Here is a 69,179-nt window from a genome sequence, read left to right on the forward strand (position 1 = left end):
CGCGAGCTGAGGCCCTGGTTTTTCGCAGCTGGTGTGACTTCACTCCGGCTGTAGCGCCCCTAGCGGAGGAGCGCGAGGCTCACCGCTCTGTGTAGCTACCGCCGCTCCACACTGACGGCGCGAGCGGGGGCCCAGGTTTTTCGCAGCTGGTGTGACGTCACTCCAGCTGTAGCGCCCCCAGCGGAGGAGCGCGAGGCTCACCGCTCTTGGTAGCTATCACCGCTCCACACTGACGGGGCGAGCTGGGGCCCTGGTTTTTCGCAGCTGGTGTGACGTCACTCCAGCTGTAGCGCCCCCAGCGGAGGAGCGCGATGCTCACCGCTCTTGGTAGCTATCACCGCTCCACACTGACGGGGCGAGCTGGGGCCCTGGTTTTTCGCAGCTGGTGTGACGTCACTCCTTCTGTAGCGCCCCTAGCGGAGGAGCGCGAGGTTCACCGCTCTTGGTAGCTATCACCGCTCCACACTGACGGGGCGAGCTGGGGCCCAGGTTTTTCACACCTGGTGTGACGTCACTCCGGCTGTAGCGCCCCTAGCGGAGGAGCGCGAGGCTCACCGCTCTTGGTAGCTACCACCGCTCCACACTGACGGCGCGAGCTGAAGCCCTGGTTTTTCGCAGCAGGTGTGACGTCACTCCGGCTGTAGTGCCCCTAGCGGAGGAGCGCGAGCCTCACCGCTGTGTGCAGCTACCGCCGCTCCACACTGACGGCGCGAGCTGAGGCCCTGGTTTTTCGCAGCTGGTGTGACGTCACTCCGGCTGTAGCGCCCCTAGCGGAGGAGCGCGAGGCTCACCGCTCTGTGTAGCTACCGCAGCTCCACACTGACGGCGCGAGCTGGGGCCCAGGTTTTTCGCAGCTGGTGTGACGTCACTTCGGCTGTAGCGCCCCTAGAAGAGGAGCGCGAGGTTCACCGCTGTGTGTAGCTACCGCCGCTCCACACTGACGGCGCGAGCTGAGGCCCTGGTTATTCCCATCTGGTGTGACGTCACTCCGGCTGTAGCGCCCCTAGCGGAGGAGCGCGAGACTCACCGCTCTTGGTAGCTACCACCGCTCCACACTGACGGCGCGAGCTGACGCCCTGGTTTTTCGCAGCTGGTGTGACGTCACTCCGGCTGTAGCGCCCCTAGCGGAGGAGCGCGAAGCTCACCGCTCTTGGTAGCTATCACCGCTCCACACTGACGGCGCGAGCTGGGGCCCAGGTTTTTCGCAGCTTATGTGACGTCACTCCGGCTGTAGCGCCCCTAGCGGAGGAGCGCGAGGCTCACCGCTCTGGGTAGCTATCACCGCTCCACACTGACGGCGCGAGCTAGGGCCCTGGTTTTTCGCAGCTGGTGTGACGTCACTCCGGCTGTAGCGCCCCTAGCGGAGGAGCGCGAGGCTCACCGCTCTTGGTAGCTACCGCCGCTCCACACTGACGGCGCGAGCTGAGGCCCTGGTTTTTCACAGCTGGTGTGACGTCACTCCGGCTGTAGCGCCCCTAGCGGAGGAGCGCGAGGCTCACCGCTCTGTGTAGCTACCGCAGCTCCACACTGACGGCGCGAGCTGGGGCCCAGGTTTTTCGCAGCTGGTGTGACGTCACTCCGGCTGTAGCGCCCCTAGCGGAGGAGCGCGAGGTTCACCGCTGTGTGTAGCTACCGCCGCTCCACACTGACGGCGCGAGCTGAGGCCCTGGTTTTTCGCATCTGGTGTGACGTCACTCCGGCTGTAGCGCCCCTAGCGGAGGAGCGCGAGACTCACCGCTCTTGGTAGCTACCACCGCTCCACACTGACGGCGCGAGCTGGGGCCTAGGTTTTTCGCAGCTGGTGTGACGTCACTCCGGCTGTAGCGCCCCTAGCGGAGGAGCGCGAGGCTCACCGCTCTTGGTAGCTACCACCGCTCCACACTGACGGCGCGAGCTGGGGCCCAGGTTTTTCGCAGCTGGTGTGACGTCACTCCGGCTGTTGCGCCCCTAGCGGAGGAGCGCGAGGCTCACCGCTCTTGATAGCTGCCACCGCTCCACACTGACGGCGCGAGCTGAGGCCCTGGTTTCTCGCAGCTGGTGTGACGCCACTCTGGCTGTAGCGCCCCTAGCGGAGGAGCGCGAGGCTCACCGCTCTTGGAAGCTATCACCGCTCCACACTGATGGCTTGAGCTGGGGCCCAGGTTTTTCGCAGCTGGTGTGACGTCACTCCGGCTGTAGCGCCCCTAGCGGAGGAGCGCGAGGCTCACCGCTCTGTGTAGGTACCGCCTCTCCACACTGACGGCGCGAGCAGAGGCCCTAGTTTTTCGCAGCTGGTGTGACGCCACTCCGGCTGTAGCGCCCCTAGCGGAGGAGCGCGAGGCTAACCGCTCTTGGTAGCTACCACCGCTCCACACTGACGGCGCGAGCTGAGGCCCTGGTTTTTCGCAGCTGGTGTGACGTCACTCCGGCTGTAGCGCCCCTAGCGGAGGAGCGCGAGGCTCACTGCTCTTGGTAGCTACCACCGCTCCACACTGACGGCGCGAGCTGGGGCCCAGGTTTTTTGCAGCTGGTGTGACGTCACTCCGGCTGTTGCGCCCCTAGCGGAGGAGCGCGAGGCTCACCGCTCTTGGTAGCTACCACCGCTCCACACTGACGACGCGTGCTGAGGCCCTGGTTTTTCGCAGCTGGTGTGACGTCACTCCGGCTGTAGCGCCCCTAGCGGAGGAGCGCGAGGTTCACCGCTCTTGGTAGCTATCACCGCTCCTCACTGGCGGCGCGAGCTGAGGCCCTGGTTTTTCGCAGCTGGTGTGACTTCACTCCGGCTGTAGCGCCCCTAGCGGAGGAGCGCGAGGCTCACCGCTCTGTGTAGCTACCGCCGCTCCACACTGACGGCGCGAGCGGGGGCCCAGGTTTTTCGCAGCTGGTGTGACGTCACTCCAGCTGTAGCGCCCCCAGCGGAGGAGCGCGAGGCTCACCGCTCTTGGTAGCTATCACCGCTCCACACTGACGGGGCGAGCTGGGGCCCTGGTTTTTCGCAGCTGGTGTGACGTCACTCCTTCTGTAGCGCCCCTAGCGGAGGAGCGCGAGGTTCACCGCTCTTGGTAGCTATCACCGCTCCACACTGACGGGGCGAGCTGGGGCCCAGGTTTTTCACAGCTGGTGTGACGTCACTCCGGCTGTAGCGCCCCTAGCGGAGGAGCGCGAGGGTCACCGCTCTTGGTAGCTACCACCGCTCCACACTGACGGCGCGAGCTGAGGCCCTGGTTTTTCGCAGCTGGTGTGACGTCACTCCGGCTGTAGCGCCCCTAGCGGAGGAGCGCGAGGCTCACCGCTCTTGGTAGCTACCACCGCTCCACACTGACGGCGCGTGCTGAGGCCCTGGTTTTGCGCAGCTGGTGTGACGTCACTCCGGCTGTAGCGCCCCTAGCGGAGGAGCGCGAGGTTCACCGCTCTTGGTAGCTATCACCGCTCCTCACTGGCGGCGCGAGCTGAGGCCCTGGTTTTTCGCAGCTGGTGTGACGTCACTCCGGCTGTAGCGCCCCTAGCGGAGGAGCGCGAGGCTCACCGCTCTGTGTAGCTATCACCGCTCCACACTGACGGCGCGAGCTGGGGCCCAGGTTTTTCGCAGCTGGTGTGACGTCACTCCGGCTGTAGCGCCCCTAGCGGAGGAGCGCGACGCTCACCGCTCTTGGTAGCTACCGCCGCTCCACACTGACGGCGCGAGCTGAGGCCCTGGTTTTTTACAGCTGGTGTGACGTCACTCCGGCTGTAGCGCCCCTAGCGGAGGAGCGCGAGGCTCACCGCTCTGTGTAGCTACCGCAGCTCCACACTGACGGCGCGAGCTGGGGCCCAGGTTTTTCGCAGCTGGTGTGACGTCACTTCGGCTGTAGCGCCCCTAGCAGAGGAGCGCGAGGTTCACTGCTGTGTGTAGCTACCGCCGCTCCACACTGACGGCGCGAGCTGAGGCCCTGGTTTTTCGCATCTGGTGTGACGTCACTCCGGCTGTAGCGCCCCTAGCGGAGGAGCGCGAGACTCACCGCTCTTGGTAGCTACCACCGCTCCACACTGACGGCGCGAGCTGACGCCCTGGTTTTTCGCAGCTGGTGTGACGTCACTCCGGCTGTAGCGCCCCTAGCGGAGGAGCGCGAAGCTCACCGCTCTTGGTAGCTATCGCCGCTCCACACTGACGGCGCGAGCTGGGGCCCAGGTTTTTCGCAGCTTATGTGACGTCACTCCGGCTGTAGCGCCCCTAGCGGAGGAGCGCGAGGCTCACCGCTCTGGGTAGCTATCACCGCTCCACACTGACGGCGCGAGCTGGGGCCCTGGTTTTTCGCAGCTGGTGTGACGTCACTCCGGCTGTAGCGCCCCTAGCGGAGGAGCGCGAGGCTCACCGCTCTTGGTAGCTACCGCCGCTCCACACTGACGGCGCGAGCTGAGGCCCTGGTTTTTCACAGCTGGTGTGACGTCACTCCGGCTGTAGCGCCCCTAGCGGAGGAGCGCGAGGCTCACCGCTCTTGGAAGCTATCACCGCTCCACACTGACGGCGCGAGTTGGGGCCCAGGTTTTTCGCAGCTGGTGTGACGTCACTCCGGCTGTAGCGCCCCTAGCGGAGGAGCGCGAGGCTCACCGCTCTGTGTAGCTACCGCAGCTCCACACTGACGGCGCGAGCTGAGGCCCTGGTTTTTCGCATCTGGTGTGACGTCACTCCGGCTGTAGCGCCCCTAGCGGAGGAGCGCGAGACTCACCGCTCTTGGGAGCTACCACCGCTCCACACTGACGGCGCGAGCTGACGCCCTGGTTTTTCGCAGCTGGTGTGACGTCACTCCGGCTGTAGCGCTCCTAGCGGAGGAGCGCGAAGCTCACCGCTCTTGGTAGCTATCACCGCTCCACACTGACGGCGCGAGCTGGGGCCTAGGTTTTTCGCAGCTGGTGTGACGTCACTCCGGCTGTAGCGCCCCTAGCGGAGGAGCGCGAGGCTCACCGCTCTTGGTAGCTACCACCGCTCCACACTGACGGCGCGAGCTGGGGCCCAGGTTTTTCGCAGCTGGTGTGACGTCACTCCGGCTGTTGCGCCCCTAGCGGAGGAGCGCGAGGCTCACCGCTCTTGATAGCTGCCACCGCTCCACACTGACGGCGCGAGCTGAGGCCCTGGTTTCTCGCAGCTGGTGTGACGCCACTCTGGCTGTAGCGCCCCTAGCGGAGGAGCGCGAGGCTCACCGCTCTTGGAAGCTATCACCGCTCCACACTGACGGCGCGAGCTGGGGCCCAGGTTTTTCGCAGCTGGTGTGACGTCACTCCGGCTGTAGCGCCCCTAGCGGAGGAGCGCGAGGCTCACCGCTCTGTGTAGCTACCGCCGCTCCACACTGACGGCGCGAGCAGAGGCCCTAGTTTTTCGCAGCTGGTGTGACGCCACTCCGGCTGTAGCGCCCCTAGCGGAGGAGCGCGAGGCTAACCGCTCTTGGTAGCTACCACCGCTCCACACTGACGGCGCGAGCTGAGGCCCTGGTTTTTCGCAGCTGGTGTGACGTCACTCCGGCTGTAGCGCCCCTAGCGGAGGAGCGCGAGGCTCACCGCTCTTGGTAGCTACCACCGCTCCACACTGACGGCGCGTGCTGAGGCCCTGGTTTTTCGCAGCTGGTGTGACGTCACTCCGGCTGTAGCGCCCCTAGCGGAGGAGCGCGAGGTTCACCGCTCTTGGTAGCTATCACCGCTCCACACTGGCGGCGCGAGCTGAGGCCCTGGTTTTTCGCAGCTGGTGTGACTTCACTCCGGCTGTAGCGCCCCTAGCGGAGGAGCGCGAGGCTCACCGCTCTGTGTAGCTACCGCCGCTCCACACTGACGGCGCGAGCGGGGGCCCAGGTTTTTCGCAGCTGGTGTGACGTCACTCCAGCTGTAGCGCCCCCAGCGGAGGAGCGCGAGGCTCACCGCTCTTGGTAGCTATCACCGCTCCACACTGACGGGGCGAGCTGGGGCCCTGGTTTTTCGCAGCTGGTGTGACGTCACTCCAGCTGTAGCGCCCCCAGCGGAGGAGCGCGATGCTCACCGCTCTTGGTAGCTATCACCGCTCCTCACTGACGGGGCGAGCTGGGGCCCTGGTTTTTCGCAGCTGGTGTGACGTCACTCCTTCTGTAGCGCCCCTAGCGGAGGAGCGCGAGGTTCACCGCTCTTGGTAGCTATCACCGCTCCACACTGACGGGGCGAGCTGGGGCCCAGGTTTTTCACACCTGGTGTGACGTCACTCCGGCTGTAGCGCCCCTAGCGGAGGAGCGCGAGGGTCACCGCTCTTGGTAGCTACCACCGCTCCACACTGACGGCGCGAGCTGAGGCCCTGGTTTTTCGCAGCTGGTGTGACGTCACTCCGGCTGTAGCACCCCTAGCGGAGGAGGGCGAGGCTCACCGTTCTTGGAAGCTATCACCGCTCCACACTGACGGCGCGAGCTGGGGCCCAGGTTTTTCGCAGCTGGTGTGACGTCACTCCGGCTGTAGCGCCCCTAGCGGCGGAGCGCGAGGCTCACCGCTGTGTGTAGCCACCGCCGCTCCACACTGACGGGGCGAGCTGGGGCCCAGGTTTTTCGCAGTGGTGTGACGTCACTCCGCCTGTAGCGCCCCTAGCGGAGGAGCGCGAGGCTCACCGCTCTTGGTAGCTATCACCGCTCCACACTGACGGCGCGAGCTGGGGCCCAGGTTTTTCGCAGCTTATGTGACGTCACTCCGGCTGTAGCGCCCCTAGCGGAGGAGCGCGAGGCTCACCGCTCTGGGTAGCTATCACCGCTCCACACTGACGGCGCGAGCTGGGGCCCTGGTTTTTCGCAGCTGGTGTGACGTCACTCCGGCTGTAGCGCCCCTAGCGGAGGAGCGCGAGGCTCACCGCTCTTGGTAGCTACCGCCGCTCCACACTGACGGCGCGAGCTGAGGCCCTGGTTTTTCACAGCTGGTGTGACGTCACTCCGGCTGTAGCGCCCCTAGCGGAGGAGCGCGAGGCTCACCGCTCTTGGAAGCTATCACCGCTCCACACTGACGGCGCGAGTTGGGGCCCAGGTTTTTCGCAGCTGGTGTGACGTCACTCCGGCTGTAGCGCCCCTAGCGGAGGAGCGCGAGGCTCACCGCTCTGTGTAGCTACCGCAGCTCCACACTGACGGCGCGAGCTGAGGCCCTGGTTTTTCGCATCTGGTGTGACGTCACTCCGGCTGTAGCGCCCCTAGCGGAGGAGCGCGAGACTCACCGCTCTTGGGAGCTACCACCGCTCCACACTGACGGCGCGAGCTGACGCCCTGGTTTTTCGCAGCTGGTGTGACGTCACTCCGGCTGTAGCGCCCCTAGCGGAGGAGCGCGAAGCTCACCGCTCTTGATAGCTGCCACCGCTCCACACTGACGGCGCGAGCTGAGGCCCTGGTTTCTCGCAGCTGGTGTGACGCCACTCTGGCTGTAGCGCCCCTAGCGGAGGAGCGCGAGGCTCACCGCTCTTGGAAGCTATCACCGCTCCACACTGACGGCGCGAGCTGGGGCCCAGGTTTTTCGCAGCTGGTGTGACGTCACTCCGGCTGTAGCGCCCCTAGCGGAGGAGCGCGAGGCTCACCGCTCTGTGTAGCTACCGCCGCTCCACACTGACGGCGCGAGCAGAGGCCCTAGTTTTTCGCAGCTGGTGTGACGCCACTCCGGCTGTAGCGCCCCTAGCGGAGGAGCGCGAGGCTAACCGCTCTTGGTAGCTACCACCGCTCCACACGGACGGCGCGAGCTGAGGCCCTGGTTTTTCGCAGCTGGTGTGACGTCACTCCGGCTGTAGCGCCCCTAGCGGAGGAGCGCGAGGCTCACCGCTCTTGGTAGCTACCACCGCTCCACACTGACGGCGCGTGCTGAGGCCCTGGTTTTTCGCAGCTGGTGTGACGTCACTCCGGCTGTAGCGCCCCTAGCGGAGGAGCGCGAGGTTCACCGCTCTTGGTAGCTATCACCGCTCCACACTGGCGGCGCGAGCTGAGGCCCTGGTTTTTCGCATCTGGTGTGACTTCACTCCGGCTGTAGCGCCCCTAGCGGAGGAGCGCGAGGCTCACCGCTCTGTGTAGCTACCGCCGCTCCACACTGACGGCGCGAGCGGGGGCCCAGGTTTTTCGCAGCTGGTGTGACGTCACTCCAGCTGTAGCGCCCCCAGCGGAGGAGCGCGAGGCTCACCGCTCTTGGTAGCTATCACCGCTCCACACTGACGGGGCGAGCTGGGGCCCTGGTTTTTCGCACCTGGTGTGACGTCACTCCAGCTGTAGCGCCCCCAGCGGAGGAGCGCGATGCTCACCGCTCTTGGTAGCTATCACCGCTCCTCACTGACGGGGCGAGCTGGGGCCCTGGTTTTTCGCAGCTGGTGTGACGTCACTCCTTCTGTAGCGCCCCTAGCGGAGGAGCGCGAGGTTCACCGCTCTTGGTAGCTATCACCGCTCCACACTGACGGGGCGAGCTGGGGCCCAGGTTTTTCACACCTGGTGTGACGTCACTCCGGCTGTAGCGCCCCTAGCGGAGGAGCGCGAGGGTCACCGCTCTTGGTAGCTACCACCGCTCCACACTGACGGCGCGAGCTGAGGCCCTGGTTTTTCGCAGCTGGTGTGACGTCACTCCGGCTGTAGCACCCCTAGCGGAGGAGGGCGAGGCTCACCGTTCTTGGAAGCTATCACCGCTCCACACTGACGGCGCGAGCTGGGGCCCAGGTTTTTCGCAGCTGGTGTGACGTCACTCCGGCTGTAGCGCCCCTAGCGGCGGAGCGCGAGGCTCACCGCTGTGTGTAGCCACCGCCGCTCCACACTGACGGGGCGAGCTGGGGCCCAGGTTTTTCGCAGTGGTGTGACGTCACTCCGGCTGTAGCGCCCCTAGCGGAGGAGCGCGAGGCTCACCGCTCTTGGTAGCTACCACCGCTCCGCACTGACGGCGCGAGCTGGGGCCCAGGTTTTTCGCAGCTGGTGTGACGTCACTCCAGCTGTAGTGCCCCTAGCGGAGGAGCGCGAGGCTCACCGCTCTTGGTAGCTGCCACCGCTCCACACTGACGGCGCGAGCTGAGGCCCTGGTTTTTCGCAGCTGGTGTGACGTCACTCCGACTGTAGCGCCCCTAGCGGAGGAGCGCGAGGCTCACCGCTCTGTGTAGCTACCGCCGCTACACACTGACGGCGCGAGCTGGGGCCCAGGTTTTTCGCAGCTGGTGTGACGTCACTCCGGCTGTAGCGCCCCTAGCGGAGGAGCGCGAGGCTCACCGCTGTGTGTAGCTACCGCCGCTCCACACTGACGGCGCGAGCTGAGGCCCTGGTTTTTCGCAGCTGGTGTGACGTCACTCCGGCTGTAGCGCCCCTAGCGGAGGAGCGCGAGGCTCACCGCTCTTGGTAGCTACCACCGCTCCACACTGAGGGCGCGAGCTGGGGCCCAGGTTTTTCGCAGCTGGTGTGACGTCACTCCGGCTGTAGCGCCCCTAGCGGAGGAGCGCGAGGCTCACCGCTGCGTGTAGCTACCGCCGCTACACACTGACGGGGCGAGCTGGGGCCCAGGTTTTTCGCAGTGGTGTGACGTCACTCCGGCTGTAGCGCCCCTAGCGGAGGAGCGCGAGGCTCACCGCTCTTGGTAGCTACCACCGCTCCGCACTGACGGCGCGAGCTGGGGCCCAGGTTTTTCGCAGCTGGTGTGACGTCACTCCAGCTGTAGTGCCCCTAGCGGAGGAGCGCGAGGCTCACCGCTCTTGGTAGCTGCCACCGCTCCACACTGACGGCGCGAGCTGAGGCCCTGGTTTTTCGCAGCTGGTGTGACGTCACTCCGACTGTAGCGCCCCTAGCGGAGGAGCGCGAGGCTCACCGCTCTTGGTAGCTATCACCGCTCCACACTGACGGGGCGAGCTGGGGCCCTGGTTTTTCGCAGCTGGTGTGACGTCACTCCTTCTGTAGCGCCCCTAGCGGAGGAGCGCGAGGTTCACTGCTCTTGGTAGCTATCACCGCTCCACACTGACGGGGCGAGCTGGGGCCCAGGTTTTTCACAGCTGGTGTGACGTCACTCCGGCTGTAGCGCCCCTAGCGGAGGAGCGCGAGGGTCACCGCTCTTGGTAGCTACCACCGCTCCACACTGACGGCGCGAGCTGAGGCCCTGGTTTTTCGCAGCTGGTGTGACGTCACTCCGGCTGTAGCGCCCCTAGCGGAGGAGCGCGAGGCTCACCGCTCTTGGTAGCTACCACCGCTCCACACTGACGGCGCGTGCTGAGGCCCTGGTTTTGCGCAGCTGGTGTGACGTCACTCCGGCTGTAGCGCCCCTAGCCGAGGAGCGCGAGGTTCACCGCTCTTGGTAGCTATCACCGCTCCTCACTGGCGGCGCGAGCTGAGGCCCTGGTTTTTCGCAGCTGGTGTGACGTCACTCCGGCTGTAGCGCCCCTAGCGGAGGAGCGCGAGGCTCACCGCTCTGTGTAGCTATCACCGCTCCACACTGACGGCGCGAGCTGGGGCCCAGGTTTTTCGCAGCTGGTGTGACGTCACTCCGGCTGTAGCGCCCCTAGCGGAGGAGCGCGACGCTCACCGCTCTTGGTAGCTACCGCCGCTCCACACTGACGGCGCGAGCTGAGGCCCTGGTTTTTCACAGCTGGTGTGACGTCACTCCGGCTGTAGCGCCCCTAGCGGAGGAGCGCGAGGCTCACCGCTCTTGGAAGCTATCACCGCTCCACACTGACGGCGCGAGCTGGGGCCCAGGTTTTTCGCAGCTGGTGTGACGTCACTCCTTCTGTAGCGCCCCTAGCGGAGGAGCGCGAGGTTCACCGCTCTTGGTAGCTATCACCGCTCCACACTGACGGGGCGAGCTGGGGCCCAGGTTTTTCACACCTGGTGTGACGTCACTCCGGCTGTAGCGCCCCTAGCGGAGGAGCGCGAGGCTCACCGCTCTTGGTAGCTACCACCGCTCCACACTGAGGGCGCGAGCTGGGGCCCAGGTTTTTCGCAGCTGGTGTGACGTCACTCCGGCTGTAGCGCCCCTAGCGGAGGAGCGCGAGGCTCACCGCTGCGTGTAGCTACCGCCGCTACACACTGACGGGGCGAGCTGGGGCCCAGGTTTTTCGCAGTGGTGTGACGTCACTCCGGCTGTAGCGCCCCTAGCGGAGGAGCGCGAGGCTCACCGCTCTTGGTAGCTACCACCGCTCCGCACTGACGGCGCGAGCTGGGGCCCAGGTTTTTCGCAGCTGGTGTGACGTCACTCCAGCTGTAGTGCCCCTAGCGGAGGAGCGCGAGGCTCACCGCTCTTGGTAGCTGCCACCGCTCCACACTGACGGCGCGAGCTGAGGCCCTGGTTTTTCGCAGCTGGTGTGACGTCACTCCGACTGTAGCGCCCCTAGCGGAGGAGCGCGAGGCTCACCGCTCTTGGAAGCTATCACCGCTCCACACTGACGGCGCGAGCTGGGGCACAGGTTTTTCGCAGCTGGTGTGACGTCACTCCGGCTGTAGCGCCCCTAGCGGAGGAGCGCGAGGCTCACCGCTCTGTGTAGCTACCGCCGCTACACACTGACGGCGCGAGCTGGGGCCCAGGTTTTTCGCAGCTGGTGTGACGTCACTCCGGCTGTAGCGCCCCTAGCGGAGGAGCGCGAGGCTCACCGCTGTGTGTAGCTACCGCCGCTCCACACTGACGGCGCGAGCTGAGGCCCTGGTTTTTCGCAGCTGGTGTGACGTCACTCCGGCTGTAGCGCCCCTAGCGGAGGAGCGCGATGCTCACCGCTCTTGGTAGCTATCACCGCTCCTCACTGACGGGGCGAGCTGGGGCCCTGGTTTTTCGCAGCTGGTGTGACGTCACTCCTTCTGTAGCGCCCCTAGCGGAGGAGCGCGAGGTTCACCGCTCTTGGTAGCTATCACCGCTCCACACTGACGGGGCGAGCTGGGGCCCAGGTTTTTCACACCTGGTGTGACGTCACTCCGGCTGTAGCGCCCCTAGCGGAGGAGCGCGAGGGTCACCGCTCTTGGTAGCTACCACCGCTCCACACTGACGGCGCGAGCTGAGGCCCTGGTTTTTCGCAGCTGGTGTGACGTCACTCCGGCTGTAGCACCCCTAGCGGAGGAGGGCGAGGCTCACCGTTCTTGGAAGCTATCACCGCTCCACACTGACGGCGCGAGCTGGGGCCCAGGTTTTTCGCAGCTGGTGTGACGTCACTCCGGCTGTAGCGCCCCTAGCGGCGGAGCGCGAGGCTCACCGCTGTGTGTAGCCACCGCCGCTCCACACTGACGGGGCGAGCTGGGGCCCAGGTTTTTCGCAGTGGTGTGACGTCACTCCGGCTGTAGCGCCCCTAGCGGAGGAGCGCGAGGCTCACCGCTCTTGGTAGCTACCACCGCTCCGCACTGACGGCGCGAGCTGGGGCCCAGGTTTTTCGCAGCTGGTGTGACGTCACTCCAGCTGTAGTGCCCCTAGCGGAGGAGCGCGAGGCTCACCGCTCTTGGTAGCTGCCACCGCTCCACACTGACGGCGCGAGCTGAGGCCCTGGTTTTTCGCAGCTGGTGTGACGTCACTCCGACTGTAGCGCCCCTAGCGGAGGAGCGCGAGGCTCACCGCTCTTGGAAGCTATCACCGCTCCACACTGACGGCGCGAGCTGGGGCACAGGTTTTAGCAGCTGGTGTGACGTCACTCCGGCTGTAGCGCCCCTAGCGGAGGAGCGCGAGGCTCACCGCTCTGTGTAGCTACCGCCGCTACACACTGACGGCGCGAGCTGGGGCCCAGGTTTTTCGCAGCTGGTGTGACGTCACTCCGGCTGTAGCGCCCCTAGCGGAGGAGCGCGAGGCTCACCGCTGTGTGTAGCTACCGCCGCTCCACACTGACGGCGCGAGCTGAGGCCCTGGTTTTTCGCAGCTGGTGTGACGTCACTCCGGCTGTAGCGCCCCTAGCGGAGGAGCGCGAGGCTCACCGCTCTTGGTAGCTACCACCGCTCCGCACTGACGGCGCGAGCTGGGGCCCAGGTTTTTCGCAGCTGGTGTGACGTCACTCCAGCTGTAGTGCCCCTAGCGGAGGAGCGCGAGGCTCACCGCTCTTGGTAGCTGCCACCGCTCCACACTGACGGCGCGAGCTGAGGCCCTGGTTTTTCGCAGCTGGTGTGACGTCACTCCGACTGTAGCGCCCCTAGCGGAGGAGCGCGAGGCTCACCGCTCTTGGTAGCTATCACCGCTCCACACTGACGGGGTGAGCTGGGGCCCTGGTTTTTCGCAGCTGGTGTGGCGTCACTCCTTCTGTAGCGCCCCTAGCGGAGGAGCGCGAGGTTCACCGCTCTTGGTAGCTATCACCGCTCCACACTGACGGGGCGAGCTGGGGCCCAGGTTTTTCACAGCTGGTGTGACGTCACTCCGCCTGTAGCGCCCCTAGCGGAGGAGCGCGAGGGTCACCGCTCTTGGTAGCTACCACCGCTCCACACTGACGGCGCGAGCTGAGGCCCTGGTTTTTCGCAGCTGGTGTGACGTCACTCGGGCTGTAGCGCCCCTAGCGGAGGAGCGCGAGGCTCACCGCTCTTGGTAGCTACCACCGCTCCACACTGACGGCGCGTGCTGAGGCCCTGGTTTTGCGCAGCTGGTGTGACGTCACTCCGGCTGTAGCGCCCCTAGCCGAGGAGCGCGAGGTTCACCGCTCTTGGTAGCTATCACCGCTCCTCACTGGCGGCGCGAGCTGAGGCCCTGGTTTTTCGCAGCTGGTGCGACGTCACTCCGGCTGTAGCGCCCCTAGCGGAGGAGCGCGAGGCTCACCGCTCTTGGTAGCTATCACCGCTCCACACTGACGGGGCGAGCTGGGGCCCTGGTTTTTCGCAGCTGGTGTGACGTCACTCCTTCTGTAGCGCCCCTAGCGGAGGAGCGCGAGGTTCACTGCTCTTGGTAGCTATCACCGCTCCACACTGACGGGGCGAGCTGGGGCCCAGGTTTTTCACAGCTGGTGTGACGTCACTCCGGCTGTAGCGCCCCTAGCGGAGGAGCGCGAGGGTCACCGCTCTTGGTAGCTACCACCGCTCCACACTGAAGGCGCGAGCTGAGGCCCTGGTTTTTCGCAGCTGGTGTGACGTCACTCCGGCTGTAGCGCCCCTAGCGGAGGAGCGCGAGGCTCACCGCTCTTGGTAGCTACCACCGCTCCACACTGACGGCGCGTGCTGAGGCCCTGGTTTTGCGCAGCTGGTGTGACGTCACTCCGGCTGTAGCGCCCCTAGCCGAGGAGCGCGAGGTTCACCGCTCTTGGTAGCTATCACCGCTCCTCACTGGCGGCGCGAGCTGAGGCCCTGGTTTTTCGCAGCTGGTGTGACGTCACTCCGGCTGTAGCGCCCCTAGCGGAGGAGCGCGAGGCTCACCGCTCTGTGTAGCTATCACCGCTCCACACTGACGGCGCGAGCTGGGGCCCAGGTTTTTCGCAGCTGGTGTGACGTCACTCCGGCTGTAGCGCCCCTAGCGGAGGAGCGCGAGGCTCACCGCTGCGTGTAGCTACCGCCGCTACACACTGACGGGGCGAGCTGGGGCCCAGGTTTTTCGCAGTGGTGTGACGTCACTCCGGCTGTAGCGCCCCTAGCGGAGGAGCGCGAGGCTCACCGCTCTTGGTAGCTACCACCGCTCCGCACTGACGGCGCGAGCTGGGGCCCAGGTTTTTCGCAGCTGGTGTGACGTCACTCCAGCTGTAGTGCCCCTAGCGGAGGAGCGCGAGGCTCACCGCTCTTGGTAGCTGCCACCGCTCCACACTGACGGCGCGAGCTGAGGCCCTGGTTTTTCGCAGCTGGTGTGACGTCACTCCGACTGTAGCGCCCCTAGCGGAGGAGCGCGAGGCTCACCGCTCTTGGAAGCGATCACCGCTCCACACTGACGGCGCGAGCTGGGGCACAGGTTTTTCGCAGCTGGTGTGACGTCACTCCGGCTGTAGCGCCCCTAGCGGAGGAGCGCGAGGCTCACCGCTCTGTGTAGCTACCGCCGCTACACACTGACGGCGCGAGCTGGGGCCCAGGTGTTTCGCAGCTGGTGTGACGTCACTCCGGCTGTAGCGCCCCTAGCGGAGGAGCGCGAGGCTCACCGCTGTGTGTAGCTACCGCCGCTCCACACTGACGGCGCGAGCTGAGGCCCTGGTTTTTCGCAGCTGGTGTGACGTCACTCCGGCTGTAGCGCCCCTAGCGGAGGAGCGCGAGGCTCACCGCTCTTGGTAGCTACCACCGCTCCACACTGAGGGCGCGAGCTGGGGCCCAGGTTTTTCGCAGCTGGTGTGACGTCACTCCGGCTGTAGCGCCCCTAGCGGAGGAGCGCGAGGCTCACCGCTGCGTGTAGCTACCGCCGCTACACACTGACGGGGCGAGCTGGGGCCCAGGTTTTTCGCAGTGGTGTGACGTCACTCCGGCTGTAGCGCCCCTAGCGGAGGAGCGCGAGGCTCACCGCTCTGGGTAGCTACCACCGCTCCGCACTGACGGCGCGAGCTGGGGCCCAGGTTTTTCGCAGCTGGTGTGACGTCACTCCAGCTGTAGTGCCCCTAGCGGAGGAGCGCGAGGCTCACCGCTCTTGGTAGCTGCCACCGCTCCACACTGACGGCGCGAGCTGAGGCCCTGGTTTTTCGCAGCTGGTGTGACGTCACTCCGACTGTAGCGCCCCTAGCGGAGGAGCGCGAGGCTCACCGCTCTTGGTAGCTATCACCGCTCCACACTGACGGGGCGAGCTGGGGCCCTGGTTTTTCGCAGCTGGTGTGACGTCACTCCTTCTGTAGCGCCCCTAGCGGAGGAGCGCGAGGTTCACCGCTCTTGGTAGCTATCACCGCTCCACACTGACGGGGCGAGCTGGGGCCCAGGTTTTTCACAGCTGGTGTGACGTCACTCCGGCTGTAGCGCCCCTAGCGGAGGAGCGCGAGGGTCACCGCTCTTGGTAGCTACCACCGCTCCACACTGACGGCGCGAGCTGAGGCCCTGGTTTTTCGCAGCTGGTGTGACGTCACTCCGGCTGTAGCGCCCCTAGCGGAGGAGCGCGAGGCTCACCGCTCTTGGTAGCTACCACCGCTCCACACTGACGGCGCGTGCTGAGGCCCTGGTTTTGCGCAGCTGGTGTGACGTCACTCCGGCTGTAGCGCCCCTAGCCGAGGAGCGCGAGGTTCACCGCTCTTGGTAGCTATCACCGCTCCTCACTGGCGGCGCGAGCTGGGGCCCTGGTTTTTCGCAGCTGGTGTGACGTCACTCCGGCTGTGGCGCCCCTAGCGGAGGAGCGCGAGGCTCACCGCTCTGTGTAGCTATCACCGCTCCACACTGACGGCGCGAGCTGGGGCCCAGGTTTTTCGCAGCTGGTGTGACGTCACTCCGGCTGTAGCGCCCCTAGCGGAGGAGCGCGACGCTCACCGCTCTTGGTAGCTACCGCCGCTCCACACTGACGGCGCGAGCTGAGGCCCTGGTTTTTCACAGCTGGTGTGACGTCACTCCGGCTGTAGCGCCCCTAGCGGAGGAGCGCGAGGCTCACCGCTCTTGGAAGCTATCACCGCTCCACACTGACGGCGCGAGCTGGGGCCCAGGTTTTTCGCAGCTGGTATGACGTCACTCCGGCTGTAGCGCCCCTAGCGGAGAAGCGCGAGGCTCACCGCTCTGTGTAGCTACCGCAGCTCCACACTGACGGCGCGAGCTGGGGCCCAGGTTTTTCGCAGCTGGTGTGACGTCACATCGGCTGTAGCGCCCCTAGCAGAGGAGCGCGAGGTTCACCGCTGTGTGTAGCTACCGCCGCTCCACACTGACGGCGCGAGCTGAGGCCCTGGTTTTTCGCATCTGGTGTGACGTCACTCCGGCTGTAGCGCCCCTAGCGGAGGAGCGCGAGACTCACCGCTCTTGGTAGCTACCACCGCTCCACACTGACGGCGCGAGCTGACGCCCTGGTTTTTCGCAGCTGGTGTGACGTCACTCCGGCTGTAGCGCCCCTAGCGGAGGAGCGCGAAGCTCACCGCTCTTGGTAGCTATCACCGCTCCACACTGACGGCGCGAGCTGGGGCCCAGGTTTTTCGCAGCTTATGTGACGTCACTCCGGCTGTAGCGCCCCTAGCGGAGGAGCGCGAGGCTCACCGCTCTTGGTAGCTGCCACCGCTCCACACTGACGGCGCGAGCTGAGGCCCTGGTTTTTCGCAGCTGGTGTGACGTCACTCCGACTGTAGCGCCCCTAGCGGAGGAGCGCGAGGCTCACCGCTCTTGGAAGCTATCACCGCTCCACACTGACGGCGCGAGCTGGGGCACAGGTTTTTCGCAGCTGGTGTGACGTCACTCCGGCTGTAGCGCCCCTAGCGGAGGAGCGCGAGGCTCACCGCTCTGTGTAGCTACCGCCGCTACACACTGACGGCGCGAGCTGGGGCCCAGGTTTTTCGCAGCTGGTGTGACGTCACTCCGGCTGTAGCGCCCCTAGCGGAGGAGCGCGAGGCTCACCGCTGTGTGTAGCTACCGCCGCTCCACACTGACGGCGCGAGCTGAGGCCCTGGTTTTTCGCAGCTGGTGTGACGTCACTCCGGCTGTAGCGCCCCTAGCGGAGGAGCGCGAGGCTCACCGCTCTTGGTAGCTACCACCGCTCCACACTGAGGGCGCGAGCTGGGGCCCAGGTTTTTCGCAGCTGGTGTGACGTCACTCCGGCTGTAGCGCCCCTAGCGGAGGAGCGCGAGGCTCACCGCTGCGTGTAGCTACCGCCGCTACACACTGACGGGGCGAGCTGGGGCCCAGGTTTTTCGCAGTGGTGTGACGTCACTCCGGCTGTAGCGCCCCTAGCGGAGGAGCGCGAGGCTCACCGCTCTTTGTAGCTACCACCGCTCCGCACTGACGGCGCGAGCTGGGGCCCAGGTTTTTCGCAGCTGGTGTGACGTCACTCCGGCTGTAGCGCCCCTAGCGGAGGAGCGCGAGGCTCACCGCTCTTGGTAGCTACCACCGCTCCACACTGACGGCGCGTGCTGAGGCCCTGGTTTTGCGCAGCTGGTGTGACGTCACTCCGGCTGTAGCGCCCCTAGCCGAGGAGCGCGAGGTTCACCGCTCTTGGTAGCTATCACCGCCCCTCACTGGCGGCGCGAGCTGAGGCCCTGGTTTTTCGCAGCTGGTGTGACGTCACTCCGGCTGTAGCGCCCCTAGCGGAGGAGCGCGAGGCTCACCGCTCTGTGTAGCTATCACCGCTCCACACTGACGGCGCGAGCTGGGGCCCAGGTTTTTCGCAGCTGGTGTGACGTCACTCCGGCTGTAGCGCCCCTAGCGGAGGAGCGCGTCGCTCACCGCTCTTGGTAGCTACCGCCGCTCCACACTGACGGCGCGAGCTGAGGCCCTGGTTTTTCACAGCTGGTGTGACGTCACTCCGGCTGTAGCGCCCCTGGCGGAGGAGCGCGAGGCTCACCGCTCTTGGAAGCTATCACCGCTCCACACTGACGGCGCGAGCTGGGGCCCAGGTTTTTCGCAGCTGGTGTGACGTCACTCCTTCTGTAGCGCCCCTAGCGGAGGAGCGCGAGGTTCACCGCTCTTGGTAGCTATCACCGCTCCACACTGACGGGGCGAGCTGGGGCCCAGGTTTTTCACACCTGGTGTGACGTCACTCCGGCTGTAGCGCCCCTAGCGGAGGAGCGCGAGGGTCACCGCTCTTGGTAGCTACCACCGCTCCGCACTGACGGCGCGAGCTGGGGCCCAGGTTTTTCGCAGCTGGTGTGACGTCACTCCAGCTGTAGTGCCCCTAGCGGAGGAGCGCGAGGCTCACCGCTCTTGGTAGCTGCCACCGCTCCACACTGACGGCGCGAGCTGAGGCCCTGGTTTTTCGCAGCTGGTGTGACGTCACTCCGACTGTAGCGCCCCTAGCGGAGGAGCGCGAGGCTCACCGCTCTTGGAAGCTATCACCGCTCCACACTGACGGCGCGAGCTGGGGCACAGGTTTTTCGCAGCTGGTGTGACGTCACTCCGGCTGTAGCGCCCCTAGCGGAGGAGCGCGAGGCTCACCGCTCTGTGTAGCTACCGCCGCTACACACTGACGGCGCGAGCTGGGGCCCAGGTTTTTCGCAGCTGGTGTGACGTCACTCCGGCTGTAGCGCCCCTAGCGGAGGAGCGCGAGGCTCACCGCTGTGTGTAGCTACCGCCGCTCCACACTGACGGCGCGAGCTGAGGCCCTGGTTTTTCGCAGCTGGTGTGACGTCACTCCGGCTGTAGCGCCCCTAGCGGAGGAGCGCGAGGCTCACCGCTCTTGGTAGCTACCACCGCTCCACACTGAGGGCGCGAGCTGGGGCCCAGGTTTTTCGCAGCTGGTGTGACGTCACTCCGGCTGTAGCGCCCCTAGCGGAGGAGCGCGAAGCTCACCGCTCTTGGTAGCTATCACCGCTCCACACTGACGGCGCGAGCTGGGGCCCAGGTTTTTCGCAGCTTATGTGACGTCACTCCGGCTGTAGCGCCCCTAGCGGAGGAGCGCGAGGCTCACCGCTCTGGGTAGCTATCACCGCTCCACACTGACGGCGCGGGCTGGGGCCCTGGTTTTTCGCAGCTGGTGTGACGTCACTCCGGCTGTAGCGCCCCTAGCGGAGGAGCGCGAGGCTCACCGCTCTTGGTAGCTACCGCCGCTCCACACTGACGGCGCGAGCTGAGGCCCTGGTTTTTCACAGCTGGTGTGACGTCACTCCGGCTGTAGCGCCCCTAGCGGAGGAGCGCGAGGCTCACCGCTCTTGGAAGCTATCACCGCTCCACACTGACGGCGCGAGTTGGGGCCCAGGTTTTTCGCAGCTGGTGTGACGTCACTCCGGCTGTAGCGCCCCTAGCGGAGGAGCGCGAGGCTCACCGCTCTGTGTAGCTACCGCAGCTCCACACTGACATCGCGAGCTGAGGCCCTGGTTTTTCGCATCTGGTGTGACGTCACTCCGGCTGTAGCGCCCCTAGCGGAGGAGCGCGAGACTCACCGCTCTTGGTAGCTACCACCGCTCCACACTGACGGCGCGAGCTGACGCCCTGGTTTTTCGCAGCTGGTGTGACGTCACTCCGGCTGTAGCGCCCCTAGCGGAGGAGCGCGAAGCTCACCGCTCTTGGTAGCTATCACCGCTCCACACTGACGGCGCGAGCTGGGGCCTAGGTTTTTCGCAGCTGGTGTGACGTCACTCCGGCTGTAGCGCCCCTAGCGGAGGAGCGCGAGGCTCACCGCTCTTGGTAGCTACCACCGCTCCACACTGACGGCGCGAGCTGGGGCCCAGGTTTTTCGCAGCTGGTGTGACGTCACTCCGGCTGTTGCGCCCCTAGCGGAGGAGCGCGAGGCTCACCGCTCTTGATAGCTGCCACCGCTCCACACTGACGGCGCGAGCTGAGGCCCTGGTTTCTCGCAGCTGGTGTGACGCCACTCTGGCTGTAGCGCCCCTAGCGGAGGAGCGCGAGGCTCACCGCTCTTGGAAGCTATCACCGCTCCACACTGACGGCGCGAGCTGGGGCCCAGGTTTTTCGCAGCTGGTGTGACGTCACTCCGGCTGTAGCGCCCCTAGCGGAGGAGCGCGAGGCTCACCGCTCTGTGTAGCTACCGCCGCTCCACACTGACGGCGCGAGCAGAGGCCCTAGTTTTTCGCAGCTGGTGTGACGCCACTCCGGCTGTAGCGCCCCTAGCGGAGGAGCGCGAGGCTAACCGCTCTTGGTAGCTACCACCGCTCCACACTGACGGCGTGAGCTGAGGCCCTGGTTTTTCGCAGCTGGTGTGACGTCACTCCGGCTGTAGCGCCCCTAGCGGAGGAGCGCGAGGCTCACCGCTCTTGGTAGCTACCACCGCTCCACACTGACGGCGCGAGCTGGGGCCCAGGTTTTTCGCAGCTGGTGTGACGTCACTCCGGCTGTTGCGCCCCTAGCGGAGGAGCGCGAGGCTCACCGCTCTTGGTAGCTACCTCCGCTCCACACTGACAGCGCGTGCTGAGGCCCTGGTTTTTCGCAGCTGGTGTGACGTCACTCCGGCTGTAGCGCCCCTAGCGGAGGAGCGCGAGGTTCACCGCTCTTGGTAGCTATCACCGCTCCACACTGGCGGCGCGAGCTGAGGCCCTGGTTTTTCGCAGCTGGTGTGACTTCACTCCGGCTGTAGCGCCCCTAGCGGAGGAGCGCGAGGCTCACCGCTCTGTGTAGCTACCGCCGCTCCACACTGACGGCGCGAGCGGGGGCCCAGGTTTTTCGCAGCTGGTGTGACGTCACTCCAGCTGTAGCGCCCCCAGCGGAGGAGCGCGAGGCTCACCGCTCTTGGTAGCTATCACCGCTCCACACTGACGGGGCGAGCTGGGGCCCTGGTTTTTCGCAGCTGGTGTGACGTCACTCCAGCTGTAGCGCCCCCAGCGGAGGAGCGCGAGGGTCACCGCTCTTGGTAGCTACCACCGCTCCACACTGACGGCGCGAGCTGAGGCCCTGGTTTTTCGCAGCTGGTGTGACGTCACTCCGGCTGTAGCGCCCCTAGCGGAGGAGCGCGAGGCTCACCGCTCTTGGCAGCTACCACCGCTCCACACTGACGGCGCGTGCTGAGGCCCTGGTTTTGCGCAGCTGGTGTGACGTCACTCCGGCTGTAGCGCCCCTAGCCGAGGAGCGCGAGGTTCACCGCTCTTGGTAGCTATCACCGCTCCTCACTGGCGGCGCGAGCTGAGGCCCTGGTTTTTCGCAGCTGGTGTGACGTCACTCCGGCTGTAGCGCCCCTAGCGGAGGAGCGCGAGGCTCACCGCTCTGTGTAGCTATCACCGCTCCACACTGACGGCGCGAGCTGGGGCCCAGGTTTTTCGCAGCTGGTGTGACGTCACTCCGGCTGTAGCGCCCCTAGCGGAGGAGCGCGACGCTCACCGCTCTTGGTAGCTACCGCCGCTCCACACTGACGGCGCGAGCTGAGGCCCTGGTTTTTCACAGCTGGTGTGACGTCACTCCGGCTGTAGCGCCCCTAGCGGAGGAGCGCGAGGCTCACCGCTCTTGGTAGCTACCGCCGCTCCACACTGACGGCGCGAGCTGAGGCCCTGGTTTTTCACAGCTGGTGTGACGTCACTCCGGCTGTAGCGCCCCTAGCGGAGGAGCGCGAGGCTCACCGCTCTTGGAAGCTATCACCGCTCCACACTGACGGCGCGAGTTGGGGCCCAGGTTTTTCGCAGCTGGTGTGACGTCACTCCGGCTGTAGCGCCCCTAGCGGAGGAGCGCGAGGCTCACCGCTCTGTGTAGCTACCGCAGCTCCACACTGACATCGCGAGCTGAGGCCCTGGTTTTTCGCATCTGGTGTGACGTCACTCCGGCTGTAGCGCCCCTAGCGGAGGAGCGCGAGACTCACCGCTCTTGGTAGCTACCACCGCTCCACACTGACGGCGCGAGCTGACGCCCTGGTTTTTCGCAGCTGGTGTGACGTCACTCCGGCTGTAGCGCCCCTAGCGGAGGAGCGCGAAGCTCACCGCTCTTGGTAGCTATCACCGCTCCACACTGACGGCGCGAGCTGGGGCCTAGGTTTTTCGCAGCTGGTGTGACGTCACTCCGGCTGTAGCGCCCCTAGCGGAGGAGCGCGAGGCTCACCGCTCTTGGTAGCTACCACCGCTCCACACTGACGGCGCGAGCTGGGGCCCAGGTTTTTCGCAGCTGGTGTGACGTCACTCCGGCTGTTGCGCCCCTAGCGGAGGAGCGCGAGGCTCACCGCTCTTGATAGCTGCCACCGCTCCACACTGACGGCGCGAGCTGAGGCCCTGGTTTCTCGCAGCTGGTGTGACGCCACTCTGGCTGTAGCGCCCCTAGCGGAGGAGCGCGAGGCTCACCGCTCTTGGAAGCTATCACCGCTCCACACTGACGGCGCGAGCTGGGGCCCAGGTTTTTCGCAGCTGGTGTGACGTCACTCCGGCTGTAGCGCCCCTAGCGGAGGAGCGCGAGGCTCACCGCTCTGTGTAGCTACCGCCGCTCCACACTGACGGCGCGAGCAGAGGCCCTAGTTTTTCGCAGCTGGTGTGACGCCACTCCGGCTGTAGCGCCCCTAGCGGAGGAGCGCGAGGCTAACCGCTCTTGGTAGCTACCACCGCTCCACACTGACGGCGTGAGCTGAGGCCCTGGTTTTTCGCAGCTGGTGTGACGTCACTCCGGCTGTAGCGCCCCTAGCGGAGGAGCGCGAGGCTCACCGCTCTTGGTAGCTACCACCGCTCCACACTGACGGCGCGAGCTGGGGCCCAGGTTTTTCGCAGCTGGTGTGACGTCACTCCGGCTGTTGCGCCCCTAGCGGAGGAGCGCGAGGCTCACCGCTCTTGGTAGCTACCGCCGCTCCACACTGACGGCGCGAGCTGAGGCCCTGGTTTTTCACAGCTGGTGTGACGTCACTCCGGCTGTAGCGCCCCTAGCGGAGGAGCGCGAGGCTCACCGCTCTTGGAAGCTATCACCGCTCCACACTGACGGCGCGAGTTGGGGCCCAGGTTTTTCGCAGCTGGTGTGACGTCACTCCGGCTGTAGCGCCCCTAGCGGAGGAGCGCGAGGCTCACCGCTCTGTGTAGCTACCGCAGCTCCACACTGACATCGCGAGCTGAGGCCCTGGTTTTTCGCATCTGGTGTGACGTCACTCCGGCTGTAGCGCCCCTAGCGGAGGAGCGCGAGACTCACCGCTCTTGGTAGCTACCACCGCTCCACACTGACGGCGCGAGCTGACGCCCTGGTTTTTCGCAGCTGGTGTGACGTCACTCCGGCTGTAGCGCCCCTAGCGGAGGAGCGCGAAGCTCACCGCTCTTGGTAGCTATCACCGCTCCACACTGACGGCGCGAGCTGGGGCCTAGGTTTTTCGCAGCTGGTGTGACGTCACTCCGGCTGTAGCGCCCCTAGCGGAGGAGCGCGAGGCTCACCGCTCTTGGTAGCTACCACCGCTCCACACTGACGGCGCGAGCTGGGGCCCAGGTTTTTCGCAGCTGGTGTGACGTCACTCCGGCTGTTGCGCCCCTAGCGGAGGAGCGCGAGGCTCACCGCTCTTGATAGCTGCCACCGCTCCACACTGACGGCGCGAGCTGAGGCCCTGGTTTCTCGCAGCTGGTGTGACGCCACTCTGGCTGTAGCGCCCCTAGCGGAGGAGCGCGAGGCTCACCGCTCTTGGAAGCTATCACCGCTCCACACTGACGGCGCGAGCTGGGGCCCAGGTTTTTCGCAGCTGGTGTGACGTCACTCCGGCTGTAGCGCCCCTAGCGGAGGAGCGCGAGGCTCACCGCTCTGTGTAGCTACCGCCGCTCCACACTGACGGCGCGAGCAGAGGCCCTAGTTTTTCGCAGCTGGTGTGACGCCACTCCGGCTGTAGCGCCCCTAGCGGAGGAGCGCGAGGCTAACCGCTCTTGGTAGCTACCACCGCTCCACACTGACGGCGTGAGCTGAGGCCCTGGTTTTTCGCAGCTGGTGTGACGTCACTCCGGCTGTAGCGCCCCTAGCGGAGGAGCGCGAGGCTCACCGCTCTTGGTAGCTACCACCGCTCCACACTGACGGCGCGAGGTGGGGCCCAGGTTTTTCGCAGCTGGTGTGACGTCACTCCGGCTGTTGCGCCCCTAGCGGAGGAGCGCGAGGCTCACCGCTCTTGGTAGCTACCTCCGCTCCACACTGACAGCGCGTGCTGAGGCCCTGGTTTTTCGCAGCTGGTGTGACGTCACTCCGGCTGTAGCGCCCCTAGCGGAGGAGCGCGAGGTTCACCGCTCTTGGTAGCTATCACCGCTCCACACTGGCGGCGCGAGCTGAGGCCCTGGTTTTTCGCAGCTGGTGTGACTTCACTCCGGCTGTAGCGCCCCTAGCGGAGGAGCGCGAGGCTCACCGCTCTGTGTAGCTACCGCCGCTCCACACTGACGGCGCGAGCGGGGGCCCAGGTTTTTCGCAGCTGGTGTGACGTCACTCCAGCTGTAGCGCCCCCAGCGGAGGAGCGCGAGGCTCACCGCTCTTGGTAGCTATCACCGCTCCACACTGACGGGGCGAGCTGGGGCCCTGGTTTTTCGCAGCTGGTGTGACGTCACTCCAGCTGTAGCGCCCCCAGCGGAGGAGCGCGAGGGTCACCGCTCTTGGTAGCTACCACCGCTCCACACTGACGGCGCGAGCTGAGGCCCTGGTTTTTCGCAGCTGGTGTGACGTCACTCCGGCTGTAGCGCCCCTAGCGGAGGAGCGCGAGGCTCACCGCTCTTGGCAGCTACCACCGCTCCACACTGACGGCGCGTGCTGAGGCCCTGGTTTTGCGCAGCTGGTGTGACGTCACTCCGGCTGTAGCGCCCCTAGCCGAGGAGCGCGAGGTTCACCGCTCTTGGTAGCTATCACCGCTCCTCACTGGCGGCGCGAGCTGAGGCCCTGGTTTTTCGCAGCTGGTGTGACGTCACTCCGGCTGTAGCGCCCCTAGCGGAGGAGCGCGAGGCTCACCGCTCTGTGTAGCTATCACCGCTCCACACTGACGGCGCGAGCTGGGGCCCAGGTTTTTCGCAGCTGGTGTGACGTCACTCCGGCTGTAGCGCCCCTAGCGGAGGAGCGCGACGCTCACCGCTCTTGGTAGCTACCGCCGCTCCACACTGACGGCGCGAGCTGAGGCCCTGGTTTTTCACAGCTGGTGTGACGTCACTCCGGCTGTAGCGCCCCTAGCGGAGGAGCGCGAGGCTCACCGCTCTTGGAAGCTATCACCGCTCCACACTGACGGCGCGAGCTGGGGCCCAGGTTTTTCGCAGCTGGTGTGACGTCACTCCGGCTGTAGCGCCCCTAGCGGAGGAGCGCGAGGCTCACCGCTCTGTGTAGCTACCGCAGCTCCACACTGACGGCGCGAGCTGGGGCCCAGGTTTTTCGCAGCTGGTGTGACGTCACTTCGGCTGTAGCGCCCCTAGCAGAGGAGCGCGAGGTTCACCGCTGTGTGTAGCTACCGCCGCTCCACACTGACGGCGCGAGCTGAGGCCCTGGTTTTTCGCATCTGGTGTGACGTCACTCCGGCTGTAGCGCCCCTAGCGGAGGAGCGCGAGACTCACCGCTCTTGGTAGCTACCACCGCTCCACACTGACGGCGCGAGCTGACGCCCTGGTTTTTCGCAGCTGGTGTGACGTCACTCCGGCTGTAGCGCCCCTAGCGGAGGAGCGCGAAGCTCACCGCTCTTGGTAGCTATCACCGCTCCACACTGACGGCGCGAGCTGGGGCCCAGGTTTTTCGCAGCTTATGTGACGTCACTCCGGCTGTAGCGCCCCTAGCGGAGGAGCGCGAGGCTCACCGCTCTGGGTAGCTATCACCGCTCCACACTGACGGCGCGGGCTGGGGCCCTGGTTTTTCGCAGCTGGTGTGACGTCACTCCGGCTGTAGCGCCCCTAGCGGAGGAGCGCGAGGCTCACCGCTCTTGGTAGCTACCGCCGCTCCACACTGACGGCGCGAGCTGAGGCCCTGGTTTTTCACAGCTGGTGTGACGTCACTCCGGCTGTAGCGCCCCTAGCGGAGGAGCGCGAGGCTCACCGCTCTTGGAAGCTATCACCGCTCCACACTGACGGCGCGAGTTGGGGCCCAGGTTTTTCGCAGCTGGTGTGACGTCACTCCGGCTGTAGCGCCCCTAGCGGAGGAGCGCGAGGCTCACCGCTCTGTGTAGCTACCGCAGCTCCACACTGACATCGCGAGCTGAGGCCCTGGTTTTTCGCATCTGGTGTGACGTCACTCCGGCTGTAGCGCCCCTAGCGGAGGAGCGCGAGACTCACCGCTCTTGGTAGCTACCACCGCTCCACACTGACGGCGCGAGCTGACGCCCTGGTTTTTCGCAGCTGGTGTGACGTCACTCCGGCTGTAGCGCCCCTAGCGGAGGAGCGCGAAGCTCACCGCTCTTGGTAGCTATCACCGCTCCACACTGACGGCGCGAGCTGGGGCCTAGGTTTTTCGCAGCTGGTGTGACGTCACTCCGGCTGTAGCGCCCCTAGCGGAGGAGCGCGAGGCTCACCGCTCTTGGTAGCTACCACCGCTCCACACTGACGGCGCGAGCTGGGGCCCAGGTTTTTCGCAGCTGGTGTGACGTCACTCCGGCTGTAGCGCCCCTAGCGGAGGAGCGCGAGGCTCACCGCTCTGTGTAGCTACCGCCGCTCCACACTGACGGCGCGAGCAGAGGCCCTAGTTTTTCGCAGCTGGTGTGACGCCACTCCGGCTGTAGCGCCCCTAGCGGAGGAGCGCGAGGCTAACCGCTCTTGGTAGCTACCACCGCTCCACACTGACGGCGCGAGCTGAGGCCCTGGTTTTTCGCAGCTGGTGTGACGTCACTCCGGCTGTAGCGCCCCTAGCGGAGTAGCGCGAGGCTCACCGCTCTTGGTAGCTACCACCGCTCCACACTGACGGCTGGAGCTGGGGCCCAGGTTTTTCGCAGCTGGTGTGACGTCACTCCGGCTGTAGCGCCCCTAGCGGAGGAGCGCGAGGCTCACCGCTGCGTGTAGCTACCGCCGCTACACACTGACGGGGCGAGCTGGGGCCCAGGTTTTTCGCAGTGGTGTGACGTCACTCCGGCTGTAGCGCCCCTAGCGGAGGAGCGCGAGGCTCACCGCTCTTTGTAGCTACCACCGCTCCGCACTGACGGCGCGAGCTGGGGCCCAGGTTTTTCGCAGCTGGTGTGACGTCACTCCGGCTGTAGCGCCCCTAGCGGAGGAGCGCGAGGCTCACCGCTCTTGGTAGCTACCACCGCTCCACACTGACGGCGCGTGCTGAGGCCCTGGTTTTGCGCAGCTGGTGTGACGTCACTCCGGCTGTAGCGCCCCTAGCCGAGGAGCGCGAGGTTCACCGCTCTTGGTAGCTATCACCGCCCCTCACTGGCGGCGCGAGCTGAGGCCCTGGTTTTTCGCAGCTGGTGTGACGTCACTCCGGCTGTAGCGCCCCTAGCGGAGGAGCGCGAGGCTCACCGCTCTGTGTAGCTATCACCGCTCCACACTGACGGCGCGAGCTGGGGCCCAGGTTTTTCGCAGCTGGTGTGACGTCACTCCGGCTGTAGCGCCCCTAGCGGAGGAGCGCGTCGCTCACCGCTCTTGGTAGCTACCGCCGCTCCACACTGACGGCGCGAGCTGAGGCCCTGGTTTTTCACAGCTGGTGTGACGTCACTCCGGCTGTAGCGCCCCTGGCGGAGGAGCGCGAGGCTCACCGCTCTTGGAAGCTATCACCGCTCCACACTGACGGCGCGAGCTGGGGCCCAGGTTTTTCGCAGCTGGTGTGACGTCACTCCTTCTGTAGCGCCCCTAGCGGAGGAGCGCGAGGTTCACCGCTCTTGGTAGCTATCACCGCTCCACACTGACGGGGCGAGCTGGGGCCCAGGTTTTTCACACCTGGTGTGACGTCACTCCGGCTGTAGCGCCCCTAGCGGAGGAGCGCGAGGGTCACCGCTCTTGGTAGCTACCACCGCTCCGCACTGACGGCGCGAGCTGGGGCCCAGGTTTTTCGCAGCTGGTGTGACGTCACTCCAGCTGTAGTGCCCCTAGCGGAGGAGCGCGAGGCTCACCGCTCTTGGTAGCTGCCACCGCTCCACACTGACGGCGCGAGCTGAGGCCCTGGTTTTTCGCAGCTGGTGTGACGTCACTCCGACTGTAGCGCCCCTAGCGGAGGAGCGCGAGGCTCACCGCTCTTGGAAGCTATCACCGCTCCACACTGACGGCGCGAGCTGGGGCACAGGTTTTTCGCAGCTGGTGTGACGTCACTCCGGCTGTAGCGCCCCTAGCGGAGGAGCGCGAGGCTCACCGCTCTGTGTAGCTACCGCCGCTACACACTGACGGCGCGAGCTGGGGCCCAGGTTTTTCGCAGCTGGTGTGACGTCACTCCGGCTGTAGCGCCCCTAGCGGAGGAGCGCGAGGCTCACCGCTGTGTGTAGCTACCGCCGCTCCACACTGACGGCGCGAGCTGAGGCCCTGGTTTTTCGCAGCTGGTGTGACGTCACTCCGGCTGTAGCGCCCCTAGCGGAGGAGCGCGAGGCTCACCGCTCTTGGTAGCTACCACCGCTCCACACTGAGGGCGCGAGCTGGGGCCCAGGTTTTTCGCAGCTGGTGTGACGTCACTCCGGCTGTAGCGCCCCTAGCGGAGGAGCGCGAAGCTCACCGCTCTTGGTAGCTATCACCGCTCCACACTGACGGCGCGAGCTGGGGCCCAGGTTTTTCGCAGCTTATGTGACGTCACTCCGGCTGTAGCGCCCCTAGCGGAGGAGCGCGAGGCTCACCGCTCTGGGTAGCTATCACCGCTCCACACTGACGGCGCGGGCTGGGGCCCTGGTTTTTCGCAGCTGGTGTGACGTCACTCCGGCTGTAGCGCCCCTAGCGGAGGAGCGCGAGGCTCACCGCTCTTGGTAGCTACCGCCGCTCCACACTGACGGCGCGAGCTGAGGCCCTGGTTTTTCACAGCTGGTGTGACGTCACTCCGGCTGTAGCGCCCCTAGCGGAGGAGCGCGAGGCTCACCGCTCTTGGAAGCTATCACCGCTCCACACTGACGGCGCGAGTTGGGGCCCAGGTTTTTCGCAGCTGGTGTGACGTCACTCCGGCTGTAGCGCCCCTAGCGGAGGAGCGCGAGGCTCACCGCTCTGTGTAGCTACCGCAGCTCCACACTGACATCGCGAGCTGAGGCCCTGGTTTTTCGCATCTGGTGTGACGTCACTCCGGCTGTAGCGCCCCTAGCGGAGGAGCGCGAGACTCACCGCTCTTGGTAGCTACCACCGCTCCACACTGACGGCGCGAGCTGACGCCCTGGTTTTTCGCAGCTGGTGTGACGTCACTCCGGCTGTAGCGCCCCTAGCGGAGGAGCGCGAAGCTCACCGCTCTTGGTAGCTATCACCGCTCCACACTGACGGCGCGAGCTGGGGCCTAGGTTTTTCGCAGCTGGTGTGACGTCACTCCGGCTGTAGCGCCCCTAGCGGAGGAGCGCGAGGCTCACCGCTCTTGGTAGCTACCACCGCTCCACACTGACGGCGCGAGCTGGGGCCCAGGTTTTTCGCAGCTGGTGTGACGTCACTCCGGCTGTTGCGCCCCTAGCGGAGGAGCGCGAGGCTCACCGCTCTTGATAGCTGCCACCGCTCCACACTGACGGCGCGAGCTGAGGCCCTGGTTTCTCGCAGCTGGTGTGACGCCACTCTGGCTGTAGCGCCCCTAGCGGAGGAGCGCGAGGCTCACCGCTCTTGGAAGCTATCACCGCTCCACACTGACGGCGCGAGCTGGGGCCCAGGTTTTTCGCAGCTGGTGTGACGTCACTCCGGCTGTAGCGCCCCTAGCGGAGGAGCGCGAGGCTCACCGCTCTGTGTAGCTACCGCCGCTCCACACTGACGGCGCGAGCAGAGGCCCTAGTTTTTCGCAGCTGGTGTGACGCCACTCCGGCTGTAGCGCCCCTAGCGGAGGAGCGCGAGGCTAACCGCTCTTGGTAGCTACCACCGCTCCACACTGACGGCGCGAGCTGAGGCCCTGGTTTTTCGCAGCTGGTGTGACGTCACTCCGGCTGTAGCGCCCCTAGCGGAGGAGCGCGAGGCTCACCGCTCTTGGTAGCTACCACCGCTCCACACTGACGGCGCGAGCTGCGGCCCAGGTTTTTCGCAGCTGGTGTGACGTCACTCCGGCTGTTGCGCCCCTAGCGGAGGAGCGCGAGGCTCACCGCTCTTGGTAGCTACCTCCGCTCCACACTGACAGCGCGTGCTGAGGCCCTGGTTTTTCGCAGCTGGTGTGACGTCACTCCGGCTGTAGCGCCCCTAGCGGAGGAGCGCGAGGTTCACCGCTCTTGGTAGCTATCACCGCTCCACACTGGCGGCGCGAGCTGAGGCCCTGGTTTTTCGCAGCTGGTGTGACTTCACTCCGGCTGTAGCGCCCCTAGCGGAGGAGCGCGAGGCTCACCGCTCTGTGTAGCTACCGCCGCTCCACACTGACGGCGCGAGCGGGGGCCCAGGTTTTTCGCAGCTGGTGTGACGTCACTCCAGCTGTAGCGCCCCCAGCGGAGGAGCGCGAGGCTCACCGCTCTTGGTAGCTATCACCGCTCCACACTGACGGGGCGAGCTGGGGCCCTGGTTTTTCGCAGCTGGTGTGACGTCACTCCAGCTGTAGCGCCCCCAGCGGAGGAGCGCGAGGGTCACCGCTCTTGGTAGCTACCACCGCTCCACACTGACGGCGCGAGCTGAGGCCCTGGTTTTTCGCAGCTGGTGTGACGTCACTCCGGCTGTAGCGCCCCTAGCGGAGGAGCGCGAGGCTCACCGCTCTTGGCAGCTACCACCGCTCCACACTGACGGCGCGTGCTGAGGCCCTGGTTTTGCGCAGCTGGTGTGACGTCACTCCGGCTGTAGCGCCCCTAGCCGAGGAGCGCGAGGTTCACCGCTCTTGGTAGCTATCACCGCTCCTCACTGGCGGCGCGAGCTGAGGCCCTGGTTTTTCGCAGCTGGTGTGACGTCACTCCGGCTGTAGCGCCCCTAGCGGAGGAGCGCGAGGCTCACCGCTCTGTGTAGCTATCACCGCTCCACACTGACGGCGCGAGCTGGGGCCCAGGTTTTTCGCAGCTGGTGTGACGTCACTCCGGCTGTAGCGCCCCTAGCGGAGGAGCGCGACGCTCACCGCTCTTGGTAGCTACCGCCGCTCCACACTGACGGCGCGAGCTGAGGCCCTGGTTTTTCACAGCTGGTGTGACGTCACTCCGGCTGTAGCGCCCCTAGCGGAGGAGCGCGAGGCTCACCGCTCTTGGAAGCTATCACCGCTCCACACTGACGGCGCGAGCTGGGGCCCAGGTTTTTCGCAGCTGGTCTGACGTCACTCCGGCTGTAGCGCCCCTAGCGGAGGAGCGCGAGGCTCACCGCTCTGTGTAGCTACCGCAGCTCCACACTGACGGCGCGAGCTGGGGCCCAGGTTTTTCGCAGCTGGTGTGACGTCACTTCGGCTGTAGCGCCCCTAGCAGAGGAGCGCGAGGTTCACCGCTGTGTGTAGCTACCGCCGCTCCACACTGACGGCGCGAGCTGAGGCCCTGGTTTTTCGCATCTGGTGTGACGTCACTCCGGCTGTAGCGCCCCTAGCGGAGGAGCGCGAGACTCACCGCTCTTGGTAGCTACCACCGCTCCACACTGACGGCGCGAGCTGACGCCCTGGTTTTTCGCAGCTGGTGTGACGTCACTCCGGCTGTAGCGCCCCTAGCGGAGGAGCGCGAAGCTCACCGCTCTTGGTAGCTATCACCGCTCCACACTGACGGCGCGAGCTGGGGCCCAGGTTTTTCGCAGCTTATGTGACGTCACTCCGGCTGTAGCGCCCCTAGCGGAGGAGCGCGAGGCTCACCGCTCTGGGTAGCTATCACCGCTCCACACTGACGGCGCGGGCTGGGGCCCTGGTTTTTCGCAGCTGGTGTGACGTCACTCCGGCTGTAGCGCCCCTAGCGGAGGAGCGCGAGGCTCACCGCTCTTGGTAGCTACCGCCGCTCCACACTGACGGCGCGAGCTGAGGCCCTGGTTTTTCACAGCTGGTGTGACGTCACTCCGGCTGTAGCGCCCCTAGCGGAGGAGCGCGAGGCTCACCGCTCTTGGAAGCTATCACCGCTCCACACTGACGGCGCGAGTTGGGGCCCAGGTTTTTCGCAGCTGGTGTGACGTCACTCCGGCTGTAGCGCCCCTAGCGGAGGAGCGCGAGGCTCACCGCTCTGTGTAGCTACCGCAGCTCCACACTGACATCGCGAGCTGAGGCCCTGGTTTTTCGCATCTGGTGTGACGTCACTCCGGCTGTAGCGCCCCTAGCGGAGGAGCGCGAGACTCACCGCTCTTGGTAGCTACCACCGCTCCACACTGACGGCGCGAGCTGACGCCCTGGTTTTTCGCAGCTGGTGTGACGTCACTCCGGCTGTAGCGCCCCTAGCGGAGGAGCGCGAAGCTCACCGCTCTTGGTAGCTATCACCGCTCCACACTGACGGCGCGAGCTGGGGCCTAGGTTTTTCGCAGCTGGTGTGACGTCACTCCGGCTGTAGCGCCCCTAGCGGAGGAGCGCGAGGCTCACCGCTCTTGGTAGCTACCACCGCTCCACACTGACGGCGCGAGCTGGGGCCCAGGTTTTTCGCAGCTGGTGTGACGTCACTCCGGCTGTAGCGCCCCTAGCGGAGGAGCGCGAGGCTCACCGCTCTGTGTAGCTACCGCCGCTCCACACTGACGGCGCGAGCAGAGGCCCTAGTTTTTCGCAGCTGGTGTGACGCCACTCCGGCTGTAGCGCCCCTAGCGGAGGAGCGCGAGGCTAACCGCTCTTGGTAGCTACCACCGCTCCACACTGACGGCGCGAGCTGAGGCCCTGGTTTTTCGCAGCTGGTGTGACGTCACTCCGGCTGTAGCGCCCCTAGCGGAGTAGCGCGAGGCTCACCGCTCTTGGTAGCTACCACCGCTCCACACTGACGGCTGGAGCTGGGGCCCAGGTTTTTCGCAGCTGGTGTGACGTCACTCCGGCTGTTGCGCCCCTAGCGGAGGAGCGCGAGGCTCACCGCTCTTGGTAGCTACCACCGCTCCTCACTGACAGCGCGTGCTGAGGCCCTGGTTTTTCGCAGCTGGTGTGACGTCACTCCGGCTGTAGCGCCCCTAGCGGAGGAGCGCGAGGCTCACCGCTCTGTGTAGCTACCGCCGCTCCACACTGACGGCGCGAGCGGGGGCCCAGGTTTTTCGCAGCTGGTGTGACGTCACTCCAGCTGTAGCGCCCCCAGCGGAGGAGCGCGAGGCTCACCGCTCTTGGTAGCTATCACCGCTCCACACTGACGGGGCGAGCTGGGGCCCTGGTTTTTCGCAGCTGGTGTGACGTCACTCCAGCTGTAGCGCCCCCAGCGGAGGAGCGCGATGCTCACCGCTCTTGGTAGCTATCACCGCTCCACACTGACGGGGCGAGCTGGGGCCCTGGTTTTTCGCAGCTGGTGTGACGTCACTCCTTCTGTAGCGCCCCTAGCGGAGGAGCGCGAGGTTCACCGCTCTTGGTAGCTATCACCGCTCCACACTGACGGGGCGAGCTGGGGCCCAGGTTTTTCACACCTGGTGTGACGTCACTCCGGCTGTAGCGCCCCTAGCGGAGGAGCGCGAGGGTCACCGCTCTTGGTAGCTACCACCGCTCCACACTGACGGCGCGAGCTGAGGCCCTGGTTTTTCGCAGCCGGTGTGACGTCACTCCGGCTGTAGCACCCCTAGAGGAGGAGGGCGAGGCTCACCGTTCTTGGAAGCTATCACCGCTCCACACTGACGGCGCGAGCTGGGGCCCAGGTTTTTCGCAGCTGGTGTGACGTCACTCCGGCTGTAGCGCCCCTAGCGGCGGAGCGCGAGGCTCACCGCTGTGTGTAGCTACCGCCGCTCCACACTGACGGCGCGAGCTGAGGCCCTGGTTTTTCGCAGCTGGTGTGACGTCACTCCGGCTGTAGCGCCCCTAGCGGAGGAGCGCGAGGCTCACCGCTCTTGGTAGCTACCACCGCTCCACACTGACGGCGCGAGCTGGGGCCCAGGTTTTTCGCAGCTGGTGTGACGTCACTCCGGCTGTAGCGCCCCTAGCGGAGGAGCGCGAGGCTCACCGCTCTGTGTAGCTACCGCCGCTCCACACTGACGGCGCGAGCAGAGGCCCTAGTTTTTCGCAGCTGGTGTGACGCCACTCCGGCTGTAGCGCCCCTAGCGGAGGAGCGCGAGGCTAACCGCTCTTGGTAGCTACCACCGCTCCACACTGACGGCGCGAGCTGAGGCCCTGGTTTTTCGCAGCTGGTGTGACGTCACTCCGGCTGTAGCGCCCCTAGCGGAGTAGCGCGAGGCTCACCGCTCTTGGTAGCTACCACCGCTCCACACTGACGGCGCGAGCTGGGGCCCAGGTTTTTCGCAGCTGGTGTGACGTCACTCCGGCTGTTGCGCCCCTAGCGGAGGAGCGCGAGGCTCACCGCTCTTGGTAGCTACCACCGCTCCACACTGACAGCGCGTGCTGAGGCCCTGGTTTTTCGCAGCTGGTGTGACGTCACTCCGGCTGTAGCGCCCCTAGCGGAGGAGCGCGAGGTTCACCGCTCTTGGTAGCTATCACCGCTCCACACTGGCGGCGCGAGCTGAGGCCCTGGTTTTTCGCAGCTGGTGTGACGTCACTCCAGCTGTAGCGCCCCCAGCGGAGGAGCGCGAGGCTCACCGCTCTTGGTAGCTATCACCGCTCCACACTGACGGGGCGAGCTGGGGCCCTGGTTTTTCGCAGCTGGTGTGACGTCACTCCAGCTGTAGCGCCCCCAGCGGAGGAGCGCGATGCTCACCGCTCTTGGTAGCTATCACCGCTCCACACTGGCGGCGCGAGCTGAGGCCCTGGTTTTTCGCAGCTGGTGTGACTTCACTCCGGCTGTAGCGCCCCTAGCGGAGGAGCGCGAGGCTCACCGCTCTGTGTAGCTACCGCCGCTCCACACTGACGGCGCGAGCGGGGGCCCAGGTTTTTCGCAGCTGGTGTGACGTCACTCCAGCTGTAGCGCCCCCAGCGGAGGAGCGCGAGGCTCACCGCTCTTGGTAGCTATCACCGCTCCACACTGACGGGGCGAGCTGGGGCCCTGGTTTTTCGCAGCTGGTGTGACGTCACTCCAGCTGTAGCGCCCCCAGCGGAGGAGCGCGAGGGTCACCGCTCTTGGTAGCTACCACCGCTCCACACTGACGGCGCGAGCTGAGGCCCTGGTTTTTCGCAGCTGGTGTGACGTCACTCCGGCTGTAGCGCCCCTAGCGGAGGAGCGCGAGGCTCACCGCTCTTGGCAGCTACCACCGCTCCACACTGACGGCGCGTGCTGAGGCCCTGGTTTTGCGCAGCTGGTGTGACGTCACTCCGGCTGTAGCGCCCCTAGCCGAGGAGCGCGAGGTTCACCGCTCTTGGTAGCTATCACCGCTCCTCACTGGCGGCGCGAGCTGAGGCCCTGGTTTTTCGCAGCTGGTGTGACGTCACTCCGGCTGTAGCGCCCCTAGCGGAGGAGCGCGAGGCTCACCGCTCTGTGTAGCTATCACCGCTCCACACTGACGGCGCGAGCTGGGGCCCAGGTTTTTCGCAGCTGGTGTGACGTCACTCCGGCTGTAGCGCCCCTAGCGGAGGAGCGCGACGCTCACCGCTCTTGGTAGCTACCGCCGCTCCACACTGACGGCGCGAGCTGAGGCCCTGGTTTTTCACAGCTGGTGTGACGTCACTCCGGCTGTAGCGCCCCTAGCGGAGGAGCGCGAGGCTCACCGCTCTTGGAAGCTATCACCGCTCCACACTGACGGCGCGAGCTGGGGCCCAGGTTTTTCGCAGCTGGTGTGACGTCACTCCGGCTGTAGCGCCCCTAGCGGAGGAGCGCGAGGCTCACCGCTCTGTGTAGCTACCGCAGCTCCACACTGACGGCGCGAGCTGGGGCCCAGGTTTTTCGCAGCTGGTGTGACGTCACTTCGGCTGTAGCGCCCCTAGCAGAGGAGCGCGAGGTTCACCGCTGTGTGTAGCTACCGCCGCTCCACACTGACGGCGCGAGCTGAGGCCCTGGTTTTTCGCATCTGGTGTGACGTCACTCCGGCTGTAGCGCCCCTAGCGGAGGAGCGCGAGACTCACCGCTCTTGGTAGCTACCACCGCTCCACACTGACGGCGCGAGCTGACGCCCCGGTTTTTCGCAGCTGGTGTGACGTCACTCCGGCTGTAGCGCCCCTAGCGGAGGAGCGCGAAGCTCACCGCTCTTGGTAGCTATCACCGCTCCACACTGACGGCGCGAGCTGGGGCCCAGGTTTTTCGCAGCTTATGTGACGTCACTCCGGCTGTAGCGCCCCTAGCGGAGGAGCGCGAGGCTCACCGCTCTGGGTAGCTATCACCGCTCCACACTGACGGCGCGGGCTGGGGCCCTGGTTTTTCGCAGCTGGTGTGACGTCACTCCGGCTGTAGCGCCCCTAGCGGAGGAGCGCGAGGCTCACCGCTCTTGGTAGCTACCGCCGCTCCACACTGACGGCGCGAGCTGAGGCCCTGGTTTTTCACAGCTGGTGTGACGTCACTCCGGCTGTAGCGCCCCTAGCGGAGGAGCGCGAGGCTCACCGCTCTTGGAAGCTATCACCGCTCCACACTGACGGCGCGAGTTGGGGCCCAGGTTTTTCGCAGCTGGTGTGACGTCACTCCGGCTGTAGCGCCCCTAGCGGAGGAGCGCGAGGCTCACCGCTCTGTGTAGCTACCGCAGCTCCACACTGACATCGCGAGCTGAGGCCCTGGTTTTTCGCATCTGGTGTGACGTCACTCCGGCTGTAGCGCCCCTAGCGGAGGAGCGCGAGACTCACCGCTCTTGGTAGCTACCACCGCTCCACACTGACGGCGCGAGCTGACGCCCTGGTTTTTCGCAGCTGGTGTGACGTCACTCCGGCTGTAGCGCCCCTAGCGGAGGAGCGCGAAGCTCACCGCTCTTGGTAGCTATCACCGCTCCACACTGACGGCGCGAGCTGGGGCCCAGGTTTTTCGCAGCTTATGTGACGTCACTCCGGCTGTAGCGCCCCTAGCGGAGGAGCGCGAGGCTCACCGCTCTGGGTAGCTACCACCGCTCCACACTGACGGCGCGAGCTGACGCCCTGGTTTTTCGCAGCTGGTGTGACGTCACTCCGGCTGTAGCGCCCCTAGCGGAGGAGCGCGAAGCTCACCGCTCTTGGTAGCTATCACCGCTCCACACTGACGGCGCGAGCTGGGGCCCAGGTTTTTCGCAGCTTATGTGACGTCACTCCGGCTGTAGCGCCCCTAGCGGAGGAGCGCGAGGCTCACCGCTCTTGGTAGCTACCACCGCTCCACACTGACAGCGCGTGCTGAGGCCCTGGTTTTTCGCAGCTGGTGTGACGTCACTCCGGCTGTAGCGCCCCTAGCGGAGGAGCGCGAGGTTCACCGCTCTTGGTAGCTATCACCGCTCCACACTGGCGGCGCGAGCTGAGGCCCTGGTTTTTCGCAGCTGGTGTGACGTCACTCCAGCTGTAGCGCCCCCAGCGGAGGAGCGCGAGGCTCACCGCTCTTGGTAGCTATCACCGCTCCACACTGACGGGGCGAGCTGGGGCCCTGGTTTTTCGCAGCTGGTGTGACGTCACTCCAGCTGTAGCGCCCCCAGCGGAGGAGCGCGATGCTCACCGCTCTTGGTAGCTATCACCGCTCCACACTGGCGGCGCGAGCTGAGGCCCTGGTTTTTCGCAGCTGGTGTGACTTCACTCCGGCTGTAGCGCCCCTAGCGGAGGAGCGCGAGGCTCACCGCTCTGTGTAGCTACCGCCGCTCCACACTGACGGCGCGAGCGGGGGCCCAGGTTTTTCGCAGCTGGTGTGACGTCACTCCAGCTGTAGCGCCCCCAGCGGAGGAGCGCGAGGCTCACCGCTCTTGGTAGCTATCACCGCTCCACACTGACGGGGCGAGCTGGGGCCTTGGTTTTTCGCAGCTGGTGTGACGTCACTCCAGCTGTAGCGCCCCCAGCGGAGGAGCGCGAGGGTCACCGCTCTTGGTAGCTACCACCGCTCCACACTGACGGCGCGAGCTGAGGCCCTGGTTTTTCGCAGCTGGTGTGACGTCACTCCGGCTGTAGCGCCCCTAGCGGAGGAGCGCGAGGCTCACCGCTCTTGGCAGCTACCACCGCTCCACACTGACGGCGCGTGCTGAGGCCCTGGTTTTGCGCAGCTGGTGTGACGTCACTCCGGCTGTAGCGCCCCTAGCCGAGGAGCGCGAGGTTCACCGCTCTTGGTAGCTATCACCGCTCCTCACTGGCGGCGCGAGCTGAGGCCCTGGTTTTTCGCAGCTGGTGTGACGTCACTCCGGCTGTAGCGCCCCTAGCGGAGGAGCGCGAGGCTCACCGCTCTGTGTAGCTATCACCGCTCCACACTGACGGCGCGAGCTGGGGCCCAGGTTTTTCGCAGCTGGTGTGACGTCACTCCGGCTGTAGCGCCCCTAGCGGAGGAGCGCGACGCTCACCGCTCTTGGTAGCTACCGCCGCTCCACACTGACGGCGCGAGCTGAGGCCCTGGTTTTTCACAGCTGGTGTGACGTCACTCCGGCTGTAGCGCCCCTAGCGGAGGAGCGCGAGGCTCACCGCTCTTGGAAGCTATCACCGCTCCACACTGACGGCGCGAGCTGGGGCCCAGGTTTTTCGCAGCTGGTGTGACGTCACTCCGGCTGTAGCGCCCCTAGCGGAGGAGCGCGAGGCTCACCGCTCTGTGTAGCTACCGCAGCTCCACACTGACGGCGCGAGCTGGGGCCCAGGTTTTTCGCAGCTGGTGTGACGTCACTTCGGCTGTAGCGCCCCTAGCAGAGGAGCGCGAGGTTCACCGCTGTGTGTAGCTACCGCCGCTCCACACTGACGGCGCGAGCTGAGGCCCTGGTTTTTCGCATCTGGTGTGACGTCACTCCGGCTGTAGCGCCCCTAGCGGAGGAGCGCGAGACTCACCGCTCTTGGTAGCTACCACCGCTCCACACTGACGGCGCGAGCTGACGCCCTGGTTTTTCGCAGCTGGTGTGACGTCACTCCGGCTGTAGCGCCCCTAGCGGAGGAGCGCGAAGCTCACCGCTCTTGGTAGCTATCACCGCTCCACACTGACGGCGCGAGCTGGGGCCCAGGTTTTTCGCAGCTTATGTGACGTCACTCCGGCTGTAGCGCCCCTAGCGGAGGAGCGCGAGGCTCACCGCTCTGGGTAGCTATCACCGCTCCACACTGACGGCGCGGGCTGGGGCCCTGGTTTTTCGCAGCTGGTGTGACGTCACTCCGGCTGTAGCGCCCCTAGCGGAGGAGCGCGAGGCTCACCGCTCTTGGTAGCTACCGCCGCTCCACACTGACGGCGCGAGCTGAGGCCCTGGTTTTTCACAGCTGGTGTGACGTCACTCCGGCTGTAGCGCCCCTAGCGGAGGAGCGCGAGGCTCACCGCTCTTGGAAGCTATCACCGCTCCACACTGACGGCGCGAGTTGGGGCCCAGGTTTTTCGCAGCTGGTGTGACGTCACTCCGGCTGTAGCGCCCCTAGCGGAGGAGCGCGAGGCTCACCGCTCTGTGTAGCTACCGCAGCTCCACACTGACATCGCGAGCTGAGGCCCTGGTTTTTCGCATCTGGTGTGACGTCACTCCGGCTGTAGCGCCCCTAGCGGAGAAGCGCGAGACTCACCGCTCTTGGTAGCTACCACCGCTCCACACTGACGGCGCGAGCTGACGCCCTGGTTTTTCGCAGCTGGTGTGACGTCACTCCGGCTGTAGCGCCCCTAGCGGAGGAGCGCGAAGCTCACCGCTCTTGGTAGCTATCACCGCTCCACACTGACGGCGCGAGCTGGGGCCTAGGTTTTTCGCAGCTGGTGTGACGTCACTCCGGCTGTAGCGCCCCTAGCGGAGGAGCGCGAGGCTCACCGCTCTTGGTAGCTACCACCGCTCCACACTGACGGCGCGAGCTGGGGCCCAGGTTTTTCGCAGCTGGTGTGACGTCACTCCGGCTGTAGCGCCCCTAGCGGAGGAGCGCGAGGCTCACCGCTCTGTGTAGCTACCGCCGCTCCACACTGACGGCGCGAGCAGAGGCCCTAGTTTTTCGCAGCTGGTGTGACGCCACTCCGGCTGTAGCGCCCCTAGCGGAGGAGCGCGAGGCTAACCGCTCTTGGTAGCTACCACCGCTCCACACTGACGGCGCGAGCTGAGGCCCTGGTTTTTCGCAGCTGGTGTGACGTCACTCCGGCTGTAGCGCCCCTAGCGGAGTAGCGCGAGGCTCACCGCTCTTGGTAGCTACCACCGCTCCACACTGACGGCTGGAGCTGGGGCCCAGGTTTTTCGCAGCTGGTGTGACGTCACTCCGGCTGTTGCGCCCCTAGCGGAGGAGCGCGAGGCTCACCGCTCTTGGTAGCTACCACCGCTCCTCACTGACAGCGCGTGCTGAGGCCCTGGTTTTTCGCAGCTGGTGTGACGTCACTCCGGCTGTAGCGCCCCTAGCGGAGGAGCGCGAGGCTCACCGCTCTGTGTAGCTACCGCCGCTCCACACTGACGGCGCGAGCGGGGGCCCAGGTTTTTCGCAGCTGGTGTGACGTCACTCCAGCTGTAGCGCCCCCAGCGGAGGAGCGCGAGGCTCACCGCTCTTGGTAGCTATCACCGCTCCACACTGACGGGGCGAGCTGGGGCCCTGGTTTTTCGCAGCTGGTGTGACGTCACTCCAGCTGTAGCGCCCCCAGCGGAGGAGCGCGATGCTCACCGCTCTTGGTAGCTATCACCGCTCCACACTGACGGGGCGAGCTGGGGCCCTGGTTTTTCGCAGCTGGTGTGACGTCACTCCTTCTGTAGCGCCCCTAGCGGAGGAGCGCGAGGTTCACCGCTCTTGGTAGCTATCACCGCTCCACACTGACGGGGCGAGCTGGGGCCCAGGTTTTTCACACCTGGTGTGACGTCACTCCGGCTGTAGCGCCCCTAGCGGAGGAGCGCGAGGGTCACCGCTCTTGGTAGCTACCACCGCTCCACACTGACGGCGCGAGCTGAGGCCCTGGTTTTTCGCAGCCGGTGTGACGTCACTCCGGCTGTAGCACCCCTAGCGGAGGAGGGCGAGGCTCACCGTTCTTGGAAGCTATCACCGCTCCACACTGACGGCGCGAGCTGGGGCCCAGGTTTTTCGCAGCTGGTGTGACGTCACTCCGGCTGTAGCGCCCCTAGCGGCGGAGCGCGAGGCTCACCGCTGTGTGTAGCTACCGCCGCTCCACACTGACGGCGCGAGCTGAGGCCCTGGTTTTTCGCAGCTGGTGTGACGTCACTCCGGCTGTAGCGCCCCTAGCGGAGGAGCGCGAGGCTCACCGCTCTTGGTAGCTACCACCGCTCCACACTGACGGCGCGAGCTGGGGCCCAGGTTTTTCGCAGCTGGTGTGACGTCACTCCGGCTGTAGCGCCCCTAGCGGAGGAGCGCGAGGCTCACCGCTCTGTGTAGCTACCGCCGCTCCACACTGACGGCGCGAGCAGAGGCCCTAGTTTTTCGCAGCTGGTGTGACGCCACTCCGGCTGTAGCGCCCCTAGCGGAGGAGCGCGAGGCTAACCGCTCTTGGTAGCTACCACCGCTCCACACTGACGGCGCGAGCTGAGGCCCTGGTTTTTCGCAGCTGGTGTGACGTCACTCCGGCTGTAGCGCCCCTAGCGGAGTAGCGCGAGGCTCACCGCTCTTGGTAGCTACCACCGCTCCACACTGACGGCGCGAGCTGGGGCCCAGGTTTTTCGCAGCTGGTGTGACGTCACTCCGGCTGTTGCGCCCCTAGCGGAGGAGCGCGAGGCTCACCGCTCTTGGTAGCTACCACCGCTCCACACTGACAGCGCGTGCTGAGGCCCTGGTTTTTCGCAGCTGGTGTGACGTCACTCCGGCTGTAGCGCCCCTAGCGGAGGAGCGCGAGGTTCACCGCTCTTGGTAGCTATCACCGCTCCACACTGGCGGCGCGAGCTGAGGCCCTGGTTTTTCGCAGCTGGTGTGACGTCACTCCAGCTGTAGCGCCCCCAGCGGAGGAGCGCGAGGCTCACCGCTCTTGGTAGCTATCACCGCTCCACACTGACGGGGCGAGCTGGGGCCCTGGTTTTTCGCAGCTGGTGTGACGTCACTCCAGCTGTAGCGCCCCCAGCGGAGGAGCGCGATGCTCACCGCTCTTGGTAGCTATCACCGCTCCACACTGACGGGGCGAGCTGGGGCGCTGGTTTTTCGCAGCTGGTGTGACGTCACTCCTTCTGTAGCGCCCCTAGCGGAGGAGCGCGAGGTTCACCGCTCTTGGTAGCTATCACCGCTCCACACTGACGGGGCGAGCTGGGGCCCAGGTTTTTCACACCTGGTGTGACGTCACTCCGGCTGTAGCGCCCCTAGCGGAGGAGCGCGAGGGTCACCGCTCTTGGTAGCTACCACCGCTCCACACTGACGGCGCGAGCTGAGGCCCTGGTTTTTCGCAGCCGGTGTGACGTCACTCCGGCTGTAGCACCCCTAGCGGAGGAGGGCGAGGCTCACCGTTCTTGGAAGCTATCACCGCTCCACACTGACGGCGCGAGCTGGGGCCCAGGTTTTTCGCAGCTGGTGTGACGTCACTCCGGCTGTAGCGCCCCTAGCGGCGGAGCGCGAGGCTCACCGCTGTGTGTAGCTACCGCCGCTCCACACTGACGGCGCGAGCTGAGGCCCTGGTTTTTCGCAGCTGGTGTGACGTCACTCCGGCTGTAGCGCCCCTAGCGGAGGAGCGCGAGGCTCACCGCTCTTGGTAGCTACCACCGCTCCACACTGAGGGCGCGAGCTGGGGCCCAGGTTTTTCGCAGCTGGTGTGACGTCACTCCGGCTGTAGCGCCCCTAGCGGAGGAGCGCGAGGCTCACCGCTGCGTGTAGCTACCGCCGCTACACACTGACGGGGCGAGCTGGGGCCCAGGTTTTTCGCAGTGGTGTGACGTCACTCCGGCTGTAGCGCCCCTAGCGGAGGAGCGCGAGGCTCACCGCTCTTGGTAGCTACCACCGCTCCGCACTGACGGCGCGAGCTGGGGCCCAGGTTTTTCGCAGCTGGTGTGACGTCACTCCAGCTGTAGTGCCCCTAGCGGAGGAGCGCGAGGCTCACCGCTCTTGGTAGCTGCCACCGCTCCACACTGACGGCGCGAGCTGAGGCCCTGGTTTTTCGCAGCTGGTGTGACGTCACTCCTACTGTAGCGCCCCTAGCGGAGGAGCGCGAGGCTCACCGCTCTTGGAAGCTATCACCGCTCCACACTGACGGCGCGAGCTGGGGCACAGGTTTTTCGCAGCTGGTGTGACGTCACTCCGGCTGTAGCGCCCCTAGCGGAGGAGCGCGAGGCTCACCGCTCTGTGTAGCTACCGCCGCTACACACTGACGGCGCGAGCTGGGGCCCAGGTTTTTCGCAGCTGGTGTGACGTCACTCCGGCTGTAGCGCCCCTAGCGGAGGAGCGCGAGGCTCACCGCTGTGTGTAGCTACCGCCGCTCCACACTGACGGCGCGAGCTGAGGCCCTGGTTTTTCGCAGCTTTTGTGACGTCACTCCGGCTGTAGCGCCCCTAGCTTAGGAGCGCGAGGCTCACCGCTCTTGGTAGCTACCACCGCTCCACACTGATGGCGCGAGCTGAGGCCCTGGTTTTTCGCAGCTGGTGTGACGTCACTCCGGCTGTAGCGCCCCTAGCGGAGGAGCGCGAGGCTCACCGCTCTTGGTAGCTACCACCGCTCCGCACTGACGGCGCGAGCTGGGGCCCAGGTTTTTCGCAGCTGGTGTGACGTCACTCCAGCTGTAGTGCCCCTAGCGGAGGAGCGCGAGGCTCACCGCTCTTGGTAGCTGCCACCGCTCCACACTGACGGCGCGAGCTGAGGCCCTGGTTTTTCGCAGCTGGTGTGACGTCACTCCGACTGTAGCGCCCCTAGCGGAGGAGCGCGAGGCTCACCGCTCTGTGTAGCTATCGCCGCTACACACTGACGGCGCGAGCTGGGGCCCAGGTTTTTCGCAGCTGGTGTGACGTCACTCCGGCTGTAGCGCCCCTAGCGGAGGAGCGCGAGGCTCACCGCTGTGTGTAGCTACCGCCGCTCCACACTGACGGCGCGAGCTGAGGCCCTGGTTTTTCGCAGCTGGTGTGACGTCACTCCGGCTGTAGCGCCCCTAGCAGAGGAGCGCGAGGCTCACCACTCTTGGTAGCTGCCACCGCTCCACACTGACGGCGCGAGCTGAGGCCCTGGTTTCTCGCAGCTGGTGTGACGTCACTCCGGCTGTAGCGCCCCTAGCAGAGGAGCGCGAGGCTCACCGCTCTGTGTAGCTACCGCCGCTCCACACTGAGGGCGCGAGCTGGGGCCCAGGTTTTTCGCAGCTGGTGTGACGTCACTCTGGCTGTAGCGCCCCTAGCGGAGGAGCGCGAGGCTCACCGCTCTTGGTAGCTACCACCGCTCCGCACTGACGGCGCGGGCTGGGGCCCAGGTTTTTCGCAGCTGGTGTGACGTCACTCCAGCTGTAGTGCCCCTAGCGGAGGAGCGCGAGGCTCACCGCTCTTGGTAGCTATCACCGCTCCACACTGACGGGGCGAGCTGGGGCCCAGGTTTTTCGCAGCTGGTGTGACGTCACTCCGGCTGTAGCGCCCCTAGCGGAGGAGCGCGAGGCTCACCGCTCTTGGTAGCTACCACCGCTCCGCACTGACGGCGCGAGCTGGGGCCCAGATTTTTCGCAGCTGGTGTGACGTCACTTCGGCTGTAGCGCCCCTAGCAGAGGAGCGCGAGGTTCACCGCTGTGTGTAGCTACCGCCGCTCCACACTGACGGCGCGAGCTGAGGCCCTGGTTTTTCGCATCTGGTGTGACGTCACTCCGGCTGTAGCGCCCCTAGCGGAGGAGCGCGAAGCTCACCGCTCTTGGTAGCTATCACCGCTCCACACTGACGGCGCGAGCTGGGGCCCAGGTTTTTCGCAGCTTATGTGACGTCACTCCGGCTGTAGCGCCCCTAGCGGAGGAGCGCGAGGCTCACCGCTCTGGGTAGCTATCACCGCTCCACACTGACGGCGCGAGCTGGGGCCCTGGTTTTTCGCAGCTGGTGTGACGTCACTCCGGCTGTAGCGCCCCTAGCGGAGGAGCGCGAGGCTCACCGCTCTTGGTAGCTACCGCCGCTCCACACTGACGGCGCGAGGTGAGGCCCTGGTTTTTCACAGCTGGTGTGACGTCACTCCGGCTGTAGCGCCCCTAGCGGAGGAGCGCGAGGCTCACCGCTCTTGGAAGCTATCACCGCTCCACACTGACGGCGCGAGTTGGGGCCCAGGTTTTTCGCAGCTGGTGTGACGTCACTCCGGCTGTAGCGCCCCTAGCGGAGGAGCGCGAGGCTCACCGCTCTGTGTAGCTACCGCAGCTCCACACTGACATCGCGAGCTGAGGCCCTGGTTTTTCGCATCTAGTGTGACGTCACTCCGGCTGTAGCGCCCCTAGCGGAGGAGCGCGAGACTCACCGCTCTTGGTAGCTACCACCGCTCCACACTGACGGCGCGAGCTGACGCCCTGGTTTTTCGCAGCTGGTGTGACGTCACTCCGGCTGTAGCGCCCCTAGCGGAGGAGCGCGAAGCTCACCGCTCTTGGTAGCTATCACCGCTCCACACTGACGGCGCGAGCTGGGGCCTAGGTTTTTCGCAGCTGGTGTGACGTCACTCCGGCTGTAGCGCCCCTAGCGGAGGAGCGCGAGGCTCACCGCTCTTGGTAGCTACCACCGCTCCACACTGACGGCGCGAGCTGGGGCCCAGGTTTTTCGCAGCTGGTGTGACGTCACTCCGGCTGTTGCGCCGCTAGCGGAGGAGCGCGAGGCTCACCGCTCTTGATAGCTGCCACCGCTCCACACTGACGGCGCGAGCTGAGGCCCTGGTTTCTCGCAGCTGGTGTGACGCCACTCTGGCTGTAGCGCCCCTAGCGGAGGAGCGCGAGGCTCACCGCTCTTGGAAGCTATCACCGCTCCACACTGACGGCGCGAGCTGGGGCCCAGGTTTTTCGCAGCTGGTGTGACGTCACTCCGGCTGTAGCGCCCCTAGCGGAGGAGCGCGAGGCTCACCGATCTGTGTAGCTACCGCCGCTCCACACTGACGGCGCGAGCAGAGGCCCTAGTTTTTCGCAGCTGGTGTGACGCCACTCCGGCTGTAGCGCCCCTAGTGGAGGAGCGCGAGGCTAACCGCTCTTGGTAGCTACCACCGCTCCACACTGACGGCGCGAGCTGAGGCCCTGGTTTTTCGCAGCTGGTGTGACGTCACTCCGGCTGTAGCGCCCCTAGCGGAGGAGCGCGAGGCTCACCGCTCTTGGTAGCTACCACCGCTCCACACTGACGGCGCGAGCTGGGGCCCAGGTTTTTCGCAGCTGGTGTGACGTCACTCCGGCTGTTGCGCCCCTAGCGGAGGAGCGCGAGGCGCACCGCTCTTGGTAGCTACCACTGCTCCACACTGACAGCGCGTGCTGAGGCCCTGGTTTTTCGCAGCTGGTGTGACGTCACTCCGGCTGTAGCGCCCCTAGCGGAGGAGCGCGAGGTTCACCGCTCTTGGTAGCTATCACCGCTCCCCACTGGCGGCGCGAGCTGAGGCCCTGGTTTTTCGCAGCTGGTGTGACTTCACTCCGGCTGTAGCGCCCCTAGCGGAGGAGCGCGAGGCTCACCGCTCTGTGTAGCTACCGCCGCTCCACACTGACGGCGCGAGCGGGGGCCCAGGTTTTTCGCAGCTGGTGTGACGTCACTCCAGCTGTAGCGCCCCCAGCGGAGGAGCGCGAGGCTCACCGCTCTTGGTAGCTATCACCGCTCCACACTGACGGGGCGAGCTGGGGCCCTGGTTTTTCGCAGCTGGTGTGACGTCACTCCAGCTGTAGCGCCCCCAGCGGAGGAGCGCGATGCTCACCGCTCTTGGTAGCTATCACCGCTCCACACTGACGGGGCAAGCTGGGGCCCTGGTTTTTCGCAGCTGGTGTGACGTCACTCCTTCTGTAGCGCCCCTAGCGGAGGAGCGCGAGGCTCACCGCTGTGTGTAGCTACCGCCGCTCCACACTGACGGCGCGAGCTGAGGCCCTGGTTTTTCGCAGCTGGTGTGACGTCACTCCGGCTGTAGCGCCCCTAGCGGAGGAGCGCGAGGCTCACCGCTCTTGGTAGCTACCACCGCTCCACACTGAGGGCGCGAGCTGGGGCCCAGGTTTTTCGCAGCTGGTGTGACGTCACTCCGGCTGTAGCGCCCCTAGCGGAGGAGCGCGAGGTTCACCGCTGCGTGTAGCTACCGCCGCTACACACTGACGGGGCGAGCTGGGGCCCAGGTTTTTCGCAGTGGTGTGACGTCACTCCGGCTGTAGCGCCCGTAGCGGAGGAGCGCGAGGCTCACCGCTCTTGGTAGCTACCACCGCTCCGCACTGACGGCGCGAGCTGGGGCCCAGGTTTTTCGCAGCTGGTGTGACGTCACTCCAGCTGTAGTGCCCCTAGCGGAGGAGCGCGAGGCTCACCGCTCTTGGTAGCTGCCACCGCTCCACACTGACGGCGCGAGCTGAGGCCCTGGTTTTTCGCAGCTGGTGTGACGTCACTCCGGCTGTAGCGCCCCTAGCTTAGGAGCGCGAGGCTCACCGCTCTTGGTAGCTACCACCGCTCCACACTGATGGCGCGAGCTGAGGCCCTGGTTTTTCGCAGCTGGTGTGACGTCACTCCGACTGTAGCGCCCCTAGCGGAGGAGCGCGAGGCTCACCGCTCTGTGTAGCTATCGCCGCTACACACTGACGGCGCGAGCTGGGGCCCAGGTTTTTCGCAGCTGGTGTGACGTCACTCCGGCTGTAGCGCCCCTAGCGGAGGAGCGCGAGGCTCACCGCTGTGTGTAGCTACCGCCGCTCCACACTGACGGCGCGAGCTGAGGCCCTGGTTTTTCGCAGCTGGTGTGACGTCACTCCGGCTGTAGCGCCCCTAGCAGAGGAGCGCGAGGCTCACCGCTCTTGGTAGCTGCCACCGCTCCACACTGACGGCGCGAGCTGAGGCCCTGGTTTCTCGCAGCTGGTGTGACGTCACTCCGGCTGTAGCGCCCCTAGCAGAGGAGCGCGAGGCTCACCGCTCTGTGTAGCTACCGCCGCTCCACACTGAGGGCGCGAGCTGGGGCCCAGGTTTTTCGCAGCTGGTGTGACGTCACTCTGGCTGTAGCGCCCCTAGCGGAGGAGCGCGAGGCTCACCGCTCTTGGTAGCTACCACCGCTCCGCACTGACGGCGCGAGCTGGGGCCCAGGTTTTTCGCAGCTGGTGTGACGTCACTCCAGCTGTAGTGCCCCTAGCGGAGGAGCGCGAGGCTCACCGCTCTTGGTAGCTATCACCGCTCCACACTGACGGGGCGAGCTGGGGCCCAGGTTTTTCGCAGCTGGTGTGACGTCACTCCGGCTGTAGCGCCCCTAGCGGAGGAGCGCGAGGCTCACCGCTCTTGGTAGCTACCACCGCTCCGCACTGACGGCGCGAGCTGGGGCCCAGGTTTTTCGCAGCTGGTGTGACGTCACTTCGGCTGTAGCGCTCCTAGCAGAGGAGCGCGAGGTTCACCGCTGTGTGTAGCTACCGCCGCTCCACACTGACGGCGCGAGCTGAGGCCCTGGTTTTTCGCATCTGGTGTGACGTCACTCCGGCTGTAGCGCCCCTAGCGGAGGAGCGCGAGACTCACCGCTCTTGGTAGCTACCACCGCTCCACACTGACGGCGCGAGCTGACGCCCTGGTTTTTCGCAGCTGGTGTGACGTCACTCCGGCTGTAGCGCCCCTAGCGGAGGAGCGCGAAGCTCACCGCTCTTGGTAGCTATCACCGCTCCACACTGACGGCGCGAGCTGGGGCCCAGGTTTTTCGCAGCTTATGTGACGTCACTCCGGCTGTAGCGCCCCTAGCGGAGGAGCGCGAGGCTCACCGCTCTGGGTAGCTATCACCGCTCCACACTGACGGCGCGAGCTGGGGCCCTGGTTTTTCGCAGCTGGTGTGACGTCACTCCGGCTGTAGCGCCCCTAGCGGAGGAGCGCGAGGCTCACCGCTCTTGGTAGCTACCGCCGCTCCACACTGACGGCGCGAGCTGAGGCCCTGGTTTTTCACAGCTGGTGTGACGTCACTCCGGCTGTAGCGCCCCGAGCGGAGGAGCGCGAGGCTCACCGCTCTTGGAAGCTATCACCGCTCCACACTGACGGCGCGAGTTGGGGCCCAGGTTTTTCGCAGCTGGTGTGACGTCACTCCGGCTGTAGCGCCCCTAGCGGAGGAGCGCGAGGCTCACCGCTCTGTGTAGCTACCGCAGCTCCACACTGACATCGCGAGCTGAGGCCCTGGTTTTTCGCATCTGGTGTGACGTCACTCCGGCTGTAGCGCCCCTAGCGGAGGAGCGCGAGACTCACCGCTCTTGGTAGCTACCACCGCTCCACACTGACGGCGCGAGCTGACGCCCTGGTTTTTCGCAGCTGGTGTGACGTCACTCCGGCTGTAGCGCCCCTAGCGGAGGAGCGCGAAGCTCACCGCTCTTGGTAGCTATCACCGCTCCACACTGACGGCGCGAGCTGGGGCCTAGGTTTTTCGCAGCTGGTGTGACGTCACTCCGGCTGTAGCGCCCCTAGCGGAGGAGCGCGAGGCTCACCGCTCTTGGTAGCTACCACCGCTCCACACTGACGGCGCGAGCTGGGGCCCAGGTTTTTCGCAGCTGGTGTGACGTCACTCCGGCTGTAGCGCCCCTAGCGGAGGAGCGCGAGACTCACCGCTCTTGGTAGCTACCACCGCTCCACACTGACGGCGCGAGCTGACGCCCTGGTTTTTCGCAGCTGGTGTGACGTCACTCCGGCTGTAGCGCCCCTAGCGGAGGAGCGCGAAGCTCACCGCTCTTGGAAGCTATCACCGCTCCACACTGACGGCGCGAGCTGGGGCCCAGGTTTTTCGCAGCTGGTGTGACGTCACTCCGGCTGTAGCGCCCCTAGCGGAGGAGCGCGAGGCTCACCGATCTGTGTAGCTACCGCCGCTCCACACTGACGGCGCGAGCAGAGGCCCTAGTTTTTCGCAGCTGGTGTGACGCCACTCCGGCTGTAGCGCCCCTAGCGGAGGAGCGCGAGGCTAACCGCTCTTGGTAGCTACCACCGCTCCACACTGACGGCGCGAGCTGAGGCCCTGGTTTTTCGCAGCTGGTGTGACGTCACTCCGGCTGTAGCGCCCCTAGCGGAGGAGCGCGAGGCTCACCGCTCTTGGTAGCTACCACCGCTCCACACTGACGGCGCGAGCTGGGGCCCAGGTTTTTCGCAGCTGGTGTGACGTCACTCCGGCTGTTGCGCCCCTAGCGGAGGAGCGCGAGGCGCACCGCTCTTGGTAGCTACCACCGCTCCACACTGACAGCGCGTGCTGAGGCCCTGGTTTTTCGCAGCTGGTGTGACGTCACTCCGGCTGTAGCGCCCCTAGCGGAGGAGCGCGAGGTTCACCGCTCTTGGTAGCTATCACCGCTCCCCACTGGCGGCGCGAGCTGAGGCCCTGGTTTTTCGCAGCTGGTGTGACTTCACTCCGGCTGTAGCGCCCCTAGCGGAGGAGCGCGAGGCTCACCGCTCTGTGTAGCTACCGCCGCTCCACACTGACGGCGCGAGCGGGGGCCCAGGTTTTTCGCAGCTGGTGTGACGTCACTCCAGCTGTAGCGCCCCCAGCGGAGGAGCGCGAGGCTCACCGCTCTTGGTAGCTATCACCGCTCCACACTGACGGGGCGAGCTGGGGCCCTGGTTTTTCGCAGCTGGTGTGACGTCACTCCAGCTGTAGCGCCCCCAGCGGAGGAGCGCGATGCTCACCGCTCTTGGTAGCTATCACCGCTCCACACTGACGGGGCAAGCTGGGGCCCTGGTTTTTCGCAGATGGTGTGACGTCACTCCTTCTGTAGCGCCCCTAGCGGAGGAGCGCGAGGTTCACCGCTCTTGGTAGCTATCACCGCTCCACACTGACGGGGCGAGCTGGGGCCCAGGTTTTTCACACCTGGTGTGACGTCACTCCGGCTGTAGCGCCCCTAGCGGAGGAGCGCGAGGGTCACCGCTCTTGGTAGCTACCACCGCTCCACACTGACGGCGCGAGCTGAGGCCCTGGTTTTTCGCAGCTGGTGTGACGTCACTCCGGCTGTAGCACCCCTAGCGGAGGAGGGCGAGGCTCACCGTTCTTGGAAGCTATCACCGCACCACACTGATGGCGCGAGCTGGGGCCCAGGTTTTTCGCAGCTGGTGTGACGTCACTCCGGCTGTAGCGCCCCTAGCGGCGGAGCGCGAGGCTCACCGCTGTGTGTAGCTACCGCCGCTCCACACTGACGGCGCGAGCTGAGGCCCTGGTTTTTCGCAGCTGGTGTGACGTCACTCCGGCTGTAGCGCCCCTAGCGGAGGAGCGCGAGGCTCACCGCTCTTGGAAGCTATCACCGCTCCACACTGACGGCGCGAGTTGGGGCCCAGGTTTTTCGCAGCTGGTGTGACGTCACTCCGGCTGTAGCGCCCCTAGCGGAGGAGCGCGAGGCTCACCGCTCTGTGTAGCTACCGCAGCTCCACACTGACATCGCGAGCTGAGGCCCTGGTTTTTCGCATCTGGTGTGACGTCACTCCGGCTGTAGCGCCCCTAGCGGAGGAGCGCGAGACTCACCGCTCTTGGTAGCTACCACCGCTCCACACTGACGGCGCGAGCTGACGCCCTGGTTTTTCGCAGCTGGTGTGACGTCACTCCGGCTGTAGCGCCCCTAGCGGAGGAGCGCGAAGCTCACCGCTCTTGGTAGCTATCACCGCTCCACACTGACGGCGCGAGCTGGGGCCTAGGTTTTTCGCAGCTGGTGTGACGTCACTCCGGCTGTAGCGCCCCTAGCGGAGGAGCGCGAGGCTCACCGCTCTTGGTAGCTACCACCGCTCCACACTGACGGCGCGAGCTGGGGCCCAGGTTTTTCGCAGCTGGTGTGACGTCACTCCGGCTGTAGCGCCCCTAGCGGAGGAGCGCGAGACTCACCGCTCTTGGTAGCTACCACCGCTCCACACTGACGGCGCGAGCTGACGCCCTGGTTTTTCGCAGCTGGTGTGACGTCACTCCGGCTGTAGCGCCCCTAGCCGAGGAGCGCGAGGCTCACCGCTCTTGGAAGCTATCACCGCTCCACACTGACGGCGCGAGCTGGGGCCCAGGTTTTTCGCAGCTGGTGTGACGTCACTCCGGCTGTAGCGCCCCTAGCGGAGGAGCGCGAGGCTCACCGATCTGTGTAGCTACCGCCGCTCCACACTGACGGCGCGAGCAGAGGCCCTAGTTTTTCGCAGCTGGTGTGACGCCACTCCGGCTGTAGCGCCCCTAGCGGAGGAGCGCGAGGCTAACCGCTCTTGGTAGCTACCACCGCTCCACACTGACGGCGCGAGCTGAGGCCCTGGTTTTTCGCAGCTGGTGTGACGTCACTCCGGCTGTAGCGCCCCTAGCGGAGGAGCGCGAGGCTCACCGCTCTTGGTAGCTACCACCGCTCCACACTGACGGCGCGAGCTGGGGCCCAGGTTTTTCGCAGCTGGTGTGACGTCACTCCGGCTGTTGCGCCCCTAGCGGAGGAGCGCGAGGCGCACCGCTCTTGGTAGCTACCACCGCTCCACACTGACAGCGCGTGCTGAGGCCCTGGTTTTTCGCAGCTGGTGTGACGTCACTCCGGCTGTAGCGCCCCTAGCGGAGGAGCGCGAGGTTCACCGCTCTTGGTAGCTATCACCGCTCCCCACTGGCGGCGCGAGCTGAGGCCCTGGTTTTTCGCAGCTGGTGTGACTTCACTCCGGCTGTAGCGCCCCTAGCGGAGGAGCGCGAGGCTCACCGCTCTGTGTAGCTACCGCCGCTCCACACTGACGGCGCGAGCGGGGGCCCAGGTTTTTCGCAGCTGGTGTGACGTCACTCCAGCTGTAGCGCCCCCAGCGGAGGAGCGCGAGGCTCACCGCTCTTGGTAGCTATCACCGCTCCACACTGACGGGGCGAGCTGGGGCCCTGGTTTTTCGCAGCTGGTGTGACGTCACTCCAGCTGTAGCGCCCCCAGCGGAGGAGCGCGATGCTCACCGCTCTTGGTAGCTATCACCGCTCCACACTGACGGGGCAAGCTGGGGCCCTGGTTTTTCGCAGATGGTGTGACGTCACTCCTTCTGTAGCGCCCCTAGCGGAGGAGCGCGAGGTTCACCGCTCTTGGTAGCTATCACCGCTCCACACTGACGGGGCGAGCTGGGGCCCAGGTTTTTCACACCTGGTGTGACGTCACTCCGGCTGTAGCGCCCCTAGCGGAGGAGCGCGAGGGTCACCGCTCTTGGTAGCTACCACCGCTCCACACTGACGGCGCGAGCTGAGGCCCTGGTTTTTCGCAGCTGGTGTGACGTCACTCCGGCTGTAGCACCCCTAGCGGAGGAGGGCGAGGCTCACCGTTCTTGGAAGCTATCACCGCACCACACTGATGGCGCGAGCTGGGGCCCAGGTTTTTCGCAGCTGGTGTGACGTCACTCCGGCTGTAGCGCCCCTAGCGGCGGAGCGCGAGGCTCACCGCTGTGTGTAGCTACCGCCGCTCCACACTGACGGCGCGAGCTGAGGCCCTGGTTTTTCGCAGCTGGTGTGACGTCACTCCGGCTGTAGCGCCCCTAGCGGAGGAGCGCGAGGCTCACCGCTCTTGGTAGCTACCACCGCTCCACACTGAGGGCGCGAGCTGGGGCCCAGGTTTTTCGCAGCTGGTGTGACGTCACTCCGGCTGTAGCGCCCCTAGCGGAGGAGCGCGAGGCTCACCGCTGCGTGTAGCTACCGCCGCTACACACTGACGGGGCGAGCTGGGGCCCAGGTTTTTCGCAGTGGTGTGACGTCACTCCGGCTGTAGCGCCCCTAGCGGAGGAGCGCGAGGCTCACCGCTCTTGGTAGCTACCACCGCTCCGCACTGACGGCGCGAGCTGGGGCCCAGGTTTTTCGCAGCTGGTGTGACGTCACTCCAGCTGTAGTGCCCCTAGCGGAGGAGCGCGAGGCTCACCGCTCTTGGTAGCTGCCACCGCTCCACACTGACGGCGCGAGCTGAGGCCCTGGTTTTTCGCAGCTGGTGTGACGTCACTCCGACTGTAGCGCCCCTAGCGGAGGAGCGCGAGGCTCACCGCTCTGTGTAGCTACCGCCGCTACACACTGACGGCGCGAGCTGGGAACCAGGTTTTTCGCAGCTGGTGTGACGTCACTCCGGCTGTAGCGCCCCTAGCGGAGGAGCGCGAGGCTCACCGCTGTGTGTAGCTACCGCCGCTCCACACTGACGGCGCGAGCTGAGGCCCTGGTTTTTCGCAGCTTTTGTGACGTCACTCCGGCTGTAGCGCCCCTAGCTTAGGAGCGCGAGGCTCACCGCTCTTGGTAGCTACCACCGCTCCACACTGATGGCGCGAGCTGAGGCCCTGGTTTTTCGCAGCTGGTGTGACGTCACTCCGGCTGTAGCGCCCCTAGCGGAGGAGCGCGAGGCTCACCGCTCTTGGTAGCTACCACCGCTCCGCACTGACGGCGCGAGCTGGGGCCCAGGTTTTTCGCAGCTGGTGTGACGTCACTCCAGCTGTAGTGCCCCTAGCGGAGGAGCGCGAGGCTCACCGCTCTTGGTAGCTGCCACCGCTCCACACTGACGGCGCGAGCTGAGGCCCTGGTTTTTCGCAGCTGGTGTGACGTCACTCCGACTGTAGCGCCCCTAGCGGAGGAGCGCGAGGCTCACCGCTCTGTGTAGCTATCGCCGCTACACACTGACGGCGCGAGCTGGGGCCCAGGTTTTTCGCAGCTGGTGTGACGTCACTCCGGCTGTAGCGCCCCTAGCGGAGGAGCGCGAGGCTCACCGCTCTTGGTAGCTACCACCGCTCCGCACTGACGGCGCGAGCTGGGGCCCAGGTTTTTCGCAGCTGGTGTGACGTCACTCCAGCTGTAGTGCCCCTAGCGGAGGAGCGCGAGGCTCACCGCTCTTGGTAGCTATCACCGCTCCACACTGACGGGGCGAGCTGGGGCCCAGGTTTTTCGCAGCTGGTGTGACGTCACTCCGGCTGTAGCGCCCCTAGCGGAGGAGCGCGAGGCTCACCGCTCTTGGTAGCTACCACCGCTCCGCACTGACGGCGCGAGCTGGGGCCCAGGTTTTTCGCAGCTGGTGTGACGTCACTCCGGCTGTAGTGCCCCTAGCGGAGGAGCGCGAGGCTCACCGCTCTTGGTAGCTGCCACCGATCCACACTGACGGCGCGAGCTGAGGCCCTGGTTTCTCGCAGCTGGTGTGACGTCACTCCGGCTGTAGCGCCCCTAGCGGAGGAGCGTGAGGCTCACCACTCTTGGAAGCTATCAACGCTCCACACTGACGGCGCAAGCTGGGGCCCAGGTTTTTCGCAGCTGCTGTGACGTCACTCCGGCTGTAGCGCCCCTAGGGGAGGAGCTCGAGGCTCACCGCTCTGTGTAGCTACCGCCGCTCCACACTGACGGCGCGAGCTGGGGCCCAGGTTTTTCGCAGCTGGTGTGACGTCACTCCGGCTGTAGCGCCCCTAGCGCAGGAGCGCGAGGCCCACCGCTCTTGGTAGCTACCACCGCTCCACACTGACGGCGCGAGCTGAGGCCCTGGTTTTTCGCAGCTGGTGTGACGTCACTCCGGCTGTAGCGCCCCTAGCGGAGGAGCACGAGGCTCACCGCTGTTGGTAGCTATCACCGCTCCACACTGACGGCGCGAGCTGGGGCCCAGGTTTTTCGCAGCTGGTGTGACGTCACTCCGGCTGTAGCGCCCCTAGCGGAGGAGCGCGAGGCTCACCGCTCTTGGTAGCTACCACCGCTCCACACTGACGGCGCGAGCTGGGGCCCAGGTTTTTCGCAGCTGGTGTGACGTCACTCCGGCTGTTGCGCCCCTAGCGGAGGAGCGCGAGGCTCACCGCTCTTGGTAGCTGCCACCGCTCCACACTGACGGCGCGAGCTGAGGCCCTGGTTTCTCGCAGCTGGTGTGACGTCACTCCGGCTGTAGCGCCCCTAGCGGAGGAGCGCGAGGCTCACCGCTCTTGGAAGCTATCACCGCTCCACACTGACAGCGCGAGCTGGGGCCCAGGTTTTTCGCAGCTGGTGCGACGTCACTCCGGCTGCAGCGCCCCTAGCGGAATAGCGCGAGGCTCACCGCTGTGTGTAGCTACCGCCGCTCCACACTGACGGCGCGAGCAGAGGCCCTAGTTTTTCGCAGCTGGTGTGACGCCACTCCGGCTGTAGCGCCCCTAGCGGAGGAGCGCGAGGCTCACCGCTCTTGGTAGCTACCACCGCTCCACACTGACGGCGCGAGCTGAAGCCCTGGTTTTTCGCAGCAGATGTGACGTCACTCCGGCTGTAGTGCCCCTAGCGGAGGAGCGCGAGCCTCACCGCTGTGTGCAGCTACCGCCGCTCCACACTGACGGCGCGAGCTGAGGCCCTGGTTTTTCGCAGCTGGTGTGACGTCACTCCGGCTGTAGCGCCCCTAGCGGAGGAGTGCGAGGCTCACCGCTCTGTGTAGCTACCGCAGCTCCACACTGACGGCGCGAGCTGGGGCCCAGGTTTTTCGCAGCTGGTGTGACGTCACTTCGGCTGTAGCGCCCCTAGAAGAGGAGCGCGAGGTTCACCGCTGTGTGTAGCTACCGCCGCTCCACACTGACGGCGCGAGCTGAGGCCCTGGTTATTCGCATCTGGTGGGACGTCACTCCGGCTGTAGCGCCCCTAGCGGAGGAGCGCGAGACTCACCGCTCTTGGTAGCTACCACCGCTCCACACTGACGGCGCGAGCTGACGCCCTGGTTTTTCGCAGCTGGTGTGACGTCACTCCGGCTGTAGCGCCCCTAGCGGAGGAGCGCGAAGCTCACCGCTCTTGGTAGCTATCACCGCTCCACACTGACGGCGCGAGCTGGGGCCCAGGTTTTTCGCAGCTTATGTGACGTCACTCCGGCTGTAGCGCCCCTAGCGGAGGAGCGCGAGGCTCACCGCTCTGGGTAGCTATCACCGCTCCACACTGACGGCGCGAGCTGGGGCCCTGGTTTTTCGCAGCTGGTGTGACGTCACTCCGGCTGTAGCGCCCCTAGCGGAGGAGCGCGAGGCTCACCGCTCTTCGTAGCTACCGCCGCTCCACACTGACGGCGCGAGCTGAGGCCCTGGTTTTTCACAGCTGGTGTGACGTCACTCCGGCTGTAGCGCCCCTAGCGGAGGAGCGCGAGGCTCACCGCTCTTGGAAGCTATCACCGCTCCACACTGACGGCGCGAGCTGGGGCCCAGGTTTTTCGCAGCCTATGTGACGTCACTCCGGCTGTAGCGCCCCTAGCGGAGGAGCGCGAGGCTCACCGCTCTGGGTAGCTATCACCGCTCCACACTGACGGCGCGAGCTGGGGCCCTGATTTTTCGCAGCTGGTGTGACGTCACTCCGGCTGTAGCGCCCCTAGTGGAGGAGCGCGAGGCTCACCGGTCTTGGTAGCTACCACCGCTCCGCACTGACGGCGCGAGCTGGGGCCCAGGTTTTTCGCAGCTGGTGTGACGTCACTCCAGCTGTAGTGCCCCTAGCGGAGGAGCGCGAGGCTCACCGCTCTTGGTAGCTGCCACCGCTCCACACTGACGGCGCGAGCTGAGGCCCTGGTTTTTCGCAGCTGGTGTGACGTCACTCCGACTGTAGCGCCCCTAGCGGAGGAGCGCGAGGCTCACCGCTCTGTGTAGCTATCGCCGCTACACACTGACGGCGCGAGCTGGGGCCCAGGTTTTTCGCAGCTGGTGTGACGTCACTCCGGCTGTAGCGCCCCTAGCGGAGGAGCGCGAGGCTCACCGCTCTTGGTAGCTACCACCGCTCCGCACTGACGGCGCGAGCTGGGGCCCAGGTTTTTCGCAGCTGATGTGACGTCACTCCAGCTGTAGTGCCCCTAGCGGAGGAGCGCGAGGCTCACCGCTCTTGGTAGCTATCACCGCTCCACACTGACGGGGCGAGCTGGGGCCCAGGTTTTTCGCAGCTGGTGTGACGTCACTCCGGCTGTAGCGCCCCTAGCGGAGGAGCGCGAGGCTCACCGCTCTTGGTAGCTACCACCGCTCCGCACTGACGGCGCGAGCTGGGGCCCAGGTTTTTCGCAGCTGGTGTGACGTCACTCCGGCTGTAGTGCCCCTAGCGGAGGAGCGCGAGGCTCACCGCTCTTGGTAGCTGCCACCGATCCACACTGACGGCGCGAGCTGAGGCCCTGGTTTCTCGCAGCTGGTGTGACGTCACTCCGGCTGTAGCGCCCCTAGCGGAGGAGCGTGAGGCTCACCACTCTTGGAAGCTATCAACGCTCCACACTGACGGCGCAAGCTGGGGCCCAGGTTTTTCGCAGCTGCTGTGACGTCACTCCGGCTGTAGCGCCCCTAGGGGAGGAGCACGAGGCTCACCGCTGTTGGTAGCTATCACCGCTCCACACTGACGGCGCGAGCTGGGGCCCAGGTTTTTCGCAGCTGGTGTGACGTCACTCCGGCTGTAGCGCCCCTAGCGGAGGAGCGCGAGGCTCACCGCTCTTGGTAGCTACCACCGCTCCACACTGACGGCGCGAGCTGGGGCCCAGGTTTTTCGCAGCTGGTGTGACGTCACTCCGGCTGTTGCGCCCCTAGCGGAGGAGCGCGAGGCTCACCGCTCTTGGTAGCTGCCACCGCTCCACACTGACGGCGCGAGCTGAGGCCCTGGTTTCTCGCAGCTGGTGTGACGTCACTCCGGCTGTAGCGCCCCTAGCGGAGGAGCGCGAGGCTCACCGCTCTTGGAAGCTATCACCGCTCCACACTGACAGCGCGAGCTGGGGCCCAGGTTTTTCGCAGCTGGTGTGACGTCACTCCGGCTGCAGCGCCCCTAGCAGAATAGCGCGAGGCTCACCGCTGTGTGTAGCTACCGCCGCTCCACACTGACGGCGCGAGCAGAGGCCCTAGTTTTTCGCAGCTGGTGTGACGCCACTCCGGCTGTAGCGCCCCTAGCGGAGGAGCGCGAGGCTCACCGCTCTTGGTAGCTACCACCGCTCCACACTGACGGCGCGAGCTGAAGCCCTGGTTTTTCGCAGCAGATGTGACGTCACTCCGGCTGTAGTGCCCCTAGCGGAGGAGCGCGAGCCTCACCGCTGTGTGCAGCTACCGCCGCTCCACACTGACGGCGCGAGCTGAGGCCCTGGTTTTTCGCAGCTGGTGTGACGTCACTCCGGCTGTAGCGCCCCTAGCGGAGGAGTGCGAGGCTCACCGCTCTGTGTAGCTACCGCAGCTCCACACTGACGGCGCGAGCTGGGGCCCAGGTTTTTCGCAGCTGGTGTGACGTCACTTCGGCTGTAGCGCCCCTAGAAGAGGAGCGCGAGGTTCACCGCTGTGTGTAGCTACCGCCGCTCCACACTGACGGCGCGAGCTGAGGCCCTGGTTATTCGCATCTGGTGGGACGTCACTCCGGCTGTAGCGCCCCTAGCGGAGGAGCGCGAGACTCACCGCTCTGTGTAGCTACCGCCGCTCCACACTGACGGCGCGAGCGGGGGCCCAGGTTTTTCGCAGCTGGTGTGACGTCACTCCAGCTGTAGCGCCCCCAGCGGAGGAGCGCGAGGCTCACCGCTCTTGGTAGCTATCACCGCTCCACACTGACGGGGCGAGCTGGGGCCCTGGTTTTTCGCAGCTGGTGTGACGTCACTCCAGCTGTAGCGCCCCCAGCGGAGGAGCGCGATGCTCACCGCTCTTGGTAGCTATCACCGCTCCACACTGACGGGGCAAGCTGGGGCCCTGGTTTTTCGCAGATGGTGTGACGTCACTCCTTCTGTAGCGCCCCTAGCGGAGGAGCGCGAGGTTCACCGCTCTTGGTAGCTATCACCGCTCCACACTGACGGGGCGAGCTGGGGCCCAGGTTTTTCACACCTGGTGTGACGTCACTCCGGCTGTAGCGCCCCTAGCGGAGGAGCGCGAGGGTCACCGCTCTTGGTAGCTACCACCGCTCCACACTGACGGCGCGAGCTGAGGCCCTGGTTTTTCGCAGCTGGTGTGACGTCACTCCGGCTGTAGCACCCCTAGCGGAGGAGGGCGAGGCTCACCGTTCTTGGAAGCTATCACCGCACCACACTGATGGCGCGAGCTGGGGCCCAGGTTTTTCGCAGCTGGTGTGACGTCACTCCGGCTGTAGCGCCCCTAGCGGCGGAGCGCGAGGCTCACCGCTGTGTGTAGCTACCGCCGCTCCACACTGACGGCGCGAGCTGAGGCCCTGGTTTTTCGCAGCTGGTGTGACGTCACTCCGGCTGTAGCGCCCCTAGCGGAGGAGCGCGAGGCTCACCGCTCTTGGTAGCTACCACCGCTCCACACTGAGGGCGCGAGCTGGGGCCCAGGTTTTTCGCAGCTGGTGTGACGTCACTCCGGCTGTAGCGCCCCTAGCGGAGGAGCGCGAGGCTCACCGCTGCGTGTAGCTACCGCCGCTACACACTGACGGGGCGAGCTGGGGCCCAGGTTTTTCGCAGTGGTGTGACGTCACTCCGGCTGTAGCGCCCCTAGCGGAGGAGCGCGAGGCTCACCGCTCTTGGTAGCTACCACCGCTCCGCACTGACGGCGCGAGCTGGGGCCCAGGTTTTTCGCAGCTGGTGTGACGTCACTCCAGCTGTAGTGCCCCTAGCGGAGGAGCGCGAGGCTCACCGCTCTTGGTAGCTGCCACCGCTCCACACTGACGGCGCGAGCTGAGGCCCTGGTTTTTCGCAGCTGGTGTGACGTCACTCCGACTGTAGCGCCCCTAGCGGAGGAGCGCGAGGCTCACCGCTCTGTGTAGCTACCGCCGCTACACACTGACGGCGCGAGCTGGGAACCAGGTTTTTCGCAGCTGGTGTGACGTCACTCCGGCTGTAGCGCCCCTAGCGGAGGAGCGCGAGGCTCACCGCTGTGTGTAGCTACCGCCGCTCCACACTGACGGCGCGAGCTGAGGCCCTGGTTTTTCGCAGCTTTTGTGACGTCACTCCGGCTGTAGCGCCCCTAGCTTAGGAGCGCGAGGCTCACCGCTCTTGGTAGCTACCACCGCTCCACACTGATGGCGCGAGCTGAGGCCCTGGTTTTTCGCAGCTGGTGTGACGTCACTCCGGCTGTAGCGCCCCTAGCGGAGGAGCGCGAGGCTCACCGCTCTTGGTAGCTACCACCGCTCCGCACTGACGGCGCGAGCTGGGGCCCAGGTTTTTCGCAGCTGGTGTGACGTCACTCCAGCTGTAGTGCCCCTAGCGGAGGAGCGCGAGGCTCACCGCTCTTGGTAGCTGCCACCGCTCCACACTGACGGCGCGAGCTGAGGCCCTGGTTTTTCGCAGCTGGTGTGACGTCACTCCGACTGTAGCGCCCCTAGCGGAGGAGCGCGAGGCTCACCGCTCTGTGTAGCTATCGCCGCTACACACTGACGGCGCGAGCTGGGGCCCAGGTTTTTCGCAGCTGGTGTGACGTCACTCCGGCTGTAGCGCCCCTAGCGGAGGAGCGCGAGGCTCACCGCTCTTGGTAGCTACCACCGCTCCGCACTGACGGCGCGAGCTGGGGCCCAGGTTTTTCGCAGCTGGTGTGACGTCACTCCAGCTGTAGTGCCCCTAGCGGAGGAGCGCGAGGCTCACCGCTCTTGGTAGCTATCACCGCTCCACACTGACGGGGCGAGCTGGGGCCCAGGTTTTTCGCAGCTGGTGTGACGTCACTCCGGCTGTAGCGCCCCTAGCGGAGGAGCGCGAGGCTCACCGCTCTTGGTAGCTACCACCGCTCCGCACTGACGGCGCGAGCTGGGGCCCAGGTTTTTCGCAGCTGGTGTGACGTCACTCCGGCTGTAGTGCCCCTAGCGGAGGAGCGCGAGGCTCACCGCTCTTGGTAGCTGCCACCGATCCACACTGACGGCGCGAGCTGAGGCCCTGGTTTCTCGCAGCTGGTGTGACGTCACTCCGGCTGTAGCGCCCCTAGCGGAGGAGCGTGAGGCTCACCACTCTTGGAAGCTATCAACGCTCCACACTGACGGCGCAAGCTGGGGCCCAGGTTTTTCGCAGCTGCTGTGACGTCACTCCGGCTGTAGCGCCCCTAGGGGAGGAGCTCGAGGCTCACCGCTCTGTGTAGCTACCGCCGCTCCACACTGACGGCGCGAGCTGGGGCCCAGGTTTTTCGCAGCTGGTGTGACGTCACTCCGGCTGTAGCGCCCCTAGCGCAGGAGCGCGAGGCCCACCGCTCTTGGTAGCTACCACCGCTCCACACTGACGGCGCGAGCTGAGGCCCTGGTTTTTCGCAGCTGGTGTGACGTCACTCCGGCTGTAGCGCCCCTAGCGGAGGAGCACGAGGCTCACCGCTGTTGGTAGCTATCACCGCTCCACACTGACGGCGCGAGCTGGGGCCCAGGTTTTTCGCAGCTGGTGTGACGTCACTCCGGCTGTAGCGCCCCTAGCGGAGGAGCGCGAGGCTCACCGCTCTTGGTAGCTACCACCGCTCCACACTGACGGCGCGAGCTGGGGCCCAGGTTTTTCGCAGCTGGTGTGACGTCACTCCGGCTGTTGCGCCCCTAGCGGAGGAGCGCGAGGCTCACCGCTCTTGGTAGCTGCCACCGCTCCACACTGACGGCGCGAGCTGAGGCCCTGGTTTCTCGCAGCTGGTGTGACGTCACTCCGGCTGTAGCGCCCCTAGCGGAGGAGCGCGAGGCTCACCGCTCTTGGAAGCTATCACCGCTCCACACTGACAGCGCGAGCTGGGGCCCAGGTTTTTCGCAGCTGGTGCGACGTCACTCCGGCTGCAGCGCCCCTAGCGGAATAGCGCGAGGCTCACCGCTGTGTGTAGCTACCGCCGCTCCACACTGACGGCGCGAGCAGAGGCCCTAGTTTTTCGCAGCTGGTGTGACGCCACTCCGGCTGTAGCGCCCCTAGCGGAGGAGCGCGAGGCTCACCGCTCTTGGTAGCTACCACCGCTCCACACTGACGGCGCGAGCTGAAGCCCTGGTTTTTCGCAGCAGATGTGACGTCACTCCGGCTGTAGTGCCCCTAGCGGAGGAGCGCGAGCCTCACCGCTGTGTGCAGCTACCGCCGCTCCACACTGACGGCGCGAGCTGAGGCCCTGGTTTTTCGCAGCTGGTGTGACGTCACTCCGGCTGTAGCGCCCCTAGCGGAGGAGTGCGAGGCTCACCGCTCTGTGTAGCTACCGCAGCTCCACACTGACGGCGCGAGCTGGGGCCCAGGTTTTTCGCAGCTGGTGTGACGTCACTTCGGCTGTAGCGCCCCTAGAAGAGGAGCGCGAGGTTCACCGCTGTGTGTAGCTACCGCCGCTCCACACTGACGGCGCGAGCTGAGGCCCTGGTTATTCGCATCTGGTGGGACGTCACTCCGGCTGTAGCGCCCCTAGCGGAGGAGCGCGAGACTCACCGCTCTTGGTAGCTACCACCGCTCCACACTGACGGCGCGAGCTGACGCCCTGGTTTTTCGCAGCTGGTGTGACGTCACTCCGGCTGTAGCGCCCCTAGCGGAGGAGCGCGAAGCTCACCGCTCTTGGTAGCTATCACCGCTCCACACTGACGGCGCGAGCTGGGGCCCAGGTTTTTCGCAGCTTATGTGACGTCACTCCGGCTGTAGCGCCCCTAGCGGAGGAGCGCGAGGCTCACCGCTCTGGGTAGCTATCACCGCTCCACACTGACGGCGCGAGCTGGGGCCCTGGTTTTTCGCAGCTGGTGTGACGTCACTCCGGCTGTAGCGCCCCTAGCGGAGGAGCGCGAGGCTCACCGCTCTTCGTAGCTACCGCCGCTCCACACTGACGGCGCGAGCTGAGGCCCTGGTTTTTCACAGCTGGTGTGACGTCACTCCGGCTGTAGCGCCCCTAGCGGAGGAGCGCGAGGCTCACCGCTCTTGGAAGCTATCACCGCTCCACACTGACGGCGCGAGCTGGGGCCCAGGTTTTTCGCAGCCTATGTGACGTCACTCCGGCTGTAGCGCCCCTAGCGGAGGAGCGCGAGGCTCACCGCTCTGGGTAGCTATCACCGCTCCACACTGACGGCGCGAGCTGGGGCCCTGATTTTTCGCAGCTGGTGTGACGTCACTCCGGCTGTAGCGCCCCTAGTGGAGGAGCGCGAGGCTCACCGGTCTTGGTAGCTACCACCGCTCCGCACTGACGGCGCGAGCTGGGGCCCAGGTTTTTCGCAGCTGGTGTGACGTCACTCCAGCTGTAGTGCCCCTAGCGGAGGAGCGCGAGGCTCACCGCTCTTGGTAGCTGCCACCGCTCCACACTGACGGCGCGAGCTGAGGCCCTGGTTTTTCGCAGCTGGTGTGACGTCACTCCGACTGTAGCGCCCCTAGCGGAGGAGCGCGAGGCTCACCGCTCTGTGTAGCTATCGCCGCTACACACTGACGGCGCGAGCTGGGGCCCAGGTTTTTCGCAGCTGGTGTGACGTCACTCCGGCTGTAGCGCCCCTAGCGGAGGAGCGCGAGGCTCACCGCTCTTGGTAGCTACCACCGCTCCGCACTGACGGCGCGAGCTGGGGCCCAGGTTTTTCGCAGCTGATGTGACGTCACTCCAGCTGTAGTGCCCCTAGCGGAGGAGCGCGAGGCTCACCGCTCTTGGTAGCTATCACCGCTCCACACTGACGGGGCGAGCTGGGGCCCAGGTTTTTCGCAGCTGGTGTGACGTCACTCCGGCTGTAGCGCCCCTAGCGGAGGAGCGCGAGGCTCACCGCTCTTGGTAGCTACCACCGCTCCGCACTGACGGCGCGAGCTGGGGCCCAGGTTTTTCGCAGCTGGTGTGACGTCACTCCGGCTGTAGTGCCCCTAGCGGAGGAGCGCGAGGCTCACCGCTCTTGGTAGCTGCCACCGATCCACACTGACGGCGCGAGCTGAGGCCCTGGTTTCTCGCAGCTGGTGTGACGTCACTCCGGCTGTAGCGCCCCTAGCGGAGGAGCGTGAGGCTCACCACTCTTGGAAGCTATCAACGCTCCACACTGACGGCGCAAGCTGGGGCCCAGGTTTTTCGCAGCTGCTGTGACGTCACTCCGGCTGTAGCGCCCCTAGGGGAGGAGCACGAGGCTCACCGCTGTTGGTAGCTATCACCGCTCCACACTGACGGCGCGAGCTGGGGCCCAGGTTTTTCGCAGCTGGTGTGACGTCACTCCGGCTGTAGCGCCCCTAGCGGAGGAGCGCGAGGCTCACCGCTCTTGGTAGCTACCACCGCTCCACACTGACGGCGCGAGCTGGGGCCCAGGTTTTTCGCAGCTGGTGTGACGTCACTCCGGCTGTTGCGCCCCTAGCGGAGGAGCGCGAGGCTCACCGCTCTTGGTAGCTGCCACCGCTCCACACTGACGGCGCGAGCTGAGGCCCTGGTTTCTCGCAGCTGGTGTGACGTCACTCCGGCTGTAGCGCCCCTAGCGGAGGAGCGCGAGGCTCACCGCTCTTGGAAGCTATCACCGCTCCACACTGACAGCGCGAGCTGGGGCCCAGGTTTTTCGCAGCTGGTGTGACGTCACTCCGGCTGCAGCGCCCCTAGCAGAATAGCGCGAGGCTCACCGCTGTGTGTAGCTACCGCCGCTCCACACTGACGGCGCGAGCAGAGGCCCTAGTTTTTCGCAGCTGGTGTGACGCCACTCCGGCTGTAGCGCCCCTAGCGGAGGAGCGCGAGGCTCACCGCTCTTGGTAGCTACCACCGCTCCACACTGACGGCGCGAGCTGAAGCCCTGGTTTTTCGCAGCAGATGTGACGTCACTCCGGCTGTAGTGCCCCTAGCGGAGGAGCGCGAGCCTCACCGCTGTGTGCAGCTACCGCCGCTCCACACTGACGGCGCGAGCTGAGGCCCTGGTTTTTCGCAGCTGGTGTGACGTCACTCCGGCTGTAGCGCCCCTAGCGGAGGAGTGCGAGGCTCACCGCTCTGTGTAGCTACCGCAGCTCCACACTGACGGCGCGAGCTGGGGCCCAGGTTTTTCGCAGCTGGTGTGACGTCACTTCGGCTGTAGCGCCCCTAGAAGAGGAGCGCGAGGTTCACCGCTGTGTGTAGCTACCGCCGCTCCACACTGACGGCGCGAGCTGAGGCCCTGGTTATTCGCATCTGGTGGGACGTCACTCCGGCTGTAGCGCCCCTAGCGGAGGAGCGCGAGACTCACCGCTCTTGGTAGCTACCACCGCTCCACACTGACGGCGCGAGCTGACGCCCTGGTTTTTCGCAGCTGGTGTGACGTCACTCCGGCTGTAGCGCCCCTAGCGGAGGAGCGCGAAGCTCACCGCTCTTGGTAGCTATCACCGCTCCACACTGACGGCGCGAGCTGGGGCCCAGGTTTTTCGCAGCTTATGTGACGTCACTCCGGCTGTAGCGCCCCTAGCGGAGGAGCGCGAGGCTCACCGCTCTGGGTAGCTATCACCGCTCCACACTGACGGCGCGAGCTGGGGCCCTGGTTTTTCGCAGCTGGTGTGACGTCACTCCGGCTGTAGCGCCCCTAGCGGAGGAGCGCGAGGCTCACCGCTCTTCGTAGCTACCGCCGCTCCACACTGACGGCGCGAGCTGAGGCCCTGGTTTTTCACAGCTGGTGTGACGTCACTCCGGCTGTAGCGCCCCTAGCGGAGGAGCGCGAGGCTCACCGCTCTTGGAAGCTATCACCGCTCCACACTGACGGCGCGAGCTGGGGCCCAGGTTTTTCGCAGCTTATGTGACGTCACTCCGGCTGTAGCGCCCCTAGCGGAGGAGCGCGAGGCTCACCGCTCTGGGTAGCTATCACCGCTCCACACTGACGGCGCGAGCTGGGGCCCTGATTTTTCGCAGCTGGTGTGACGTCACTCCGGCTGTAGCGCCCCTAGTGGAGGAGCGCGAGGCTCACCGGTCTTGGTAGCTACCACCGCTCCGCACTGACGGCGCGAGCTGGGGCCCAGGTTTTTCGCAGCTGGTGTGACGTCACTCCAGCTGTAGTGCCCCTAGCGGAGGAGCGCGAGGCTCACCGCTCTTGGTAGCTGCCACCGCTCCACACTGACGGCGCGAGCTGAGGCCCTGGTTTTTCGCAGCTGGTGTGACGTCACTCCGACTGTAGCGCCCCTAGCGGAGGAGCGCGAGGCTCACCGCTCTGTGTAGCTATCGCCGCTACACACTGACGGCGCGAGCTGGGGCCCAGGTTTTTCGCAGCTGGTGTGACGTCACTCCGGCTGTAGCGCCCCTAGCAGAGGAGCGCGAGGCTCACCGCTCTTGGTAGCTGCCACCGCTCCACACTGACGGCGCGAGCTGAGGCCCTGGTTTCTCGCAGCTGGTGTGACGTCACTCCGGCTGTAGCGCCCCTAGCAGAGGAGCGCGAGGCTCACCGCTCTGTGTAGCTACCGCCGCTCCACACTGACGGCGCGAGCTGGGGCCCAGGTTTTTCGCAGCTGGTGTGACGTCACTCCGGCTGTTGCGCCCCTAGCGGAGGAGCGCGAGGCTCACCGCTCTTGGTAGCTATCACCGCTCCACACTGACGGGGCGAGCTGGGGCCCAGGTTTTTCGCAGCTGGTGTGACGTCACTCCGGCTGTAGCGCCCCTAGCGGAGGAGCGCGAGGCTCACCGCTCTTGGTAGCTACCACCGCTCCGCACTGACGGCGCGAGCTGGGGCCCAGGTTTTTCGCAGCTGGTGTGACGTCACTCCGGCTGTAGTGCCCCTAGCGGAGGAGCGCGAGGCTCACCGCTCTTGGTAGCTGCCACCGATCCACACTGACGGCGCGAGCTGAGGCCCTGGTTTCTCGCAGCTGGTGTGACGTCACTCCGGCTGTAGCGCCCCTAGCGGAGGAGCGTGAGGCTCACCACTCTTGGAAGCTATCAACGCTCCACACTGACGGCGCAAGCTGGGGCCCAGGTTTTTCGCAGCTGCTGTGACGTCACTCCGGCTGTAGCGCCCCTAGGGGAGGAGCTCGAGGCTCACCGCTCTGTGTAGCTACCGCCGCTCCACACTGACGGCGCGAGCTGGGGCCCAGGTTTTTCGCAGCTGGTGTGACGTCACTCCGGCTGTAGCGCCCCTAGCGGAGGAGCGCGAGGCTCACCGCTCTTGGTAGCTATCACCGCTCCACACTGACGGCGCGAGCTGGGGCCCAGGTGTTTCGCAGCTGGTGTGACGTCACTCCGGCTGTAGCGCCCCTAGCGCAGGAGCGCGAGGCCCACCGCTCTTGGTAGCTACCACCGCTCCACACTGACGGCGCGAGCTGAGGCCCTGGTTTTTCGCAGCTGCTGTGACGTCACTCCGGCTGTAGCGCCCCTAGCGGAGGAGCACGAGGCTCACCGCTGTTGGTAGCTATCACCGCTCCACACTGACGGCGCGAGCTGGGGCCCAGGTTTTTCGCAGCTGGTGTGACGTCACTCCGGCTGTAGCGCCCCTAGCGGAGGAGCGCGAGGCTCACCGCTCCTGGTAGCTACCACCGCTCCACACTGACGGCGCGAGCTGGGGCCCAGGTTTTTCGCAGCTGGTGTGACGTCACTCCGGCTGTTGCGCCCCTAGCGGAGGAGCGCGAGGCTCACCGCTCTTGGTAGCTGCCACCGCTCCACACTGACGGCGCGAGCTGAGGCCCTGGTTTCTCGCAGCTGGTGTGACGTCACTCCGGCTGTAGCGCCCCTAGCGGAGGAGCGCGAGGCTCACCGCTCTTGGAAGCTATCACCGCTCCACACTGACAGCGCGAGCTGGGGCCCAGGTTTTTCGCAGCTGGTGTGACGTCACTCCGGCTGCAGCGCCCCTAGCGGAGGAGCGCGAGGCTCACCGCTGTGTGTAGCTACCGCCGCTCCACACTGACGGCGCGAGCAGAGGCCCTAGTTTTTCGCAGCTGGTGTGACGCCACTCCGGCTGTAGCGCCCCTAGCGGAGGAGCGCGAGGCTCACCGCTCTTGGTAGCTACCACCGCTCCACACTGACGGCGCGAGCTGAAGCCCTGGTTTTTCGCAGCAGATGTGACGTCACTCCGGCTGTAGTGCCCCTAGCGGAGGAGCGCGAGCCTCACCGCTGTGTGCAGCTACCGCCGCTCCACACTGACGGCGCGAGCTGAGGCCCTGGTTTTTCGCAGCTGGTGTGACGTCACTCCGGCTGTAGCGCCCCTAGCGGAGGAGCGCGAGGCTCACCGCTCTGTGTAGCTACCGCAGCTCCACACTGACGGCGCGAGCTGGGGCCCAGGTTTTTCGCAGCTGGTGTGACGTCACTT

Source organism: Amblyomma mixtum, chromosome 3 (assembly GCF_055824585.1).
Source record: "Amblyomma mixtum isolate Tamu chromosome 3, ASM5582458v1, whole genome shotgun sequence".
NCBI lineage: Eukaryota > Metazoa > Arthropoda > Arachnida > Ixodida > Ixodidae > Amblyomma > Amblyomma mixtum.